At 52.6% G+C, this 71,548-nt stretch overlaps 2 protein-coding genes and 2 long non-coding RNA genes across 4 annotated transcripts; 1 reads left to right on the top strand and 3 right to left on the bottom strand.

Moving 5' to 3' along the window:
- Window positions 1-8,797: 8,797 nt before the first annotated feature.
- LOC119091201 (uncharacterized) lies at window positions 8,798-19,793 on the bottom strand. Its single transcript, XM_037213853.1, has 6 exons — window positions 19,714-19,793; window positions 19,275-19,400; window positions 18,846-18,878; window positions 16,221-16,310; window positions 14,148-14,237; window positions 8,798-10,849 (listed from the first exon to the last, which is right to left on the bottom strand). Exons 2-6 carry the CDS (start codon window positions 19,390-19,392, stop codon window positions 8,892-8,894), a joined length of 2,289 nt encoding a protein of 762 aa, XP_037069748.1. The 5' UTR covers window positions 19,393-19,400; window positions 19,714-19,793; the 3' UTR covers window positions 8,798-8,891.
- A 6,979-nt stretch (window positions 19,794-26,772) lies between these two features.
- LOC119091212 (polycystin-2-like) lies at window positions 26,773-55,454 on the top strand. Its single transcript, XM_037213861.1, is given in 22 exon segments — window positions 26,773-26,842; window positions 33,109-33,211; window positions 34,732-34,843; window positions 35,398-35,508; window positions 36,025-36,155; window positions 36,869-36,886; window positions 36,888-37,001; window positions 41,204-41,328; window positions 44,132-44,216; window positions 44,918-45,057; window positions 45,420-45,573; window positions 46,131-46,281; window positions 46,509-46,663; window positions 47,765-47,854; window positions 48,204-48,356; window positions 49,546-49,663; window positions 50,622-50,733; window positions 51,471-51,601; window positions 52,383-52,473; window positions 52,855-53,012; window positions 54,048-54,130; window positions 55,151-55,454. Coding segments are annotated over 21 exon segments (2,274 nt in total). The 5' UTR covers window positions 26,773-26,842; window positions 33,109-33,181; the 3' UTR covers window positions 55,163-55,454.
- Window positions 55,455-58,412: 2,958 nt separating this feature from the next.
- LOC119094320 (uncharacterized) lies at window positions 58,413-60,606 on the bottom strand. Its single transcript, XR_005093760.1, has 2 exons — window positions 60,547-60,606; window positions 58,413-58,632 (listed from the first exon to the last, which is right to left on the bottom strand). It is a non-coding gene; the product is annotated as an uncharacterized LOC119094320 (long non-coding RNA).
- On the bottom strand, window positions 60,602-62,370 carry LOC119094312 (uncharacterized). The gene is made up of 3 exons (XR_005093759.1): window positions 62,209-62,370; window positions 61,198-61,308; window positions 60,602-60,678 (listed from the first exon to the last, which is right to left on the bottom strand). It is a non-coding gene; the product is annotated as an uncharacterized LOC119094312 (long non-coding RNA).
- Window positions 62,371-71,548: the final 9,178 nt, after the last annotated feature.

Below are 71,548 nucleotides of genomic sequence, written 5' to 3'. Positions count from 1 at the left end.
CCTAGATATGTGAACTCGCCACTCGAGATAACAGAGGACGGCCGACACAAAATGAACCCAATCCCAACTAGCGTAATAATCCTTACTCTTCAGCTTTCCCACTTAAACGAACACACGTGACGTCAGCACGGAGGCCGTATCAGCCCGCCTATGTGGGGGAGATAGGACGGCCGACGCCCGCCGGACCTCGTGAGCAGCCTCCGTCCGGCCGCTCGCACGACATTCAGCTCCGACAGCCTCCGTCCGGCCGCTCGCACGACATTCAGCTCCGACAGCCTCCGCCCGGCCGCTCGCACGACATTCAGCTCCGGCAGCCTCCGTCCGGCCGCTCGCACGACATTCAGCTCCGACAGCCTCCGCCCGGCCGCTCGCACGACATTCAGCTCCGACAGCCTCCGCCCGGCCAGTCGCACGACATTCAGCTCCGACAGCCTCCGCCCGGCCGCTCGCACGACATTCGGCTCCGACAGCCTCCGTCCGGCCGCTCGCACGACATTCAGCTCCGAAGACAAGGCTTAAACGGGTGTGCCATCATTGGGAAAATGCAAAATCATGCTCTGGTGAAGCCTTAGAACCATTCATGACTAACAATAGCGTTGGGAATATCACTGCAGCACCATCAATGTATAATGAACAGATGAACTGCAATTATTTTCGAGTCCAAATTGCCGAGTAAACCTTACGGCGCAGTGCTAGACATCATTTCTGTGCCCCTATACTTCATTTCTGAAATGGGAAAATGTGTGTAGGTCCTTCACAAAATAATGCATTGCGGCAGTTCATGTCACGCAGTCTACCATGTCAGGGGGCTTTGTGATCCAAACATTACACTCACATGAATAAATATCAAATACCGCGCGTCGTATGAGTAAATATCAAACATCACGAGCACAAGCTATGAATCGTTTTATGCAATATGCGTTCAAAAGTAGACATTTTCAGCTAACGGTGTGTACATATGCCAAAGAATATGTCCATAGCAATGCGCTGAGATGGCTGTGTTAGCAACGCAAAGCGGGAACAACGTTCTGTTTTATTTGTGAAACATAGGGGGACAAGGAACCAAGATATGGTATCTGTGATGAAGTATTCGGAACCAGGCTCGAACGGGCGTGACGTCCGCGCCAGAAAACACAAAACACGAAACGAACAGAGGCGCGTGCCAACCGCGCTCGGCAAATTGTGGAAACATCTGCTTCCACATTGCTCACATTTGCATACGACATCACGCGCTATCGGCTGCCGCCTTTGCCGACGATTTACCTGTCTGTTTTCAGCTATGCTTAGGCAGTGAGTTAGGCTGTAGCATTTCAGCCCGAACAAAGTGAATACGCTGTCCCCAGAATTCAACTGCGTCTGATAACAGGCAGTCTTGTATGTGCAAAACGTCACAAACAAGACACGATTACTGTTAACAGCCCCCCTCCCCCTCCCCCCTCCCCCTCACAAACAAGACACGACTACTGTTAACAGCCCCCTCCCCCTCCCCCTCCCCCTCACAAACAAGACACGATTACTGTTAACAGCTCCCTCCCCCTCCCCCTCCCCCTCACAAACAAGACACGATTACTGTTAACAGCCCCCTCCCCCTCCCCCTCCCCCTCACAAACAAGACACGATTACTGTTAACAGCCCCCTCCCCCTCCCCCTCCCCCTCCCTCCGCAGGAAAGCACACACGCACAAAAAAATGCACGATCTCTTCAGTGGCTGTTATAGCGCTTCCGCGCAGGCCTGGTCTTTAGTAGCTGGTGGGACGCAGCAGATTTCCTGTGGTCAAATGGGGGCGGATGAGCCGAACATTCGCCACCCGCGCAGAGCCTCGACCGCTTCAAGGCAGCCCAGACACCGTCGTGAAGCACGGCCGAGCCATGTCGCCAAGGAACAACACGATGCAGGACACATTCCCGACCTTCTCGGACATATGTCTTCGCATGAACAGACTAAAAGGCCACGATAATATTTACCCATTTCTCAACGCCCGGCGCTGTCATGGGTTCTAATATGCTCCGCCTGCCGATCTCCCTAACTTGCGACATCCTTTGAACAGATAACGCGCTGCGTACTTTGGGCGGCCGCCCTCTATTTCCCGTGGAAGGTCTTTGGTTATTGTTGTTTCTCGCTAGCCTCTATCTCTCATGGGAGACCGTCGGCTACCGTCAGTCAGTGAGGTGCTGTTTTATAACGTCGTTAACACCCCGGGTCTCGACGCGCCAACCGCGAAGTGACAGCAAGAGAGAACTCCGCCACGGCATCCGTCGACGTCTGCAGGGTGTTTCACTTGAAATACCGAGCTTAAAAAGGCCAGTAAGGAGACTGCACGTGGGCCAAGCGCGCAATGTATGGCAAGTAATGTTGAAAACTGCCCGACATTTAAATTGGCGTCTGATTCGCATTCGTCGTAGCCTAGGAGCGAGGCTTCCGTAACCGCACTCAGTCACCGAACACGCCATTTACACGACACCAGCAGGTAAGGGTCGCCCTTGAACACGGAGAAGTGCGTTCGTGATCATGGGTCTGTCGTGGAGACGCTCTGCTGACAGGTGAACACTGACTATCCGTTGGTGATGCCTAAAAGCATGAATGGCTGTACGCCGTTTAACGCTTAGAAGTGAAATTTGGCATGCCGCAAGGCCAGATGAATCGCACCATTGTGCCAAATATTGGAAGGTCCGACCGGCAGGGTGCCATCGGGGGCGTGCTAGCCGTGCCACCTTGGTTCAACACATGGAACGCAAAATTCGAAAATGGACGGCATGCGGCGAAATGCGTGTCGAAAGCCTCGTCGCAGCTCGGCCACGAGAGGCCGCAACGAAACAGGATCAACCGATTTAGACGCGGAAAGGAACGGCCGATCGCACAGGCAAAAGAAGGAATCAACGCACGCATAGGTGGACGTGTGCTCGTACGCAAACCGTGCGCAAATTAATTATTCGGCCAGGATCTGAGCTCTCTTGCTGGCGGCATGCAGAAGCTAGATGTCAGGGTTCCGTGATACATTCGTTCTACAACTGTGCGTCGTCTTTTCGTATGTACCCTGCTGTATTTGATCACATTTCCGTCTATTTTTATTTTTGAACGTGTTAGTTGTAAAAAGTACAAGGCCTATAAGCAATGCTACTCAGTTTAATCGTTCGACGCTTTGCAGGAAGCGACATAGCATTCCTTTATTTGCCATGGGGGTGTGTTCACACCTTTGCCACCTACGTGGGGAGGGGGACTTGGCATTGTTGTCACGAAGAAATGGTTCTGCATTACACCTGGTTCTGCCTTATATATACCGTATAATCAAACTGACAATGGCCGAAATGCGCACAGAATGAGCATCGAGTTAACTAAGTACATGCCTATGAATGCCCAATGGGTTCATCCAGTCACCAATTTTCTTGTACCTCATTCATCCGCTTTGATTCTGTAATAAATTTCTGTGCAAGTCTCGTCACAATGACCGCGAGCCCTGTCAAGCCCAGAAGAGCCGATGTAAGCGTGCAAAAAAAGTATAAAAAACTAAAAATGATCGCTGCCCTGGGATTGAACCCGTCGCCCGACTCACTACGAATCCATCAAAACCCACTAGGTCTCTTTACTTGTTTTCACCGTGGTAAGGTGCAGGACTTAACCTTCCCGCGCTGTCGTTGCGCCGCTGCTTTGCGGCCACCGAGCTGCCCGCCCGCCGCCGGGCAGGACGCTGGCCGTTTCAGGACATCTGAAACACGTTCGTGGAGTGCTCAGCAACGTCACCGCGGAGCAACACGGCACACGGGACATGCACAAAGTCGGCAAAAGGCATGCTACCGAAATATCAGTGCATCTATATCACCATGCTCCTGGGTTTTTCTACGGGGAATAAGGCCATTACCACCGTCTTATCTATTACCACAAACCAAGCTAAATGAACATATCCTGTGCACCTCATATTGTGGCTAAGACCATGTAATCTGATGAGAGGCTCAGATGATTGCTCAAAGCAGCGGCAATAGCAAACACAAATACAATTACCAAGTTCAACTGCGGTGTCCTGCTCGCACCGTAACACTGCACGCCAGTGGAAATACTATCTCTGTTTACGCCTGCTAACGGGTGAGCACTATGTTTTTGGGCAAATTTAGACTAAATGACAAGCAAGTGATTTACAAATCGAATTAGCGGAGAGTAACGGTCAGGTAGCTCGCGATATCATCTTAAAAAACCACGCAAAACAGCTCCGGGTCTCTGAAGTTGTCCCCCCCCCCCTCCCCTACTTTAAAGACATCGGATGGGTCCGAGCCGCCGTTCACAATGTCTTAGAGGGAGCGTCCCACATTAATATGGGGTTTTGAACTGAAATACGCACTCATTCCATTCCTCAGAAACTAGCCAGCCAGGCTCGTATCTGATCGGGTGCCTGCTCGTGCTCCCAACATATTTGAGCGTAGCGAGCACAGAGTGACGTTAAAAACGGGCTCCAACTTTCGATAGGCTTCATCTCTTAGTTTTCTGTTAGAACGGAATGATACTTCGGTTATAACTAGTTCACAGTGTTTTAAACATCGTGTCCAAACATGAGATTCTTAAGCCTTTTTCTTCATTTTAGAGCATACGTGTCCGAGATGACCTCCATTTAGCTCTATGCATTTCTTGAAAAGCCGCAGTTATCCATGACGTCCTTATAAGCCGACCGAGGAATGACTGGTCTCCATTATGGACTTCCTAGAGTCCCGTGATGGTCCTGAGTCTCCCTGCGTTCACTCCGTCCTTCAGGTAACCCCAAAGGAAGGAATCTGGGACTAAGGTCTGGGCTATGAGGTGCCCACCTCAAATCAAACTTCAGACTGACCACACGGCCTCTCAAGTTGTCTTCCAGCCAACCTCAGAACGGGGTTGAGGTGCGAGAGCTTGCCCCATCTTGCTGGAACCAGAACTTCCTCATCAGCGACGCTTATAGCAACAGAAGTTCACTCTTAAAGGTTTTAAGAACCTCAACGCACCGCTCCTTGGTGACTGTCATTGTCGCGCCAGAACCCTCGACGAAGAATGGTGCCTGATGATGATGATGATGCCTCTGGCTGAGATTGCAGCCCTCGTCTGCCCGCCTCCTGGAGCATCCTGAGTGGCTTCGGCGGCTTTCACTGACAGCATTAAGGTTCTCCGCAGTCCCATACTCATTCAAAGTGGTCCATCTAGTTCTGAATTCTGCTCTTGGAGAAGACTCTCTCGCATTTGAACTGGCGTGCGGTCTCCTGGGTTTCGTTGAACGAATCTGTCTTGCAGTAAAAATCGATGCAGTACATTCTTTGCTGGAGCTCCAACTGACGTGTATGTGTTCACAAACGCGGCTTTTTCCAATGTCCTGCTAAATAAGGGTGATAAATGAGTGAATGAAGGAAATATCGCAAAAGCGCGCGCGAAGCCCGCTTTTGTGTGTGTGTGGGGGGGGGGGGGGGCAATCCGTACTAGTGCTTTTCATCTCTTTGTGAAGACCGTGGGACATGCCGGAGGCAGCGGAGGACGCCATAGCACGTCCCGCAAGATGCATATTCGGCAGCGACTCGTACGTCGGCGCCACATGCGCGGCCGCCGACACGTGGACACCGGCAGCATCACCGCGGCTGCCGACCCGTGGACACCGGCAGCATCACCGCGGCACCAGGTGTGCTGCCGGGAGGACACCAGCAGCATCACCGCGGCACCAGGTGTGCTACCGACCCGTGGACACCGGCAGCATCACCGCGGCTGCCGACCCGTGGACACCGGCAGCATCACCGCGGCACCAGGTGTGCTGCCAACCGTGGACACCGGCAGCATCACCGCGGCACCAGGTGTGCTACGACCCGTGGACACCGGCAGCATCACCGCGGCTGCCGACCCGTGGACACCGGCAGCATCACCGCGGCACCAGGTGTGCTACCGACCGTGGACACCGGCAGCATCACCGCGGCTGCCGACCGTGGACACCGGCAGCATCACCGCGGCTGCCGACCCGGGACACCGGCAGCATCACCACGGCACCAGGTGTGCCGACGTCCACCCCACAGAAGTATAAAACACCGCGCCCCTGACCGCCCACCACGGAATCTGACACAACGGCGGGGAAGCCTCACGGCGTTTGCCTCCCGAACGCCAGGTGGAACGGCAGGCCCGCTGATGCTTAGTGAGCGCGGCGGAACCGCCCGGGCCGCTGGTGGCGCTGCGGCGGTCATCAACAGTGAGTGGGTCTACCCTCCACGGGCTTCCAAACGGATGCCGCCTGCATCGGATGCGACTGCAGCCGAACCCCGAGGGGCTCTAGAGTGCCAGCTAGACGGGAAGACAGCGGCTCGCCATCGCTCGATATGAACACGGCGGACCGTCCACGCAGGCAGCGGCTGTGGAGGTCGACGGCGGGATTTCTCCACGCGGGTAACTCATTTGACCAGTGAAGTGCAGCACATATCCGTCCGTCCCGGTAGCTCGTTTGGTTAGAGCGCCTGCCTTCCGATCCACCCACTCGTGGCGAGGGTGGGTTCGAGTCGTTGTAGGCGCTCGCTATTTGCTCTTGACAGGTATGGCCTGCGACCGGTGGCAACGGCCGCGCCAAAGGTCAGTTGACGTCAAAGGGAAAATTATATCTATTTTCAGGACTGTTCCACATGGCCTCATCTTGTAATTCCCTCTAAAATCGGCTCTAGCCTAATTTTACTTCTGCGATCTTGCACAGAGACCTCTCCCAGTGTGTTGCAATGGCTCTGTCCGAGCTATGTTTGAGCTGTCTATGTTTCTCGCCTGTTCCAATATGGCGCCCGGCCTTGCGTACCAGCAAGCGGGCCACTCCATTCAGCCGTCTTATCTAGTCCTGCATATGCATGACCGAATCGATAAAGTTAAAAGAGACGCGATAAAGGGGACACTTTTACGAAAGCAAACAATGCGATGGCAAGCATTTAGTGGGTCTAGCGATAGGGAATCAATTTCCGCAAGATGCAACACAGCGGGGACCAAATGATATGACGTCATATGCGCGTCAAATATTTTGTTCCTATCGAACTCGGAACCGGTTCTTACCTTGTCGTGTTTAACCGTGTTTCTTCCTCATTTGATGGAATGGAAAAGGGGGAAGTTGAGCTGTGGGATCGGCTCACAACCAATTGATGCCGAAGATGCATTTACTTTAAGGCTTTGAGTCCCTTCAGAGTATATTGGTCGTGACCTGTTCATCTTCATTCGCAAACACAAAGCCTGGATATTCGTAACTTGCTCGATCGCGCACGCCGTGCGTTGAAGTTTTATCGCGCATGGGAACGGTCTCAGCCGGCAGCTCTGGACATATTAGTCACTTTCTGGCTACTTGGTCTCCCGCTGAATGCTGCCGGCCGCTCCCTGGTTGGCGTCCCGCTTATCTGTGATGATTTTTGTTGTTCATCGGTGTTTTCGGGCGCGTCGACTGCAGTGGTCATTTTGCGCCCATAACGATCCTTAACTGTGATGATAACGATTGGGGCTCTAACACGCGCTCGGATGGGGTGGGGGTCAAAATGCCCCCACCCCCCCCACTCCCCCCACCTCGAGGGTTTTTTCCAGAATGGTTTCCGAACGGCGCGGCGTAGCAGCGCCAAATTTCGCACAGCTGTAGACAATTGAATAGGAGCTCGTTTGGCATAAAACGTTTAGATGTACCTTGTAAGGTCGCTGACCTAAGGCAAGTCAAAACTCAGGCCATGGTTTCAGCAAAGGCAATTTCTACGGAATCGTTCAATCTGATACAACAACGGAGTGTTTGACGAAACCATACATCTCTGAGATGGTTTCTTAGGCACCACAAATATTGAATGAGCAAATTACACTGACCTAAGGTCAGGTATCAAGGCAAGAACAAGGTCAAACCCACCTGATTTATTACTCTGGGGAATGAGAAAGTTTCTGGTGCTCATTTCGAATTTATTGACACCAGGAACTGCATTATACATCTTCCACTGACATCTTAGATATCAGAATAAGTCATTGACCTAAGATGACGCGGGTCGACCTTCTGTTTTAGGAACATACTGCCTAGCGTAATCTTTGTCGCTTATTCAAGTGCGACTCAGAGAAGTCTTGCACGCTTTTCGGTCGCCATGACCTTCGAAAGGTCAAACTGATCTCAAATGGGCTTGACATTTTGCTTAGAAACAGTTGCCTAGGGTTCTGGGGGCACTTTGAATACCAGCCTGGAATTTTACCTTGTTTGACCTTATTTTATCTGGTCATGACCCAGGAAGCTCAAACTTCGACCCAAGTGATTTCAGGTACAGGTCAATACACCCTGCAAATTTGGTGTCTCCAGCTTTCTTCGTTCCTGAGATCTCAGGAGGGGAGGGTCAAATTGGCCCCCTCCCCCCCCGCCCCACTCGAGCGAAGGGCATCTAGCCCGTCAACCGGGCGCGTGTTGGATGCCGACTGCGATGGTAATATGGCACCCATTTCTGTGTGGTTGACTGGTACGCGAAAGTTCTCTCTCATCCTCACATTCCGGTGTATTTTCGGTGCGCGTTTTGCCAGTTCCCGACACCCCAGATTCCCATTGCACCTCATCAATGTGTGTCTGGAGTTCAGAGCCTGTGCTTGCTGTGCCGAGCATAGCGTGCATGGAGAGTGCATGGAGATATGACATGCTAAATGCTGACCCATCGTGAGCTGGGACCGGGTCATGGCACACACTCACTAGGACATTTTTTGAGATCTCTCCACACAAGTTTCCTCATTGCGTCATTTCTTTGGGGGGGGGGGGGAGACGGCCGATCAATCACTTCGCGTCGCAGTCCGCCACAAACACGCTCAGATGTGCAGAACGTTTCTTACGGCAGCTTGCAAACAGGTCACACCACACCGCACAGCAGGTACTGCAGCATCACGCGGCAGAGGTTCTAACCAGTGAAGCCCCTTGAGCCTTCATGTGAACCTACATCCCCATGGCACGCTTGCGCTTCTGTATGATGTTGTGCGTGCAGAACTTGACATCTCTCCAGGAACGCCGGGACAGTGCAGACTCCTCCTCCAGTGCCTCCAAACAGTCTGCCATTCCTGGACACTTCAGACGGCCGATAAAAAGCTTCATGCGCCTCTGCACAGCTTCCTTTTCTGCTCGCGTCCATGGTATGACCTTCCTCTCGCCTTTGGGTCTTGTTTTGCTGGTGATCCTTGGCGCTTCTGCTGGCCTCCGCCGGTTTACGGATTCCCGCGCAACTTCCGATGGCTGGCCACGGTTCGTGCCTGAGCGTTCCTCTTCAGACAGTCGCTGATCCCGCACCAACTCATCCTGCACCTCCTCACTCTGAACACCCACACCGAGGGGACGCTCGACGGGCTCGCTCTCGCTCTTCTCGTGGAGCGCACGGGAGGTCATGTGCACCTTCCAATCTCGTCGGCAGAGCAGGAGGAAGTCGCCCGCAGCCGCCTTCAGGGCGGCGTCATCGTTGTCGATGCCGCGTGTTCTAAGGATCTCCGCGCACTCACCGAGCGAGATGCCAAGCTTGAGGGCAAGCGAAAGATTGCGACACTTTCCTTTCTTGCCACCTGCCAGCCGTTTCACCGCACCTACCACCTCCAAGAACTTTGATCGTTGAATGAACGACTCTAGACCCTGCCCTGGGCTTGACTGATTTAGCTCAAGGACCAAACGCCCCAGCTGTCTCATCTTTTCGCGAATGTGCGCATGTTGTTCACGCTCGTGACCAAGTCTCGTGAACAGACGGGACCCAAAATCAAAAATGAGCCCATCATTGCTGCATGTGGACGTAACGTCATCATACCACATGTTTGCCATCAACTTCTCCAATCCAGCTGAGGCATGCCTGTGACAGGGCGGCAAGGATCTTCCTAGAGCCTGAACTTCACGTCCAGCTGCAGCTTTTTCACCAGCATGGCACCTGACATTGTGTGTAGGAAGGCAACGTCTAGAGAAAAAGGCCTGGCACTTGCTGCAAGGCACCATATCTTTCGCCGTCACCTTCGCGTTTTGCGGTGGACACCTCTTGGGAATGATGGTTCCATGCCCACCATGGAACACCGTTAAGTTGTGCTTGAAGTTTCCCCTGTTGATGATGTGCTGGACACAGATCCTCCTCTCCCTGGAGCCTTTTGGGAATGCAAGCGCTTGAACCACTTCTGGTTTCATTTTATGCCTCCGGAAAAGATGACGTGCGAATTTGATGTGAGTCTTGCTACAATATGGGCAAACATTTCGCTTCAGAGATGTTCTCTTTTGAGAAGACCTTTGAATAGAGATGCTGTGGTATTTCTCCAACGCTTCGCAGACAGGAGTCCTACTGCTGCTTTCGTCCTCTTCCTCGTCCTTGTCCTCGTCCGCTTCCGTTCGTGGGAAGTCTGTTCGAGCCTGAGCTTCACTTCCAACTGCATCTTTTTCACCACCATGGCACCTGACACTGTGTGTAGGAAGGCAACGTCTAGAGAAAAAGCCCTGGCACTTGCTGCAAGGCACCATATCTTTCGCCGTCACCTTCGCGTTTTGCGGTGGACACCTCCTGGGAATGATGGTTCCATGCCCATCACGGAACACCGTTAAGTTGTGCTTGAAGTTTCCCCTGTTGATGATGTGCTGAACACAGATCCTCCTCTCCTTGGAGCCTTTTGGGAATGTAAGCGCTTGAACCACTTCTGGTTTCGTTTTATGCCTCCGGAAAAGATGACGTGCGAATTTGATGTGAGTCTTGCTACAATATGGACAGATATTTCGCTTCGTAAATGCTTTCTTGTGAGAAGACCTTTGAATAGAGATGCTGTGGTCTTTCTCTACCGTTTCGCAGACAGGAGTCCTGCTGCTGCTTTCGTCCTCTTCCTCGTCCTTGTCCTCCTCCGCTTCTGTTCGTGGGAAGTACGTCGGATCATCGCCTTCATCATCTGCAGGACAGACCAATCGCAGTTGGTTAACCAATGTTGGTTATTCAGCCAAGCAACAGGGTGATGGAAGGAAGGACGTTCAGGGTTATTCAGCGACGCACTGAACTGTCAGGACCATCAGTCACCATTCCCACGCGGATCAGACTGAAACATGATGCGCCGCATGCCACAGGCAAACCAGGGACTTCTGGGCTGTCAACAAAGTTACAACGCCAGGTCGCCGTTTAACCAAGGGATCGTCAGTCCCTGGGGCGTCGACCTACCGACCTTACTCGGTGCTAGGGTAGCGACAAGTCCATGGTTGGCCACTGCTGCTCTGTAATGCCTACACCATGGCATTATATAGGTGCGTATACCTTGTTCAGGGCCATCAGCCACCTGGTGCATACACCCACACCCCCAGTCTAGGCATCCAACTCCCAGCGGGATGCACAACATTCACCGCACGCATGGGCGCCGTCCGTGGACCCTCGGCACCTTCATGCACTGAAATCCACCAACCGAACGCGCCAAAATCCAAAATCGTAGATGAAGCGGCGACAAGGCCATACCGCCGTCACCAGCAGTTCACCATGACGCGTGGCGGCCAAATACAGCACCTCACTTCTAAAGAACTAATACTTTCAGTTTTTGGTACTGTCAGCGTGGCGTGGCGTGACGTGACGTGACGTGGCGCGCCGTGGCGTGGCGTGGCGTAGCGTGGCGTGGCGTAGCGTGGCGTGGCGTGGCGTGGCGTGGCGTGGCGTGGCGTGGCGTGGCGTGGCGTGACGTGACGTGACGTGACGTGACGTGACGTGACGTGACGTGACGCGACGCGACGCGACGCGGCGTGGCGTGGCGTGGCGTGGCGTGGCGTGGGGTGGTGTGGCGTGGGGTGGCGTGCGCGCGAGGGCAGCATGCATGTTCGATAAAGTCTGGGATGTGGCTAACGTGATTCATATATTCATGGGCGTATAGCCCCATCGTAAGGATGTGCTTTGCGCACTAACACGCACGCACATACACAAACACGCATATGTCTATACATGGTGAATATCTACTCGCCAGAAGATATCTCCCAGGGCCCGCAAGGATGACTGTTTTGGCTAGGAACACCGCACTTTCCGAACACGACTGGGAAAAAGGTTGTAGTCTTCACTACACGACTGGGACCGCCGGACAGTGGGAAAACTGTTCGCGCAGCAACAACTTGAAACAACTACGAAGCCAATCAAAATATTACACATTCGTGCTCAGCGTAAAAAATCCAACCCCACGCGGGCCCGTGGGCCACGTGGCTTCAGCCCGTCACCAGCACATCTGACGCCGGTGTCACTTAGAACTATTGGCATACCTTTATGATGGAAAAAGCTGCCCCAGACAGCGCAATTTCTGTTGAGTAAATATGCTCCTTATTACGCCATTGTTTGATTACATCATCGTACTTTGCGCAACATTGATCGTTCTCGCGAACGCCAGCTACGAAAGACTTAACAGTTGTATTTTTCTGGACCTTGAACGCCGCATGGCCAATGCAATGGCATGATTTGGATGACTTACTTAGACGTCATGGGTGCCTGAGTGACCTTAAAATCTCCCCGAGTAGTTTGCACATTTTCGCGGGCGTGCAGCTCGCAAGCTAGAAGAATTTAGGTCTTAGAAGGACAGGGCTGTGAATGGCTCCAAATGATCTCGAAGATGACTATTTCAGTTCAAAACCCCACTCAAATGTTGAGCACTACCTTTGACACGCGGGGGGCGGGGCTTCAACCCGACCCCCAACGCTGCCAAAAGGGTTTTCGGGAATGGTTTCCGATCAGCGCGGCGTAGTCGCGCTAAATTTCGTATAGTTGTAGACAAGTGAATAGCAGATCGTTTGGTATAAAAAGTTAGCTGCTCTAATTTAGCTAGCTGCTTTAGCTGCTTAGCTGTTTCATTACCCTTGGGCTTGCTGTATTGGGTAGTTTCTGTTTCTCATTTTGAATTGAATAATAACAGGAACCGCATTAGACATCTTCCATTGACCTCTTAAATGACATAATAGGTCACCGACTTAAAATGACCGATGTCAATATTTTCTTTTAGTGGTAAAGTGCCTAGCGTAATCTTTGTTGCTTGTTCAGATACAGGACTCAAAGCAGTTTTCTAAGATTCTGGTCATCATGACCTTCGAAAGGTCGAACAAGGCCAGTGACCTTGATTGAGCAGGTGGCCTTTTGTTTAGTACAGGTATCCAGGTTCTGGGGACACTTCGTAGACCAACTTGGGTTTTGACCTTATTTGACTCGAAGGTCATGACCTTGGAACCTGAAACTTAGACCTGTGTGAGTAAACGTACAGGCCAATACACCCTGTACATTTGGTGTCTCTAGCCCTCTTAGTTCCAGATCTCAGGGGTTCAAATTGAACCCCCCCACCCGAGCGAAGGGTATCCAACCGGCCACCCGGGCGCGTGTTAACGGAGCTCTACATCAGAAAGATACGCCCAAAATACATCAGACTACAAACCAATATGCTCAAAACTAAACGAGGAGCACGCCTGAGTAAGTTTCGTGTCACTCAACACCGAGGTTACATACATATGAGCATGTTAAGCTGAAAATAGTAATTTTCGGGAAAATGGATATTTTTGACCCGACATAGTGGGGCCAATTACTAACCAATCAAGATAAAATGTATAACCAATCGCAAGATCCCGTTGAGGCCTGCGAACTGCTTCTTTTCGCGAGGTTTATACCTTCCTTAAATTCGAAACGGCTAGGGGGAACCCGTACCCCTACTCCCGATCAGTCCGCGTAGTGAAACACGGCGATTCGTGGCGAGGGCTAACAATGAACCGATGCTCAGTTCCGAACTTTGGTGAAATCTAACACTGGCCTAATGGCGGTTCGCAACTTTAACGCCGCATGGCCAGTGGAATGGCACGACTTCAGTGACACCATTACGGGATCATGGATGCCTGGGCGACTTGGAAATAGCCTGTATGAAACTGGCCCCGCATCTTCGCGGGGGTGCAGCTCAGAAACCAGAGGGTTTTACACATTAAGAAGGGCAGAGCTGTGAACTGCACCGAATGACCTTCAGCATGGCTATGCCGGTTCGCAATCACACACAAATGTGAAACACTCCCGTCAAACGACGACAGCAGAAGTGCGGATATCAGGAGCATGGGGGGTAAAGCGTTGTGGAGTTGCACGACACTGCATAGGAGGTGGGGAACGGCGAAGTCTTTGGTAACATGCTGGCCCGATAGGGTGTGTTTAATGCGTGCGCTCCACACAGGAAACCCTTCCTGGGAGGGACGAAATGGTGAACATACCGAGCGGCTCAGGCGAAATGCTTCTTGCTTCTACTGATACCTCCTCCGTTGTCAGATCTGGCCACTCAGTCTTCACTTGAGGCGGATTATCTGGAAGGGATGAAGCCGTGAGCGCAAAACTCCTGCTGCATTGCCACAAACCTAGCACACTACAAGAAGGACATAGACTAGGACTATACCGCTACTCGAGGCAGAGCAGGAAAGTGCGGTCAAGCCAATGTGACACTAAAAAAAACGAAGAGAAAGAGAGCATGCTGGCACCAGTGGTTCTGGTTGTGAAGTTACCTCAGGATATAGCCACTTTACAAAGTAGGGCATAACACATCTGCGGTGCATATCAAAGGACAACAGACGAGATCTGTTGGTATTACGCAAGCCTGACGCCTGGGTCAACTCCTGTGCGCTTGGGTCTTTCTATTGCTACGCCTTTGATGTGCTTACATAATCCTCGGGTGTCTGGGGAGGGGAGGGGGTTAATGGGGTATGCCAACCTGAGAGGAATGAATGTATGTAGCTATGCCATAACGCATAAATTGAAGTAACGTTCAATCCAGTGATTTCCTATCTCCAAATTTCGCTAAGCTCCTCCAAGTTCAAAGTTATGCCCCACATGTGCCTCAAAAACATCTAGTCAAAATCTGCCGTGGTTTGCAGACCATCCCCTATGGCATATCATCTGCATAGAAGCATAGTCATACGCAGCCTAAGGCCTACATCAAGATCAGGGTACTGGCAACATCAGCAGGCAGGACGGAGATTTTCTATCGGCTGTTGTTAGTTACATCAACATAGTCAGTAAAAGGAGCACACGCCTTGGAATGCATACCTTGTGGTACGAACAGGATCGGTTATTGTCCGTTGCTCATGTCCTGCTTTGCTTAGGGAAATGGTAACATGGTAACCTTAGCTGACTTTTTTAAAACAGATGTATGTATTCTAACATGTTATTTGCTCCGTTTCAAATTGTTAGCTTGTGTCAGCCGATTTGAATAAGCACACACAAACCCAGCGAACCGGGTGTACAAATGAACAGTACCTGACTAGAGACCACGTTTGTGAAGCAGCACGCTTAGTGAACAGCATACTTTGTCAATAGGTCATAAATATCATGTTTTCTTTGGAAAAAGGGGATGTTACAACAATGCGCAACAGTTCTGAGACTGAAAGTTAGCCTAGATTAGTATTCCACATCAAAATCTTCGGACATCATTTGAATGCTGAACAAAATTTCACCGCACGCGGTATCAAAGGAGTGTTTCACATTTGCGTGAAGTTTTGAACTGAACCAACTAACTTGAAGATCATCTGGTACAGTTCACAGTCCTGTCCTTAAAGGAAGTATTCCCAGTTTGTGTGGGGTTTTAAACTGCAATAGCCATCTTGATGATCATTCGGTGCAATTCAGAGCCCTGCCCATGCTTTAACTTTAACTCTTTTAGCTTCTGAGCTACACTCCTGCAAAGATGTGCAGACCATTTCGGCAGACTATTTCAAGGCCACCCCGGCAACCCTTGACGTCATGCTGACGTCATTCCAATCCTGCCATTCCAATGTTCATGCGACAATCAAGGCCAAGAAAAATAGAATTGTCGGTTCGTTCATGTCTGGCATTCGTGAACACGATTAAGACATAACGGATATCAACTGGCTCTCAATCAATGTTGTGCAAGCTATGTGAGATTCTACTACAAAGTACGTTTTGTGCTGCATCATACAAGAACTTAAGCACTCTTCATTAATTCATCTTAGGTCTTAAGAAGGGTAGAGCTTTGAACTGCGCAGGATCATCAACATGGCTAATTCAGCTCAAAATCACACAGAAATGTGTGATTTTGAGCTGTGACGAGTGATTTTGAAAAAATCACTTCGTCACTCTCTTAAAAAACCAGAGTGACGAAGTGCGCAGTTCCGCAGCACGGTAGACAAGCGTTATAGAATTGCATGACACTCTGCGGGAGTTGGGAAAGGCGAAAAGAGCGTGTTTCGGTAACATGCTGGCCCGACAGGGTATGTTTTAAGTGTGTCCTCCATTCAGGGGACCCCTTGCTGGGACGAATAAAATGGTGAACGTACCGAGTGCGTCAGGCACAGCGCTTCTTGCTTCTACTGATACCCCCTCCGTTGTCAGATCTGGCCACTCAGTCTTCACATCAGGTGGATCATCTGGAAGGGATGAAGCCGTGAGCGCAAAACTCCTGCTGCATTGCCACAAACCTAGCACACTGTGAAAAGGACATAGAGTTATACCGCTACGCGAGGCAGTACAGGAAATTGCAGTCAAAGCAAAATGACACTGGCAAGACAAAAAAGAGAGAACGTGCTGGTATCAAGGGCTCTGTTCCAAAAGTTCCCCCGGGTAGACGGACATCTGCAAAGTATGGCACAACACACCAGCTGCGCGTATCACAGGGCAGCAGACAGAACCGTTCGTATCGTGCCAAGCCCGACACCTGGTCCGACTGCTGTACTCTAGGGTATTTCTATTGCTATGCATTTCATGTGCTATGTGCTAATGTGCATGTGCTATGTGCTTTCATTTCATTTGCTATGCATTTTAACACTAGCTTTTTACATCATCACACTAAAAAACTGCCATGCTTGCGCCTGTTCCTTGCACACTATTGCACGCCTAGGTGTAAAGTTGGCCGGCTGCTGTAACATGCATGGCACATATTCCGTACAATGATTTATGATATGCAGTATACCATGTTTTAAGGCTCTGTGGTATGTTTTGGCCGAGTCTCCCCAAATTGAAACTAGGGGAAATGACAATCAGAAACAAAGAAGCGCGAATAACTTGAGAAGGGCACGCAACACAAAAAACTTAAAGCGTATGAAATGTCAGAGTTGGTGCAATTCCTTCCCAGTTTATGACTTATAAATGACGTGAGAGAAGATGTTGTTGTGATACACCATTTGCAGCATTTCGATATTGCTTTTTGTGGTGCTTTTAACGTTTTCCACTCAATGACCAAGACGAAAAACAAATTCCAACACTAAAAACTGCTGCCCTCTCCCACACTCCTGCCACCTGGTGGTCTGACCTGGTACTCCTGCCCCCTGGTGGTCTGACCTGGAACCCCTGGTGGTTTAGCCCGGTACTAAGGTAACTAAGTAAAATGAGTCACAAACAACCAAGCATGGATGATCTGAGAAAGGCACCACACAAAAAAACTTTAAGTGTATAAATGACAAAGCTGGGGCAATGCCCTGCCAGCTGATGATCTATAAATGCATATGACAAGATGTTATTGCTAACATACACCATCTGCAGCATTTTGGTATTGGTTTTCACAATGCTTAAAACATCTTCCCCTCAATGACCAAAATAAAGAACAAAGTCCAATGCTCCAAACTCCTGCCCCCTCCCCCTCCTCCTCCACTCCTGCCTCTTGATGGTCTAACCTGGCACTCATGCCCTCCAGTGGTCTGACCTGGTGCTTCTGGTGGCCTGACCTGGTACTCCTGGTGGCCCTCTCCACTGATGGTGTGACGTGGTTCCCCTGCCCCGTGGTCTTACCCGGCACCCCTGCCCACTGACGGTCTGATGTGGTACTCTTGCCCTAGTGCTGACCTGGTACCTCGCCTCACTGGCGCTCTAAAGTAAAACCATGAAATCGCGGAACTAGTTCACGTTTCTGCTGAGTACGTCTCTGACGTTTAAGCGCCGGATCGCACCATCTACGTCCACATCTTAGAACCCGTCACCATCACCATACACCGCGTGATCACGCGCAGGCGTGCTCTGCCACGGACACGACTTTGCGTACGGGAGACGCTTCGGTTTTTCCCGTATACCCGCAGAGCTCTTGGGCTGTAGAGCTTTACTCCATAGATACAGCTAGGTGGCTAGGCACCTGTAGAGCATTAGAGCTCTGCACTATCGCCGAGAACGTGTTCGGTATACATCAACTTGCATGCCACGATGCGCAAAGCCACTTTGCCGGTGCCTACTTGCACGTACAAAATTGACAACCGCAAACTCATTCAGGACCCGAGAAGACAGGTGTTTCACGACCGTTTGCATTGCTTGTTTCTAAAATGGCCAAGTGTTTTACTAGAACACCGTCCACCGATCCCTGCCTGCGTACGTCCGAACCATTGCGCCGCTAAATGTGCTTGCTTTATCTCCTTGCTAGTCAACAAAAACGTTGAGCGAGCTCATATCTGTTTTGTGCCTGAATGAGCCTCACCAAATGACTACTGACTGTTCTTCGTCGATATTTCTCCAAATGCAAACGTTCTCTAAGCGCGAGACTGACTGGGTAATTATGTCTACCTTATGTGAAGACGACACCTACAAATGCATACCCATTTTTTCAGTGCATCTTCAACCAGTGACCCCAAAGACAAATGTAATTTCAAAACACTAACTAAAAAATGTTGTTCCGGCTGCTTAACCCATATGTTGTGCCACTGTAACATGCTGGCTTACTGAACAACCGCCATTATGGTGAAATATTTATCAATAAATAGGCATTCAATTGCACGTTAATTCACACCTCAGCTTTTATCATTTACCCATGCCAACTACTAGTGGTGGAAGCAATAGTAAACACTGTGCAGGTAACCAATACTAGCATAAACATATGCGAAAATGCATACATTTTGTGAAACATGTGCAAATTCAAAATCACATACTGTGTCATGTCACTAGTTGACACCGTCCTGCATCAGTAACACCCCACGCAGCCTCACCTGGAAGTATATAGTTGAGCGAAAGGCTTGAACCTGAAAAAAGAATGCAATATGGTTATGCATTTTGTATGCCACATTTCCATGACATTATCCTGGTATGTAGTTGAGGCTTAGCACTTTGTTCTCTGCACCAAACACAGTATCCACACATAATATTCAGGAGTCCTGAGCTACAAAAATGAATCCCAAGAGCATGAAATATAAAAAACAATCACAAGACCTCACTTTACCAAGCAAACCATATTCAGAAACTTCCTCAGAACGGAACAGGATTGATAATAACACGAACTGTTACAAACATCATAAATATATTGCAACTTTTGACTTACACCAACCCATACTTCTCATTTCTATTTGATGCCCCTTCCCCCCCCCCCCCCCTCTCAGCTGCATGAGTTCATTGTTCAACAATGAAAGATAAAAACTTACAGGGTCGCAATTCCAGCGGATCTCTTAAATCTGGTGGATCATGTTCACAGCCAGGCCAGGCAGAATCCATGTCATTCTCCGGAGTGGCAGGCGCGTGTGAGTGGTTCGAGCTTGTCATGCCTTGGCCTGAAACACAAGCATAGTTGTATTTTACCATTGAACAACGAGCAAAACCAGATCATATGCACTCAACATTGTGCCCAGGTGTTTATGCTGTTCCACCTGCATTCAGCATCTGACCATTTCCTCAAAAATTGCGAAAGTTGTTATGAGGCAAAGCATATATCCCCACTCAACATTCCTCATCGGCAATTAGACATACTTCACTCTAGTAGCCTTGGACATACTCATCTTACAAAAGTTCTTAGAATAAGTAGCCACAAACACCTCATGAAAAACTCCAGCGCATGGCGATTTCTGAACACCGAACGATCCTTACATTTATAAAGCGCGCCTAATCCGAACCAAGCCCTGGAACCAAGCAGTGGGACACGCGCCCTCGTACGTGTTCATTCTGTTGTGCGTATTCATTCTGATTTTGTCAAGGCGTTATATACGGGATGGTACTGTTCCGACCATGCACTTCTCAGTGAACATCCTTATATGACGTCACGGGGGCACTTTTAGCGCTGGAAGGTCGCACACATCTTAAGGGACATGAGCAATCGGGTGCATTACAACACATTCGGGGGTGGAGTGATAACTAAGGTGAAGTTCAAAATGAGTGAAAAGTGAAATTCACAGTATGTATAATTTTGAATGTAACGCAAGGACTGAGGCGGTAATGTGTAAGTGTTACTTGTGTCGCCTGACCCGTTCCCGGCCGCGCGGCGCGTCCTGTCTGCTCGGCGGTAAGTTCGCTACGTTTATCGAGCTAACAGGTGGTGGCAGAGGAGTTCCAAACCCGTGGTCCTGCTATGAAGCCTACTCGACCTGCGTTACACTACTGCTGGGTGTGCTATGGACCGGCTCGCACCTTGAGCAGTGTGACGGTGTCAAGATGGAAAGGCATATCTTGCACTTGAAGAGCACCTGTCCACATTCATTCGTCTGCCTGCCGGCACGCGCGGGCTCCATCAAGCTGCAGACGTGAAGGTGGAGGCTGATCTGACCTGATCGTTGTGTTCCGATCGGCCGATGCCTCTGGTCACATACATGGTCGTTCGATCTGAGCCACGCGCTGTTGGCTGGTCGGTCCCGTTCTTCTGAGTTCTTGCCGGTCTACGGGTCGTGTGTCTGGGCTGGTCGGCTCTCCTGTAGGCGCCCGTACTTCTAGCTGCTCTGCCTGTTGGTCTGTGACCTCCTGTCCGCCGACCCGCGACGTTCCTGCCTGCTGGCCCACGACGCTCCTGCACGCTTCCCTTCGACGGTCCTACATGCCGGTCTCTGGCGTTCCCGTCTGCCGGTTCCTGCCGGGTCAGCTGCCGCCCCGCGTGGTCGGCATGCAGGTGAGCGGGCCGCTGCTCGCCTCGCCTTCCTGGCTGCCGCTGACCTGCTGGCGGCCGTTCGTGACAGAACCGCTGGTAAAGGTGGGAGGTCTCGTAGTCTACGTGCAAAGTTAAGTGCTTTACTTTCGTGGTAGATGTGTGAATTGAATCCATGCCTGACAGTACCCCTGAGACCGAGGGCAAGGTCGCGAACAACACTATTGTTGGTGGAGTGGCGGCACCTATGGGGGAGAGGAGGTGTTATGATGGCTTCTCTCATGCTCTCTAGGGAGGGAAAGCTTAGCCGCTTCATTTCCGATTGCGATGCATTTTCCTCTCTGTTCAACTGGCATGATGATGCCCTCTTTTTCAAAGGAAACATTCCACATTTGTATGGAGTTTTGATTTAAAATAGTCATATTGAATACAATTTCCGTGAGTTGTCGAGTGCAGTTGGCGAAGAACGTTATGCATATAGATCAGACGGTATTGGTAGCCTTAATCCTCGTAGAATCAACAGGAAAAGTGGGAGATACATGTGGTTTGTTGGCTAATTGTCTCCATGGAAGTGAATCGTTTCCATTAAGGTGTGCTTCGTTTTCATAAGGGCGTGAAGCTAAAATATCACATCTTTCTCTCCCTTCTCCTGTTTATTCTACGAGGATTAAGGCTATCAATGCTGTCTCATCTATTGAAGGTCAACTGGTGAAATTCACAGCCCTATCCTTCTAAGATCGAAACCCTTCCAGTTTCTGAGCTATACGCCCCCGAAGATGTGCAAACTATTCGGGGATACTATTGACTAAAGCTGTACAGGCAAAAGACCGCTTCGGGCGGCAAGAAAAGACGGGATGTTTGCGGCATGGACAGGTAGTGGCGTTGTTGCGGTGACAGTGAATTTGGCTTTCGCGTTTTTGCAGATTGGCCAGCTGCCACGTTCCCCCGTAGGACCGGCCCGCGCCAGACAACATCACTTACCCTCCCAGGTTACGTGTGCCATCTGCCGGGTCGCCGGACTGCCATCCAAGCCAGGAAACGAGCATTAAGACGTTTAAATCGCTGCTCCACACAGGCTAACCCTGTGACGTTCAAGCATACGATGGCGCGGGCGCGGCGCGTGTCCATGATGCAAAGCGGGCTTCACGGTCGGCGTATGCTGCTGACATTTACCGTTTTACACCACTGACGCTAGTTTGGAACCGCATCAGGCTCATGTCTAGCAAATGTTCATCGATGCTCGTACCTGTACTAAGTGTGGGTGGCACAACGGCGACCAACACTGTCGGAGTGTGTAACATATTGGGGCACACGTTCTCGGAGCTGTCCAAACTATGCTCTCGGAACCCTGAATTTATGCGGCATAAGAGACTGGGCGAGTGTCACCAAGAAAACTTCCACTCATCAGGCACCGATAGTTGCAATGCTTTTTACAGGGTTTTAATGCTTGATCTCAAGATTATCATATCATATATCATGTTAAAATTACATCATATAACACGTTACATTATATTATGTTATATATTGGCATCAACTGACCGTCCACAGTCCACTACGTGGATAGTACGTGTCATTAGCGGGATAGATAAACGGTATGTCAAAAAAACAACGGAAAGTAACAAGGGATAAAAACGCATGAGGGCATGCACGCATAAACAGAATGAGGCTACCCCATGGCACAAAAAAGGGCCTGGCAGCGCGCTTAAAACTTGTTGAATGCCATTACCAAGACCAGAAGCGAAGCACCAGGCTCTGGTCAAACTACAAACGTGTTACAGGACATATTGTGTCGACAATGCTGATAATCTCAGGTCCTGCCTTGATAGGTTGCAGGTTATGTCGTAAAACTGAACTAATTTAGTCGCACAGCTGAAACCGAACCCCGTCCGCCTCGCAGTAAAGCTCACCCAGGGGCTGCTTTATGATCCATGAAAGAGCTGTACAATGTCAACATGGTGAGGCTTACCCAGTTCAACGTTTAATCTGTCGCACTGCGGCAGGCCACTCACCGACAGTGGACGATGGGAGTGAATTTGAAGTTTGGCTCTGCCGGACTAGCGAAGGGATGCAACATCTATCTTGTTTTAGGTTAGTTTTCGACGCCGTGTGGCAAATGCGCGCCGACAATTTTTGGTCTTCACACAACGAGGAAAAAGACAGTTAAAAGAAACGTCGTCCTCCGATTTTCGGGCAGGGCTTTGTGCCTCTTAAGAAAGGTTGCGCTACCTTCCCTCTATGACTTATACACTAAATCCATCATGATTCTGCCACAATTGTTGAAACACTGGCCCAAAACTCTGGAAATTTCAGAATCCTGTAATGTTTGGAGTCCATCTGCTCTCTGTCCATATTCAACCAGGTTTATGAGGTTTTGGTGATTCTCGCACATCATTACGCATTTGTTACGTGAACAATTGTGTGATAAACGCAATCTAGGATTGTAGCTTCGGAATTCTCTATGTAATGTCAAATAAGATGCAGCTTTTCAACTAGGTTTCCGACCACGTTGTGGGTTCTGATTCAGGTGATTTATGTTCTGCATGACTTCAGGTCTATTTTCAGACGATCCCAAGTTTTTTGAAAAAATGCATATATGTAGACCAATATTACACGGATGGCCTGAAAAGATGTCTCAACGATGCAGCAACCTTGAAACATGACATTCGAAGATCACACACTGACCTCAGCTGTTGGCATCCCCAAAACACTAACAAACGGCAACTCTTCTAGTTTTGATTTACCCTGCAGAACGTTCGCAGAGTATTTTGGCTCGCTCTGGCGTCAGGGTTCTCGCTAAGCAAGCTTGCCGCAAAGGCTATGGTCTCACCAGCGCAGTGGCACAATGTCAGTTCCACGGACAAGTTCTGCTGCAAGACCCTGATACACCATGCGATGTCACAGTACGGGCCGTCGCTGCACGGTGCTGGCTGCTGGTCGTCACCTGGTAACTAGACGTGAGAGACAGACTATGTCCGCACTGTTTTCTCGGACGCGAGCGGCAAGACCACTTCACACCGGCGACATTTCCGATGGCTATGTCGCCTCGGTGGCCGCGGCTGTTGCCTGACCAACAGGCTTATTATGACCAACAGGATTATGACCAGCCGCAGCAGGCTACCAGCGTCACCGACCGGTGACGTACGCAGTAGGCAGGATGACGTAGGAAGACATTCGTCCAACCAGAGATCGATTATTGGCGGCGAGGACGTCTCCAAAGCGCGTCGACCGAAAGTTCTCATTGGCCAGAGCTTGTGATGTCCAACCAACCGACTCAACTGACAACCAACCGAGCTATATGGACGACCGAGAGTTTCAGCATTATGTTCTCCCTATCGACCAGTAGTGGTACCACTGCGGACCACTGGTAAAAGAAATGAAAAATTGCTATTTGAAAACATGTCAGCCAGAATATCAGCAACGTACTTTGCAAACTTAAATGTGGTCATTATCACAAAAGCTCTTGTGAAGCATAAGGGTATGCATGCCTTCACGCCTCTATCTTGGGGTGAAGAAGCTGCTTATACGGTATTTAAAGCAATCACCTCTCATTCACGATGCCGAACTGTCATCGTCACATCACCTGATCACATGCAGCCGTCACTCACCTGATCAACAATGCTAAAAAAAAAAGCCGTCACATCAGCCGATTACATCAATCGCCATCACGATCTCCATCAGCCGTCACATCACCCTGATCACATCCAGCCGTCACATCACCCGATCACATCCAGCCGTCACATCACCTGATCACAATACAGCCGTCACATCACCTGAATCACAAATCCGCCGTCACATCGCCCGATCACATCCAGCCGTCACATCACCTGATCACATCCAGCCGTCACATCACCTGATCACATGCATCCGTCACATCACCTGATCACATGCAGCCGTCACATCACCTGATCACATCCAGCCGTCACAAGCCAGCGCCGCAGTCCACTGTGCACTGGGGACGGAGGACAGCAGAAGAAATGTCGAGAATGTTCCATACGTCTGTGACGTCAGCCGCGTGGGCAGCCACGGCAATCTTCACTGCATTATTATGAGTTATTTAGTGCATTAGCGAGGGACATTATTCACATCGATAAGACAGTTGTATTGGCCTTATTCCTCGGAGAAAAACCAGAAGAATGGAGATATAAATGGGTTGATATTTCGACAACACGCCTTCATTGAAACAATCACAGAGGCGATATCATTCTGCCATTGTTCCGATAAAGGCATGTTGCCGAAATATCAACCCAACTGTATTTCCATTCTTCTGGGTTTCTCCGAGGAAGCAGGCTAATGCCATTGCATTAGTATGAGCACGGTCCATAGGTCCCGGGTAAAAACTATCACGCGTTTAGCTCCCTGTGCCAAAATATCTGTCGTCTCACATGGCTTCACGCCTGAATTCTACATCAATACACTTCTTATCACAAGAAAGACAACTTCAGGCTCGTTTCCAGCGCTCTTAGCTGCGCCGGTCCCTGCATTCTCCAACATTGACATAGCGCTGAAATGATATTGCGCATCGACTTGTTTTGGCACTCTCTTGACGCCAGCATATGTGCAACGTCAAATATTAATGCGATTGAAGGTATCAGTGCATCAGTTGGTTCGGCCGGTGCTGCACGTAATCTCTTACAATGACCCAATTTTACTTCTTTTAACTACTGTTGCCGGCAGCTGCGCTGCAAGTGTGCAGGAACACGCACATTTTGGTGCGTTGCCTAGCAACGCTTGACTGAGTGGTTGTGCGGCCCTTGATATGGACACATTCAGCCGTTATTGGCAACGGACCTGTACGTTGGTTCTGCCTGACATGACCATTCTGTCCTAGGCTGATTGAGCTACAGCTGCTTTGACCAGATATTTAAAGGCGTGCTTATAAGAAAAACAAGACGGGGAGCTAGGCGATGTGCCCCGAGTAAACGACAGTGAATCGGAGAGTGGGGGGCCTGGGGAGGGAGGGGGGGGGGGATAGGGGCATCTCTGCCCTGAGTCATTGTTCCATTCTGCGCTCCCGGGGCCGTGCTAACCTTCTCCACGCATCTCACAATATCGAGATCCTCAAAGTCTCGTGCCTCAACTTCAGGCCAATCCTGAACTTCACCTCAGCGGCGCTCATCAACGCTCGGATTCGGCCCTGACTCTGCTCCGACGCTGTTGAAAACCGAGGCCAGCAGGTGGTGCGTACTGCGTCTCACCGCAGAGCTCTACATCCATCCGCCTGCCTGCCTGTTGAGAACCGAGGCCAGCAGGTGGTGCGTACTGTGTCTCACCGCAGAGCTCTACATCCATCCGCCTGCCTGCCTGTTGAGAACCGAGGCCAGCAGGTGGTGCGTACTGCGTCTCACCGCAGAGCCGTATAGCCATCTGCCTGCCTGCCTGTCTCGCCTGTCCGGAGAGATTTCTTACACGGGCAGCGGGGTTTCAGCGTTTTACATTGGTGGCACATGGTACATATCGCAACCTCACATGTCATACGGTGTGACCTTGGGCACATGCCACGGTTTTCTCTTTGACGCGATACCCAGAGCATACGTCTTGTATTTGGAAGGATTTCATTGACAACTGCAAAGCGTAATCAATTTGCAAAGGACTCTCCTATTGCCAGCAATAGTAGTCACGCACCATGGACTTTGGTGACCGCCTGACCCGCGGCGGCCCGACCCTGACCCGGGCCAGGCCCGACCGGTGGGTGCAGCCCACGGGCTGGGACAGCGGCCATCTGACCCACGGCGGACCTGACCCTGGGTCAGGCGTGGCTCCGGTCCGACCCGTGGGCGCGGCTCACGGACCGGGTCGGCGGCCGTCTGACCTACGGAAAACCTGACCCTGGGTCATGCGTGGGTCCAGCCCGACCCGTGGGCGCGGCTCACGGACCGGGGCGGCGGCCGTCTGACCTACGGCAAACCTGACCCTGGGTCAGGCGTGCGTCCGGCCCGACCCGCGGGTGCGGTCCACGGACCGGGACGGCGGCCGGCCGCCGGCGGCGTTTCTATGTATGTCGGTTTCCCGGGACAGTGCGGCGTGTTGGTGCCAACGGTGGCCGGGGGGCGCCGGGCCGGGCGGCGGCGTCAGTGGTGGGACCGAGACCTCAGCACAGGGCGGCCCCGCTCCTCGGCTGCGCCGCCATCAGCCACCGGCCCGCAGGTGGGTCACACGGCTCCGCCGCAGGTCATCAGGTGGGTCGCGTCACAACGCCGCAGGTCATCAGGCGGGTCGCACGACACCGCCGCAGGTCATCAGGTGGGTCACACGGCACCGCCACAGGTCAGCAGGTGGGTCACACCGCACCACCACAGGTCATCAGGTGGGTCATGCCGCGCCGCCATAGGTCATTATGTTTTTGATTGGATCAAGTTGATCTAAGGCTGCGCTGACATATCTTGCAACAAATGCAATTGACAAATGAAAAGTTAGGTCTGGTGCATTATTTTTGATACGAAAGGCTACAACGATACCACTGAGTGCAGTTTTTTATTTTCTTTTTCAATTTTATTCATATTTACGCACTATGTTGTAATGCGTAGGGTGTCTTGCTTGCGCTTTGCTTGCTTGTGCCTGATGCTTCTTGTGGTTTATATATAACAGGTTTAACAGTTTAACAGTTTAACAGTTATAACAGTTTATATATCAAAGGCTGTCAATAAACTTGCTTTTATCTCAGTGTTAAGCATGTTCTAAAAAATGCCGAAAATGGATGTAATGGCCGAATGGTTAGCGTCATGGACTCCAATGTTGGGGCCCGGGTTCGAATCCCGTTTGCTCCATGGCCCATGGGCGTTAATAGGGCCAGTGTAGTTGCTGGCGCTTCATAAAAGCGGTGTGATGATGTGCGTCAAGTACCATAACCCCCCCCCCCCCCCACCACCACACACACACACACACACACATACTGAAATGTTAACATTCTGCCAATGACACGCAGAGCTCATAAGTGTTTGAGCTGGTCCGAAGTTTCACGACGGATGTTTGGATCCTGTTTCTTGACCAAGCGTTTCATAAAAGCGTTGTTCGCTGGCGGGCAACATTTCATCCGGCTACGTTGGTCTATTCGTGCGAAATGGGTGATGTTAAAGTATCGAGCGGCAACAGCCATTGCAGCGTCTGCTGGTGAAGTCGGTGAAATTGCAACGTCTGCTGGTGAAGTCGGTGACATTGCAACGTCTGCTGGTGAAATCGGCGACGCCGGCGGCTATATAGCAAAAAAGCTTATAGGAAGCGGCGCCCACCATCCTCAATGTCCCTAGTCATCATTGTGTATCATCGATGGATGTTCACTGGTACCATGGGTGTTTACTGGTGTTCACTGTGCGTCTCTCAGCAGCACCATCGACGGTGTTACGACTGCTGTTATAGGCTGTAACGTCATGGATGCGCAGCCACCACAGGATCTAGCGTTGTGAATGTACAGCCACTACATTAACATGGGCAGCGAGAACGGTTTTACAGCGTTTGGTTAGAAACTTTCATCTGGACGTTCTTAGTGAAACATTAAGCCATGCTGAAATCTGTGAGAGCCTCTTTTTTGTGAAGTTCATTTTGAAAATATACTCCTATTAAGAAAACATCTGGACATACCCGAAATGATAACGTGAAGATCTCGTTATTGATAACCAAGTTGGCCTTTGAACACACCTACCAAGAGCCAAAAAATGTTGAAGAAGAACATTATTTATGGCAGGATGTCGAGTTATATCAAGAAACTGCGAGGTGTATCGACACTTCACTCTAATTTAATCGTTTTAAAACTTTAAGCTACGCATAACTGATCAAGCTTCCTCTTTCTGAGCAAATCGCTGACGCAGGACTGTCTGATTTCAGCTAGGCCTCAACTGAAGTACATGCAAAAGTACTTACCAATCGGAAATTATGAGTATCTGTTGTCAACAACTCCCATTTTCTCCGCGCCACTCTGTAAACATACGTTCAAGGACTGATCAACAGCTTATAATACACTAAATGAGATGAACTTGGTATTATACGTATTTATTTTGAGCAACCACGATGAAATAAGTGGATGCAGGCGTTCAGAAATTCTCATCATTCTTTATGTTGACATCACTGTTGTGCCGGTGATGCACGCTACAGCTATTCTTCGGTAATATAAGCTGATTTATATTGTCAGACTGGTTACTACCAGCCGCTTTCGTCATTGTGTCCAAGCCAGTCCGTGTTTGACTACCTGATGACGTGGTTTCAAAATAAATTCAAGCGTATAACCCACTTAGCCTACTTGGCTTAAAATTTGCTGGACCAAAACTCAGTACTTTAAATATAAGCGATTGCATAGGTTATTGCTGCCTATTGCACTAAAACGGAAGGAAAGGATGCATGTAGTAACCGACGCGGCCATTCATAACTTACTGAATGAGTGCAATGCTTACTTCATGGTGGTATCAGTAAAGCAGTGGCGTTGGAGTGAATAGGCTGGTGGCTGCGAGATGACTTTGCAGAGATAAACGTCCGAATGGCACATATTAGAGATCGTTTCATACCACGCAAGTGTTAGACTGAAGCATACATTTAACCTGTAAGGGCTAAGGTTGATCCTCTGAACGGATTAGCAGTTCTACTATTGCGCAAAGTCCTTGTGGTGCTGCGAGTGGAAATCCGTCTCGAGAATCAACCTTGACGCCGCTCAAATGAGATCCAGGGCCTGGACAAATCTTAACTCGCACGAATGGATTTCATGCAGATTTCATTCAGAGACACCACTTTCCGGTAAGGGGTCGTTTTCACCGCCCCGTACGGCGCCGCCTGGTGTTAGCTGCGACGACCAATGATGCGCGGGCTACGGAGACTGCAAGATTGCGAGCGCACATGCGCAAGATTTGCTGATCATTTTTGCTAATCGATTCTGGAAAAAGGGTGATCACGTCCGATGTGAGATCTCAGCTGGTGAGATCACCTGTCTTCCGATCCATCCGTCCGTGGCGGGAGTGGGTTCGAGTCGGTTCAGACGCTCGCTATTACGTCAGAGGGCAGAACAGATCATGCCGAGCATTCCGACATCTTGATTTTTGCTACAAAATTCTGGCGTTATCGCTGAATTGCACCGCACCGCTTACCGCGAGCCTTGACACCAGAAATCCATGTCATCCAAAGACTTGAATTTGTCGTTTAAGAATAGAAAGATCGCTGCTCACATGGGCCTCGAAATCACTGAAACGCTGTTCTCAGTGCCCTACGTTTCGCGAGTGCCAAACATTCTTTTAGCTTGAAAAGTGCAGAATGCTTGGAACACTGACACCAAGGGCATATTCAAGATGTACTGCTCACGCCGCTGACACCGATGAGGGTGAACGGTAAAGCTGACACCAGTCACCCGCAAGTGCCGTCAGACGTCGGAAAGCGATAAATGCACCACAGCAATACGGTGCCCGCGCCGACTTCGCAGGAAATCCGTCTACGTAACGGGGAAATGTGTTGGTACCTTGTCCACTTGCAAGTTAGAGGATGGCTCGGGCTAGCCGACATTTCTAAAAATCTGACGGACGCTGTTTGTAAAGATTAAACCTGAATCTTTTAAATGGATGCTTTTTGGGGGAGTTAGAGCTCAAGCTAGGCAGTGATTATTATGTGAGCCCTGAGCTCTACCATGTGATCACGCAATTTTATGTCAACGACAGCATTTGGTTTAAAGCTTTGTTTTGTTTAAAGTTTAAAGCAAAAGTTTAACGTGCCGCAATGCTCGGCGCGACCCGTCGCTCCCTCTGGCGTCAGCTGATTTCCCTCTGACGTCAACTGATTGCTTTGGGCGCGGTCTCTGCTACTGGCCGCAGGCCATACCTGTCAAAGGCGAAACTGCGAGCCTTGCAACCAACTGAGCTCCGAGACGAAGGTCTCGAGGCTAATATCAAGAAGCCCTCGAGCGTTTCGTGCTCGCGCTGGTTCCTGCTGTACGCAGAAACACATCGGCACGAGGGCCGTGTCAGTATGCTTCTAGCGCGCCATCCGGCTCCTCAGCACGGCATGGAATTGAACCCGGGCCTACGAAAGTCCGGACTGGAATTGCGACAACCCCAGTTCTTTTTTTTTCGCTGCGTAGCATGCGCTTAGCACGCGTCATCAGCAAGCTCCAGGACCAAAAGACACGTCACTGCTACACTACATCTACAATCCGGGAGGACCCAGCTGGTCGCGACACAGCCGCGTTTCTATGCCACGGCGCTGCGCGGTCATGGTCGCGAATAGCTGGCGGCCACGTCGTGAGCCGGCCCCGGCAGTCAATGTTGCCCGGGGCGCGGCGCCATGTTTGTCGCGGACGTGTGCGCGCCGCCCGGCGTCAGGGCAACTGGCAACCCTGGCAACCGGCCCGACGCCAACAGCTGACTGCCGTTATGCAGAGACCGCAGCGACGACCCAGGCGGAGGGACACAGGAAAGCTGTGTTCTCTTCGCCTTAACGTGCAGTTTTTATCCGAGCACCGCGTTCAGACGAGCCCTTTTTAATAGAGGTGGGTCTAGCCTCCGGGCGCCGTTTCCCAGCAACCGTTTCCAACACATATGCGGGGGAGAGGACAAGCTCAGTGCAACTGTGTTGAGAAAGCAATTTATTTAAGGTCTGTAAATTTCTCACCTCACAGCAATGCCAGCGTGTTTTCAGTCACATGTAGCGAGGAAACAACATTTGCGGTGCGGACGCAGTAGGAGAGGAACTTGCTTACGAACAAATATTTTTACCGCCATCTATGCTAAAACATGTATTGCGATGTCACTTGGAGAACCGCTGCATACTTCCGTTGGAGGGTTTCCGTTGACTGTTGGACGCATGGTGAGAAGTGAAGAACGCTCGTGGAAATGCGTTATCTCTTTTTGACCGTGCGGACTATTGAGATATCCCCTGGTTACGCTACTTAACAACGTGATAGACGTGGGTGCAGACAGCAGAAGTCTTGCCATTGCCTTCCGACTTCCTCTGGCCCAAAACCTTCTCTTTTTCTATACATCTTGCATGTAAAAATCAAAGGGAATCCTCCACTATCGCGTCACGGCCAAACAGGGAATAGTTAAGCTCGGCAGATCGTGGAAATTTGCATTCCATTAATCTAGTTTGGAAAAGTTGCTAATAACAGTGTCGTGCGCTTGCTTGTGCTCCACCTGCCCATAGCTGTCTTTCGAAACACTTCAATGGGCCTAGCAGTGAGAAACAGAAGTCCACCTACAATTCAATGGAACATCGAAGCGCCGTAATCCTGTTCAGCTAGTACACCACGGCTGGAATCGGCCCGTCACTTGGAGGTGTGCGCTCACCATCTCTCCGCCGAGGAGTGTTGCCCGCCCCCCACCCCCCCACCCCCCCCCCCCCCCCTCCTCCCCCGCCTCTGCTCTGACCGCGCCGCCAGACTCCGCTCTTGGCTGGTGGCGCCCTGCCCCCTGTGTCAGGGCGGGCCTCGATGTTCATTGGCTGGTGGCGCCCACCCCCCTGTGTCAGGGCGGGCCTCGATGTTCATTGGCTGGTGGCGCCCTGCCTCTGTGTCAGGGCGGACCTTGGTGTTCATGTCTTGTGATACCGCCGCCGACGGCGGTCCCAACAGGCGTCTAACCAAGCTCAGTCATCTGGGGTGGAACACGGGCACTTCGACATATGGCAGCTTTCACCGCAGCTTTCATTCACCGCAGCTTGGACCTGTTTCTTAGCATTGTGACGTTGTAACGTGCCGGTCCCGGCAGGCTGGTCCAATCCGTTTGACCGGTGGTCTTCACTAGCCCCAGTCGCGGCCGGAGGGGAGGGTCGGGTGATCCCGTACAGACCCATGCCGCGCACGTACACAGTCACAAGTGTGTATTGATGTTAAGCGGGGCTGCAAGGGCAGCCAGGCTCTCCTTCTTTCTACGCAGTGTTATATTACCCGGGGGTGTAGTTTCGCAAAATCAGTTGAGGGTGCTGCGCAGTCAAAAATGGGCGAGCCGTTTGAACTTGCCCACTTAATAGCCCAAAAACGAGTCTTCCCCAGAGTTGGCACACTTTCTTGTTAACTTTAGAGAACTAGGTCCTCACCAAATGAAAAGGGAACGCCACCCCCCGCATAAATGAACTCACTTCCAGTAAAAGAATGATACTTGATAAGTCCTGGCACTAAAGGATGCGCAATCTGAATGAATACATGCTGAGTCTCAGCGCCAGTATCCCAAGCTTCAGAAGATGCAGATCCAGTCATCAGACTCCGATGACATGCCCAGGCTCTCTCCGCACGTTATCTTGCTGACGAATCACCATCACCAACAAATACAGACAATTAAGCGGGCTTGCGGATATCACAGCCTCTCGCCTGAAACAACGCCAGCTCGTCAAGCAATCTCTGAAAATGATGTGCTGTTGACCAAACAATGCCGGCCGCCAGAACCGGTCGGCGCCTCAGCGCGGCCGACTGCTGCTGACAGCCCTGACCTGACTGTACACCGTCTCCACAGCGGAGGTGGGGCACGGGTCACCAAGAACGTGCACGGCTGAGGCAGCGCCACCGCAGCCTCCCGAGCAGTCACCATGGCTGGCCGGCCATCTTCAGGGAAAGAGGTGCGTCCGTGCCCTGTGTTGCATGTGACAAAGTGTGCTGCGATCCGTGGCGGGCGCATGTGTGCATGGTAAATTAGCTTATGAGAAGCATGGCTTTAAGCTCCTTGAAAGAGCAATAGGAGACATTTCTATGACACGTTACACAAAGCATCTGATAAGCTTCCTCGGGCCTTGACGTTGCGAGCATATCGCGCCTTCTGAAAGCGAACGACCGTAACTTACCGCACGCGCGGAAGAGCAGCACGGCGTAACATACCGCACGTGGGTAAGCAACACGGCGTAACTTACCACACGAGCGGGTAAGCAGCACGGGGTAGCATACCGCACGTGGGTAGGCAACACGCCATAACTTTCCGCACGCACGGGTGAGCAGTACGGCGTAGCATACCGCACGTGGGTAAGCAACACGCCGTAACTTACCGCACGTGGGTAAGCAACACGGCGTAACTTACCACACGAGCGGGTAAGTAATGCGGCATAACTTGCCACATGCGGGTAAGCAACACGTCCGTGACGCTCGGCCTTGTGGCATTTCGTGGTTTTGTGCTTCCTTTGCTCCCGTCAAACATCAATGTGTGAACGACTAAATCACATTCCAAAAAGTTTTGGAGCTTGAGCTGCACTGGGCAGCAAGCAAACAACAAATGTATTGGGAAGCACTGAACCTTATTTTAAATTATTGCTGTTCAAGTAACTCCCTCATGTCCCTTGAAGCCTGGTACATTGCTGTTCATAGTGAGGTGTATACGGCAAGCCTTTTGAGTGAATGGAAGGTGGCTGGTATCTGAATTGTAATTGTGAAAAGTGGTATTAATTATGCAAACCCTGCAAGTTGAATAAAAATATAACTATGTTAGGAATCATGCGATATGATCTGCGTAGCACGTGTCCGTTGTAAGCCTCGCAAACTCCCCGTATTCAGGGGCCACGCGATCTGTTCCTGTTCTGTGCCTGGGGCACATCTCGTAAGTGTTTAATATTCAGCTGGTATTTGGACAGAGAGCATCCGTCGTAAGCCTCGTAAATGTATGGTATTCGGCTGTTGCACGGTTGATACTCGAGATGAGCCTTTTTTGCCAATGATAATAATAAATAGATACCGTGATAATAAATGACAAATAGCCGATGAAGTTTACGCCCCCTTAAAGATCTCAGATAAGCCTCGTGTATGCATGGTTTTTAGACGGTATCTGATTGTCTCTGTCTCGCCGAAGCAGCAGCTCTGGGTTGCAGTTGACGCCCCTTAAAACTCTCAGATGAGCCTCGTGTACGCGTGTTCTTGGCCGGTAGCTGACCTGTCTCTGTCTCGCCGAAACAGCAGCTCTGTGTTGCAGTTGACGCCCCTTAAAACCCTCAGATGAGCCTCGTGTACGCGTGTTCTCGGGCGGCAGCTGACCTGTCTCTGTCGCGCCCGAGCAGCAGCTCTGGGTTGCAATTGACGCCCCTTAACATTCTCAGATGAGCCTCGTGTACGCGTGTTCTCGGGCGATGGCTGACCTGTCTCTGTCGTGCCCGAGCAGCAGCTCTGGATGAAGGATGACCCGAGCGCCCTGGAGGCGTACGGAGATGACCCCGATGTCAGGCAAGAAGAGCCCAAGGGCTGCTGGGGATCCTTCACCAACTGCATTGGGGGTGAGCGCCGCCGAGGAGGACGAGGGATTGGGAGTGGGCTCAGGGTGGAGAAGGACCAGATGTGGCCGTGGGAGGGATGGGACAGGGAAGGGAGGGTTAGTCACGACAAGATGATAAAAGAAACACTGAGGGGAGGTTGACTGCGGCAGAAAGGCACGGATGGTGGGATGGGCTGAGAAAGTGACCGATTGTGATCACATACGTTTTTTGTCATATGAGGCAGCTGCGCAACACTTTCAAAGATTATGTTTTCCGTACGCAAACAGCCCTGGTCAAACCGAATGCAAACAGGACCGGGGTGCTTCAGCCCGACTACTCAGCTTTGCGTATGATGACGTCACTGCGGAGGATACGCGCGTGCTGTCGTGCGCTATTTACACCTCCTCAACGTGGCGCTGGCGGGTATCGACCAATGGATCTACGGTCGTAAGTCCGGAGTATGACCACTGGCGTCATCCCGCCAGAACACTGACGTCATCCCGCCAGAACAGCGACGTCATGCCACCAGAACGGTGGCGTCATCTCGCCAGAACAGTGACGTCATCCCGTTTCAGGAATGTGGACCACACGCCAAATGACACACACCAATGACAGGGAGATAGTGGTACGGACGACGCTGCGAGAGCTGGTGGTCTACATCGTGTTCCTGATAGTGCTGTGTATCTGTGAGTATCTGGTGATCCTAGTGCAGCACATCTGTGAATATTGATGCCCGTAATAATGCACACCTGGGACTACCCAGGTGTGTATCTGAAGTATCTTTTGCCGAAAGTGTCGCGTTTTTGTAAGCCGTCTCACGCCATAGCGTTGTGAGCATTGAGAATATGAAGAAAGCGAAATGCTGCGATGTTTCTGTGAGCGCCTAAACTAAATACACCTGCTATTTTGTGTGATAATTTGTGCTTCCTAGAGCACCGCTCGCGTGGAATCCCGCCGCTGACGCTCGTTACTCCCGCCACTGACGCTGGTTACTCCCGCCACTGACGCTGGTTACTCCCGCCACTGACGCTCGTTACTCCCGCCACTGACGCTCGTTACTCCCGCCACTGACGCTCATTACTGCCCGCCAGTGACGCTCGTTACTCCCGCCACTGACGCTCGTTACTCCCGCCACTGACGCTGGTTACTCCCGCCACTGACGCTCGTTATTCCCGCCACTGACGTTCGTTACCGCCCGCCAGTGACGTTTGGGATGACGTCTCCCACCATGTACTACTACACCAAGGTCCTCTCCGAACTGTTCCTGGAGGCGCCGTACCCGGACACGAGAAACAACTTCAAGGGTTCTACGCAAGTGTTGGACTTCTGGAGGGTGAGTCCTCGCCGCCGTCCTCCCAGCGCGGATGGGAGACGGACTCCGCGCGTCGTCAGAAAAAAACTGTTTCCGGACAAATTGGTGCTGGTTAGGATGAAATGCATTTCAAATCTGGAATTCCCGACCGCGTAGATCTCGATATACATTTTTGCGGTTTAAGAATATGGTACGTTCATTTGAAACCACTTTCCCACGCAAAGTGTACGTTAAGAGTTACGCGTTGTGTTGGGCTCTCGGCGTCCTCCTCCTGGTCCCCGCGGCTCGCAGCTGTTTGACAGCTGCATTCCCAGCTTCAAACAAATTATAGGTGACTCAGTGACGAACAGCTCGTTCTAAAACGCTCCGAAGGGTTTGAATTCATGATCTTCTAATCCGGTCATGATTTGGGAGCTGTACCCCGGGCGCGGTTTGCCTTTCGTATCCCGGGTACGATTTGCCTGTCGTATCTCTGGTACGGTTTGGCTGTCGAGCCCCTGGTACGGTTTGAATGTCGTACCTCTGGTACGGTTTGGCTGTCGAGCCCCTGGTACGGTTTGACTGTCGTACCTCTGGTACGGTTTGGCTGTCGAGCCCCTGGTACGGTTTGACTGTCGTACCTCTGGTACGGTTTGGCTGTCGAGCCCCTGGTACGGTTGACTGTCGTACCTCTCTGGTACGGTTTTGGCTGTCGAGCCCCTGGTACGGTTTGACTGTCGTACCCTGGCCGGCAGTTTGTGGAGGGTCCGCTGGACGGACGGCCTGTACTGGGACTCGTGGTACGACCGGGCCCGCACCAGCGTCGACGAGCGCGACAACAACATCCTCTACGAGAACCGCATGCTCGGGGTGCCGCGGATGCGACAGGTACGTGCGCAGGCTCGTGGCTCGGGGTGCCGCGGATGCGACAGGTACGTGCGCAGGCTCGTGGCTCGGGGTGCCGCGGATGCGACAGGTACGTCCGCAGACTCGTGGCGTGCGCGGCAGGCGCGTGAGGACCCTCCCGTTCTGCCGTGGGCTGACAGGCGAGCATGAGTGGAGAATACGACAGAAACAACACTGGCCATCATGATTAAGTCAGAGTGGTTGCACAGTTTTCACAGTGACCAGGAATCGAGTATTTTGGTTTTGTAATCAAAGAGCAAGGGTTTGCTACGAAAGGCACGCTGGTGTTCCAGCTTTGCATCACATGACGATTGTCTGTAGCATGGCGATCCTAGATGGACTCGCTCGACGAGGAACCGTTCCAGAACACAGATTTTTAGGATGGTTCTCAGAAAGTTTTCTCTTTGTTTTTCCTTTAAAGGGATACAATTTCACAGACATCTTAAAAACGGACCGGACATCAGAAAAATTGAAGCAGCTTCAATGTCACCAGCATTATTTGTTGCTGGAAACAGATGGAAGACGCTCTCTGAGTTTAGCCCTTCAAAAATCCATCGTCATTTGTCGAAAAAATTCTGGGAAGAAACAAAGTGAGCAGTACATTGCATGTCCCCCCCCCCCACCCCACACACAGACTTGCTATGGGAGCTGAACATAACACACACGGTGATGAATGGAGTATTGCCCTCAAGGGCCATTTCAACTCCACTCATTTCCCGGGCCTTTCTGACGACCCTGCTGAGACCGAACACCTTGATTCACTTTCGTGACGCACGAAGCAAGCTTACGAGTGCGCTACTACGAAGCTATAGTGGTCGACGCTTTTGGTGCTGACATCAGGAGCACCTGCCTTCGTTGCATATTGATGCCTAAAGCTAAATGCAGTTGGTGACGACATTTGGGCGCTCGTGACGTCGCTCTTATGGCTCTCCAGCTCGTGGCACTTCGGATCCACACAGTGGTGGGCGCGCGGCCCTCACCGAAGCACGTTGGCAGCAACCTCTCCATGGCGCACTTTTTCTTCTAGCCCATAGCGTTCACGTGTTAAGGGCCTGCTCTTCACAGAGCTGTGGATCGAATTATACTCGACCAATTTTGACAAACCTTGCAACAACAAAAAAAAAGCTAATTTGTCTTGAGAGCCGACCCGTGGCCAATTTTGTCTAGAGAACCCCAACTCTCACAACGTACTGGAACAAAGTTTTTGTCTACGGTACGCCGTGCATTTCCGACTTTTGCGGTGAACCCAACGGTTTGTGTAGCTATGTCGGTGGCACGCTGCTTTCGTAACGAAAAGGTTTTGTGTTCGAAGCCGGGGCGTCCAAGAACTTTTGTGACTGTTTCCACGCTTCAGACACGGTGGGATGCCAGCCATTGTCAAAACATGGCCTTAGCTAGAGAGAAATGTACAGCTGGAGATCATCTGCGGGCCGATCAGACAGACTCGGGACTAGACTCGAGACTGGAGTCAGACTCAGGACCAGACTCGAGACTGGAGTCAGACTCGGGACCGGACTCGAGGCTGGAGTCAGACTCAGGACCAGACTCGAGACTGGAGTCAGACTCGGGACCAGACTCGAGACTGGAGTCAGACTCGGGACCAGACTCGAGAATGGAGTCAGACTCGGGACCGCAAGGCATCGCAACTGGCGCGTCCCATCACCCGTATCCGCCGCCTGAACCTGCAACCCCCCCCCCCCGCCCTCCGCGCAGTCCTGTTCAGAGCCGTGCACCCGCGGCTGGGTCACGGCGGCGCAGCGTCGGCAACATCAGCGCCGGCGGCCCGGGGCCGGGGTCACGCGGCGCTTGTTGACGTGCTACCACGGCCACCGTATTGAGCGCGGCCCAATCTGTGCCCGCGGGCGGCCGCGGCCGGGCCGGGCAGGCAGGTGGCCGCCGGCCCCCGAGGCGTTCCGCCGGCCGTGCCGACCGGCCGCCGCCACCGCCGTAGTCCGGGAGATACCCTCGACCGCTCAATAGCCATGACGTCACCGCCGCCTCCTGGACCGCGGCGCAGGGGGGAGGGGGGGGGGTGACCCCCGAGCCAGGTGCAGCGGGACGGGGGGCTGTGGCGTAGCAAGGCCATTGCTAGGACGGCGAGTCAATACGGACCCGGGCCGACTGCCGCTTTTCTTCAGGGTACCGCAGGGCGAGCCTGGAGTTTCGTTCGTTTTCGATACTTTCTCCCTGGTTTTGGTTAGTTCTGGGTACGGTCTCCCCGGTTTTGGTTAGTCCTGGGTACGGTCTCCCGGCTTTCGTTAGTTCTGGGTACGGTCTCCCCGATTTTCGTTAGTCCTGGGTACGGTCTCCCCGGTTTTGGTTAGTTCTGGGTGCGGTCTCCCTGGTTTTGGTTAGTTCTGGGTACGGTCCCTCTGCTTTTGGTTAGTTCTGGGTAAGGTCTCCCCGGTTTTGGTTAGTTCTGGGTACAGTCTCACCGGTTTTGTTTAGTTCTGGGTACGGTCTCCCCGGTTTTGGTTGGTTTTGGTTACTTTCTCCCTGGTTTTGGTTAGTTCTGGGTACGGTCTCCCCGGTTTTGTTAGTTCTGGGTACGGTCTCCCCGGTTTTGTTAGTTCTGGGTACGGTCTCCCGCTTTTGATTGGTTTTGGGTACGGCCTCGTGCGCAGGGTGAGGACAGGGCAAACAATGTTGGACAGCAATCGACCCAAAGGTAATCGGGGCGTTGGAAATCGTACAGCAGCAGCGACTTTCGCCACGGTTGTGTCCTCATCCGCTCTGAGAATGTGGATTGCAGAATTTGTTGGGTGATATCCGATACAAAATGAGCCTGGCGTGATACGTTATCGGCCTAAGCACAACATATAATCACCGTTGTTTTACCATCACGCATACCCTTGGGGTACCTCGCATCCAATTACGTATCTAAATGCCAAGGGGGAAATTGTACCTGCCTTAATGATACAACACAGCTCACGGGTAGCAGTTCACCTGGAGCGACAGTCGGGCGTAGCGTGGGGGTAGTCTAGTTTGATCGTCGATCACTAGTGTTTTGGTGTTCTTTTTGCAGAATCCGCCGGCCAAGTTTTTCCACACGTTATGGCCATGACGAATAGGCGCAAAATGAAGCAAGGCAGGGCACTCGTGTTGTCCGTCCATGCAAACAACGCGTAATCTTACACGCGCACAAACGTAGCCTCGAAGCTTCTTTCCGCTTACTGCACGAGCTGGGTTGCTGTTTGTGACAGATCATAGACGTTCCGCTTAAAACTCAGAATCGACTTTGACACACGTGCTTGGGGAGACATGCATCATGAATGTCATTCATTGCGGAGGTTTCCCGAAGTGGGCATTCCAGTCGCATACGTGTCGAGGCAAGGTACATTGTTGTCGCAACCTTGCGGCGTTGTCCGCCACTTCTAAGCGCTTGGAGACCTCGCGGCCTTGTCCAGCACTTCTAAGCGTGTGGAGACCTCGCGGCCATGTCCAGCACTTCTAGGCGTGTGGAGACCTCGCGACCTTGTCCAGCACTTCTAAGCGTGTGGAGACCACACGGCCCTGTAGAGCACTTCTATGCGCGTGACGTGCTGAGTACACGGTGTTTTCGTCCACGCCTCCCCGTGTTTTTAAGAACATTGTAGGTGTTAAGTCATGATGCATAATGTGTTGTCCAATTCGACGGATATTTGCAGGCGCATATATCGTAACTTCAGCCAACCATGAAAATATATCCCTGCATTCGATTCAGGATCGCATCCAACTAATGTTCAACATACCAAAGCGGTAACACAGCGAACATTCTTTGGAATACCTACGCTGAAGCAAATCGATTGTGTACGCATCAAATTTGACAACCCCTGCTTTCATGGCCGGGGCTGATTGACGAGCGTTTGCAAAAAAGAACGGTTGGCAGCAGCTGAAAGTCTTTTAACGATTCTGCGGGTCTGTTTCATCCCGAAAATAAAAGCGTCACCCTTGTGGTTGTGGTTCAGGACCTACACGAACGTCTGCCGAGCGCCGTTGTGTTCAAACGTGGCTAGATCCTGGAGTGTCCGGTACAGCAAACTCGTGATTCCGCTGTCCGCTTTTCACGCTTAATTTGGGTACTGTAGTGCTCGATCATGCTCAAACGATCTCTGCTTTGGCCGTCCTCGATTAATCTCGCGACCCTTGACCTTTCCTTACCCCGGCCCTGACCTCTCTGACGCTCCGTGACCCGGGGTCGCCAGTTACGAGTCACCGACGACTCGTGCAACGTGCATGAAAACTTCGCCGGCGCTATCGACAAGTGCTACAGCGTCTATTCGGAGAACATCGAGGACAAGAACGCCTTCGGGCCCAAGAACGGCACAGCGTGAGTAGCCGCGGCTGTTGAGTGGGCGCTCAGCGTGGTGTGATGTTACCATCGGACCCAGGGACAGCATGGCGCGACCGTGGCGAGCACAGCGAAGGGGCTGCATGGTGTGAGGGTGGCGAGCACAGCGAACGGGCTGCATGGCGTGAGAGTGGTGCGAGGCCTTTGATTGACGCGGCGTGAGCGTCCGCAGAGGTGCAGCGTGAGCGCTGCACGGCGTGATGCGGCTGTCAGACCCAGGAGCTGAGTGGGGCTGTCAGACCCAGGAGTTGGGTGTGGCTGTCAGACCCAGGAGTTGGGTGTGGCTGCCCGACCCAGGAGTTGGGTGTGGCTGTCAAACCCAGGAGTTGGGCGTGGCTGTCAGACCCAGGAGCTGAGTGGGGCTGTCAGACCCAGGAGTTGGGTGAGGCTGTCAGACCCAGGAGTTGGGTGTGGCTGTCAGACCCAGGACCTGGGTGTGGCTGTCAGACCCAGGAGTTGGGTGTGGCTGTCAAACCCAGGAGCTGGGTGTGACTGTCAGACCCAGGAGTCGGGTGTGGCTGTCAGACCCAGGAGTCGGGTGTGGCTGTCAAACCCAGGAGCTGGGTGTGGCTGTCAGGCCCAGGAGTTGGGCGTAGCTGTCAGACCCAGGAGTTGGGTGTGACTATCAGACCCAGGAGTAGGGTGTGGCTGTCAAACCCAGGAGCTGGGTGTGGCTGTCAAACTCAGGAGTTGGGTGTGGCTGTCAAACCCAGGAGTTGGGTGTGACTACAGACCCAGGAGTTGGGCGTGGCTGTCAGACCCAGGAGTTGGGTGTGGCTGTCAGACCCAGGAGTTGGGTGTGGCTGTCAGACCCAGGAGCTGGGTGTGGCTGTCAGACCCAGGAGTTGGGTGTGGCTGTCAAACCCAGGAGCTGGGTGTGACTGTCAGACCCAGGAGTCGGGTGTGGCTGTCAGACCCAGGAGTCGGGTGTGGCTGTCAAACCCAGGAGCTGGGTGTGGCTGTCAGGCCCAGGAGTTGGGTCGTAGCTGTCAGACCCAGGAGTTGGGTGTGACTATCAGACCCAGGAGTCGGGTGTGGCTGTCAAACCCAGGAGCTGGGTGTGGCTGTCAAACTCAGGAGTTGGGTGTGGCTGTCAAACCCAGGAGTTGGGTGTGACTACAGACCCAGGAGTTGGGGCGTGGCTGTCAGACCCAGGAGTTGGGTGTGGCTGTCAGACCCAGGAGTTGGGCGTAGCTGTCAGACCCAGGAGCTGGGTGTGGTTGTCAGACCCAGGAGTTGGGTGTGGCTGTCAGACCCAGGAGCTGGGTGTGGCTGTCAGACCCAGGAGTTGGGTGTGGCTGTCAAACCCAGGAGCTGGGTGTGACTGTCAAACCCAGGAGTTGGGTGTGACTACAGACCCAGGAGTTGGGCGTGGCTGTCAGACCCAGGAGTTGGGTGTGGCTGTCAGACCCAGGAGTTGGGTGTGGCTGTCAGACCCAGGAGTTGGGTGTGGCTGTCAAACCCAGGAGCTGGGTGTGGCTGTCAAACCCAGGAGTTGGGTGTGACTACAGACCCAGGAGTTGGGCGTGGCTGTCAGACCCAGGAGCTGGGTGTGGTTGTCAGGTCCAGGAGCTGGGTGTGACCCAGACCCAGACCCAGGCCCGGGGCCTGGGTGCGACTGTCAGGCCCAGGAGACGCTCGGGCCCGAGCCTCCTGAACCGCACGACACGCACTCGACACGGAGCCAGATTAACAGCTGCACGTACTGCCTTCATGTTCTGCACACATCAAATAGGATTATGTGGTTATCTCAAGTCACCATGGTCCGAGTTAAGTGTGCAACACATAGGATCTGACTGTGATGTTGCCTTTGCTAATATCTAAACGCAGACTAGGAATTGCACGCACCAAAGTAGAAAGGTTTGAGCGTAGCAGCGTAGCACCACGCGTAGCGGAGCACCGAGCGTAGTGTACCACCGTTTGAGCGTAACACCTAGCAGCCTAAGCCCTCATTCGCTTGGTCTGGATATGCGTGAAGCAAGCTGCGTAGGAGACCGTCGATGGCGCAGGTGGACAAGCTCACACGGCCACAGCGTTTGCAGATGCATGTGGGAAACTCACAGCACACACCAACGCATGCACACCCGCACGTATATCAAATATGTGTGATCAGCGAATGACGATCACTTTGTCTTTCGTTTCTTTTCTCTTGTCGAATGCTGTTGGACGAATCCTGTCACAAGGTGTATTTGATTATGCCGCCCAGTCCAGATGTGTTACTCTGTCGAAAAAACGGTTTTTAAAGATTAAGCTCATGCACGGATTTTGCCTTATGATTTGTCACGAGCAATGATATACAGTTCATGGCTGGATGAACAAAGGCATTGCCTTTTCGAAATTGGACAGCCTACGCGAGCCACCAAGTTTTGCCCAGTGTACGAGGCGGCATTCACACCAGCACCGTTTGCTTCCTCTCACCTTTTGGCCGGAAAATTCGCGGGATAGGCAACTGGCAGCGGCAAATGGCATGGGCTCCTCGAGCGGGTTCTCTTTCCAGCATAATAGTCCCTAATTACGTGGTTTTAAAAACGCGCCCTACTGGCTTAACGTTGTGCCTAAGATCTTATCCGACAGCGTGCACCTTCATCTTTCAGACCTTGGTCTTTCCCCAGAAATAAGTCGTCATGCCTCAGGTCTGGGTCCGGATTCATTTATCCCCGACAACGTGAGATCACAGCCGCAACGCCTCAACTTGAACTCCTCCTCGGACAGTTTCCGTACGCGGCCCACCTCGCCCACTGTGTGCTCAGGTGACCAGGCTAGTTCGTTTTTCCGTCCACAGATGGAACTACTACACGGAGAAGGAGCTCGGCTCCCAGTCGGTGTGGGGAGTCATCAGCACGTACTCGGGGGCCGGCGCCTACGTGGTAAGCCGACAACCGCGGTGCAATCCTCCAGACGGTCGTATAAAGGGCAGGCGACCTCCCTTGGAAGCAGTTTAGCACGGTCCGCTGCGTGAGGTGCATTTCGATGCCAATCCGCAGAGTGAGGAACGTACCATTCCATGCAATTCACACTGAGTGACGATCCACTCGGTGCTGCTCGCGCTGCGTGACGAACTACTCGGTGCTGCTCGCACTGCGTGACGATCCACTCGGTGCTGCTCGCGCTGCGTGACGAACTACTCGGCGCTGTTTTGCCGCACGATTCAATATGCGATGCCTTCCATTCCCCCTCCATGAGGAAACACTCGACACAATCGTCTCGTGTGATAAGCCATTTGACCCCAGGCTTCGTGCCACCAGCCTCGAATGGGGCCTCATGGTGCGACACGCCTTCAGGCCAACCCCGACGTGATGATCAAATAATCCCTGCACGACAAGGCACGGCAATGATCCTTTCGCGGTACGACACGGCAATAGTCCCTTCTCGTTACCACAGACCAATGGTACCTCCTCACTGCGACACGCCAGTAGTCCCTCTGTGGCACGACACGGCGATAGTCCCTCCGTGGTACGACACTTCAGTAGTCCCTCCGCGGTACGACACGGCAATGGTCCCTTCGGGGTACGACACAGCAACAGTCTCTCCGCGGTACCACACGTCACCCTTCGTTGTCGCTCGGCAGGACCTATCCACCAGCCGCGCCAAGACGGTGGAAATTATCGCGAGCCTGCGGCGCAATCTCTGGATCGGCCGCGGCACGCGCGCCATCTTCATCGACTTCACCGTCTACAACGCCAACATCAACCTCTTCTGCGTCGTCAGGTCAGCCGGGTCGAGCTGCACCGCCTTCGGCTTTTATCCACGCTTAGGGAAGAGATGGCAGTGGAGAGTCAGAAGTGTGCTGGATGCTGCTGATGTGGAGCAGTCGTGCCGTGTTTTAAGCGATGTACTTAACAGGTATAGCACAGTGCCTATAAACAAGCATCGCCTTTTCCTGCGAGGCGCCCACTAGTACAATAATGCACATCACTGATCACGCAAAGGTTATCTGGAATCTGAGCGGAATGTTCTTCTGCTGTCTTCCACGGGTAGCAGCGCACCGGACCTCCCGCACGTCCAGCAGCACCGTCCGGGCGCCAGGGGCGCCTGACCTGACCTGACCTGACCCACCGCGCGGTCTCCAGGCTGGTGTTCGAGTTTCCGGCTACAGGCGGCATGATCCCGTCCTACTCCTTCCGCACGGTCAAGCTGCTGCGCTACGTGACGCCATTCGACTACTTCGTCATGGCCTGCGAGTGGATCTTCGCCATTTTCGTCATCTACTACATCGTGGAGGAGGTCAGCGACCGGTGCTGCAGCCGGGGGTAGTGGGGTGTCGTCACTGCGTCAGCGTTCGTCCCAGGGGGCAGCGAAGCGATTGCGCAGTCTCCACGCCCACGTGCCAGGGCGCCGGTATTGTTTGCTGTCGTCTCCTTCCGAAACACGGCAGGGGGAGACGAGGGATACTTTCCTTGGTGGTGCTTGCTGCTCATTGTAGGCACTCAAGTGTCAAAAGCAGGTTGGTATTGATGGACGCGCTTTTCGTTACGTTGTGTTACGGGTGAGTTTCTCCCATGATCGTCGACCTTTGATGTTGCTAGTGCACGGTATGTAAGTTTCATGACCCTGAGTAAATCCGAGCACATTTTCGCTGCCGTGTTCTCCTGCTAGCTGAAATCTTAGCTCGCACGGGACACGTCAACGTTACTTTAGCAATGGATGCCTTCGAGAGCAGCATACCTTTCAGAAACGCGTTGCGAGAGGAACATTGCCAGCACGTGGCCCGAACGGCAAAGTCTAAAATTGTAGGTGTTTGGTGTGTTCAACCACCTGAAGTGCTTTGACCGCCGCGACAGGTGCTGGAGGTGCGGAAAATGAAGTGCTCCTACTTCAAGTCCGTCTGGAACATCCTCGACATCCTGGTGATAGGGATAGCGACGCTCTGCATCGCGTTCTCCGTCTACCGCACCAACTCTGTCGACGACAAGATCGAGTCGCTGCTCAAAGGTGAGCAGAGATATGACCTCCGACTCGAGTGGTGCTGACCTGACCTCCGACCCGGCACCGATGGGTGCAATGCTGGTTGTCCGTCAGACGTCAAAGTCAAGCATGCGCCGACGATCGCATCATCCCGGTGCCTCCGTCTTGGTGACACTTTGACCTCTCGGTAATTCCGTGACCTCCGTTTGATCTCGTGACCTTTGGCTGACCCGATGACCCCCGCACCGCCGCAGACGATATCCAGTACGCCAATTTCGAGCTGCTCGGCTTCTACCAGACCCAGTTCAACGCGGCAGTAGCCATGTGTGTGTTTTTCGCCTGGATCAAGCTCTTCAAGTACATCAGCTTCAACAAGACCATGACACAGCTCAGCAGCACCCTCTCCCGCGTGAGTGTTGGTGGGATGCGGGGAGGGGTGCCAACGCGGTACAATAGGCGCACAGGTGATGGTGCTGGCTTACAGGTGCTTCAGCTTTAGAAGTCATGTCGTGGGTACAGCTGCGGAGTTTCGCTAGGATGAAGTGCGCTAAAGGAAACGGACACTGGCTCAGTGCAGCAGTGAGGAATCAGGAAGGGGTGCTGGATGCTGGATCCACGCGGTGGCCACAGGGGCTTGGGTCTGGGGAAGTAGGTGAAGCCAGAGCCCGGATGGCAGCTGGACGGAGGATGGGTAGCGGTGCTTCGAGAGAACCGGTGCAAAGTCAAACTTAAAGCACGGGAAACCGAGAGCTGCGGCGAATGCGGCGCGGTGGGATGCTCAGGGTGATCGGTCCAGCTCCCACAGACCGTGGGATGGTCAGGGCGATCGGTCCAGCTCCCACAGACCCTGGGATGGTCAGGGTGATCGGTCCAGCTCCCACAGACCGTGGGATGGTCAGGGCGATCGGTCCAGCTCCCACAGACCGTGGGGTGGTCAGGGTGATCGGTCCAGCTCCCACAGACCGTGGGATGGTCAGGGCGATCGGTCCAGCTCCCACAGACCGTGGGATGGTCAGGGTGATCGGTCCAGCTCCCACAGACCGTGGGATGGTCAGGGCGATCGGTCCAGCTCCCACAGACCGTGGGATGGTCAGGGCGATCGGTCCAGCTCCCACAGACCGTGGGGTGGTCAGGGTGATCGGTCCACCTCCCACAGACCGTGGGATGGTCAGGGTGATCGGTCCAGCTCCCACAGACCGTGGGGTGGTCAGGGTGATCGGTCCAGCTCCCACAGACCGTGGGGAGGTCAGGGTGATCGGTTCGGCTACCGCAGGCGGGAGACGTCGGCTGTTATCGACTGCGCGGCGTGCGGTGTTCGTGTCCAGTTAAGCTTTTGCGTGTGCAGGGTAACGATATTTCAGTGCAGTGCAGATTGTGTTTAAATGCGCGTAGTACGCTGGCGTGTGCGCTACATGGCGACAATGGTAATCTGATAATGTCTTCCGTCGCCAAACCTGGATTGGCAGAAAATACAGTGATCATCACACGCACCTCTCCGTTCTGTTTTCAGTGTGCAAAGGACGTCATGGGCTTCGCCATCATGTTCTTCATCGTCTTCTTCGCCTTTGCTCAGCTCGGCTACCTCCTCTTCGGCACCCAGGTCAGCAAGATCACTCGGGATCATCTGGAAGTTTACTGATGCTTTCGTTGTTAAGTACTGGTATCTAATCATTGTAAGCACAAGTTGATATATCCCTGTGTACATGCACTGCATGCTTTCCTCCCCCCTCCACCAGTTTTCTTCGCCCTATCATCTTTCAAGGTTTTTCATATTTCTTCGACCGGCTGATATTTTTACTGTTCACAAAAAACAGTTATAGCTCTTGTCCACTACGCTATCTTCGAGCAGCTCTAGAGCCGCGGTAATGCCCGGTCGTCGCTCGCGTCCAGGCCCGCCCCGCCAGTGCCTCTCGACTGCTCGAGCCGCCACCTGCGCCTCTGTCCGGCAGGTTCGCGACTTCAGCAGCTTCGGCAACGCCACCTTCACCCTGCTGCGGACCATCCTCGGCGACTTCAACTTCCACGAGATCGAGGCCGCCAACCGAGTGCTCGGGCCCATCTTCTTCCTCGCCTACGTGTTCTTCGTCTTCTTCGTGCTGATGGTGCGTGCGTCAGCCCGTCCCGCGGTGGCGGGTCTGATGGTCTGATGACGGGCCTGACGTATCTGGTGGTCTGATAACGAGTCTGATAGGTCTGATAATCTTATGACGGATCTGACGGGGTCTGGTGGTCCGACGACGGGTCTGATAGATCTGATGGTCTCATGAGTCTGGTGGTCTGATGACGGGTCTGACAAGTCTGATGGTCTCATGGGTCTGGTGGTCTGATAACGGGTCTGATAGGTCTGATAATCTTATGACGGATCTGACGTGGTCTGGTGGTCTGGCGACGGGTCTGACAAGTCTGATGGTCTCATGGGTCTGGTGGTCTGATGACGGGTCTTATAGGTCTGATAATCTTATGACGGATCTGACGGGGTCTGGTGGTCTGACAACGGGTCTGACATGTTTGATAGTCTCATGGGTCTGGTAGTCTGATGACGGGTCTGACAGAACTGATGGTCTCATGGGTCTGGTGGTCTGATGACGGGTCTGACGGGTCTGATGGCGACAAGTGTTGGGGTGGCGGAGACGGGAGAGACGGGAGACCGACAGCTGGAACTGTTGGCCGAGCTGGTAAAGACGGGAGAACGACAACATGCGCACAGAGCCGGCGGCTGCCCGCCGACGGGAAGATGGAGATCACTGGACCCATTGGCGAGGGGGGCCCACTCGACAGAGAGGGCTGGTCAAACCAGGCCCATATGTTTGAAGACCGTCTGACTGATAGCTGTGCGATCTCGCTTCGGACCGATGCTGAAGATGTTTCTCACCCCCCCCCCCCCTAGTGAACTGAACGCGGCACGCTTCCTCACCTTTACTGTTGTGATCACAGAATCACCACACACAGCTCAGATACGGACACAGTTGAGGCATATTACAGACGGACAGGGCGCCAGTGCGGAAGTGGCCACCAGTGTTGACTTGCGCTCCCCCAATGTTGATTTGAGCCCAAAATTATTGCTGATAGGTGGCAAAAATCGGAGAAGCAGTTAATTATTACACCAAGATTATGTTATCATTCGAAGGCCATCACCACTTTGCTGCTAAAGAAATCACAACTCGAAAAATAACACTAAAGTTTGAAAAAGAAAACTAATACTTAACAACACAAAGTGGGCGCAAAGTCCGTTGGAAAACTGTCCCCCTCCCCCTAATAGTTTACTGAACGTGATGTCCCTCTGGCCCACAGAACATGTTCCTGGCCATCATCAACGACACGTACAGCGAGGTCAAGAACGAGATTTCGGCCCAGAAGAACGAGTTTGAGATCGCTGACTACTTCAAGCGCGGCTACAACAACATGATGGGTGAGGCGGGACGGACTGAAATAGTCCCTATAGTAGTCCCTATAAATAGTCCCTAAATAGTCCCTATAGTCCCTACATAGTCCCACCACTACCGTGGTGGTAGTGGCCACGGCCACGGCCACGGCCACGGACTGGCCTCGGTGGTAGTTATCTGAGAACGGCCGAGAACGCGCTGTGGCGCTGCAGAGGCGCGATGCTCACTGTTCACAGCTGCGCGAAACTGTCTGAGCTATGGCTGTCGGCTGCGCGAGGGTGTCCGAGCTATGGCTGTCGGCTGCGCGAGGGTGTCCGAGCTATGGCCGTCGGCTACGCGAGGTTGTCAGAACTATGGCTGTTGGCTACGCGGGGGTGTCCGAGCTATGGCTGTCGGCTGCGCGAGTGTGTCCGAGGTATGTATGTCGGCTGCGCGAGGGTGTCCGAGCTATGGCCGTCCGCTGCGCGAGGGTGTCCGAGCTGTGGCTGTTGGCTGGGTTTCTGGGTGTAAAAAGTGACGCCTGCTTCATGCCAAAGCATCCATTCAGCGGGCAGGTGTGCGTATGTCGAGAGCTGAAGTGCGTCCCACTTCTTTTAGGGAGGCTTAGATGACAAATAGAGTCGAAGTTTTGCCAGCAGCGCATTTGATTGCGTATTTTTGGTATGATTATGCGCATCCCTGTTGTCGCTCTAGGTTGTTGTCGTAGAGGCTGTCGATTATGTGCATTATTGCAGTGGTGTGTGTCTACCTGTTGGGTTCCAGCTTTATGGTAAGCAAACATTAAAACGACGCCAATTTTCTGCCTAACGTGCGAATAGTGAGTGATAACGGCATGGAGATAACAGCAATTAACCAAACCTCTACCGGGCATTTGACAATCCACCGTGGGTGCGCCCTATGGTGGCGTCTGACCTCCGGTGGCGCCTGATTTCTCACTTCCTCTGACTTTTCCTTACCTCCGATGGCCCCTGACGACGTTTCCAGGCAAGCTGGGCAAGCGTGACAAGCTGATTGACATCCAGAACGCGCTGAAACTGGCTGACACGAACAGCGACGGCATCTACTCCTTCGACGAGATCCGCAAGAACCTCAAGAAGTGAGTGGGGACCTGTCAAGGCCTCCCTGGCGCGCGCGCACATGGTCTCGTTCATTTCGCGATCGTCGCACCCGCGAAACCGCTGCGACATGACTGTCAAGTCATGACGCACTGTCTGACATGCGTCCGCCACACACCTACTCCGCGTCCGCAGTGTGCTGTGTGTCTGACCCGCACCTGTCACATCTGCCACGTGCCTGTCAAACACTAACACACACGCACACACACACACACACACACACACACACGCATACACACACACACACACACACATGCACACACACGCACACACACGCACACACGCACTCACACACACACACACACACACACACACACACACACACACACACACGCACACACGCACTCACACTCACACACACACACACACACCACACACACACACACACACACACACACACACACACACACACACACACACACACACACACACACACACACACACACACACACACACACACACCCATGCACATACACGCACACACACGCACACACGCACTCACACTCACACACACACACACACACACACACACACACACACACACACACACACACACACACACACACACACACACACACACACACCACACACACACCACACACACACACACACACACACACACACACACACACACACGCGCGCGCGCGCGCCTACACGCATGCCTGTCACGTGTCTGTTACACGCCGGCCTCTTATCTGTCACGCACTTTCGACCGCAGGTGCAACTTCTCTGACCTGGAGATCGAGATGTTCTTCGCGCGATACGACCTGAACGGCGACCGGACCCTGGGGGATGACGAGGCGCGTCTCATGATGGCTGACCTGGAGGACCAGAAGCTCGAGCTCGACCGTGAGTAACCGCTGCGAGGCTCCGACGCTGACTGACGACCTGACCCTCGCCCGACTCGCAGCCTGACTCTGACTCTGACCCATGCGTGACTCTGACTCGGAGCCACTATCTGATTACATCTCTGACGGTATGATTCTACCGCCTTACGTCCTAGCGTGGTGTGTTGTTTCCTTCTCTTCAATGGGCGCCGTGGCGCCCCCAAAGCTGGAGCGGACGCTGACAGTGGACTCTTGATCACCCACGATCTATGATGCGCCCAGACATGTTAGTTTTCACTTGAATATTACGTTTCGTGTTGTACGATATACTTTGTGCACGATTGGTGCCCACCATGCAACAAGGTTATTCACCGTGCACAAAAAAGTTGAAAATGGAAATTTTCACATTTTTATGTATATCAGTAAAATAATTCTCCCGCACAGTCGTTTAAGCAAAACACTCCGCAAGTTAAAATCCGTTTGGGCCAAACACTGCCTGATAAGACTTGCGTCTTGCACGCTTGCGTCGTCTTACGGAGTTGATTTCAATGCCACGATAACACAGAACTTTTCATAGATTGCTCATCGCTTCAACTGGATAGCAGCGTGATGACCACGATGACCTTGACCTTAACGGGCGAGACGAAAACCTGCACCCTTCATCGGCCTTCCGGGCCAAACGTGATGTTCAATGTGTATTGCGGGCTGATCCGAAACGGCGCGCCGGGCTCGACGACAGACCTCGCTCGTCATGGTGGCCTTGACCTCGAAGGCGGGATCTTGACCTTGACCTTGACCGGCAGGTGAGATCGGGAGGCCGACGTCCGGCCGTCGCTCCCGGCCCGGCTCCGCGTACGGAGGGGGAGGCGGCGTCAACCCCGAGGAGTTCAACTCGTGAGTCGCGTGCACCCCCGCCGCTGATGCCGCGTTCGGTCACGGGCCTCGCGCCGGCGGCGAGCGTCGCTGCCAGGAACGGGGGTCAGCCGGAGAGACCGCGGTCCGGGCGGGCGGTCTCGCAAACGAATCTGTCACAAACGTGTGGTTCTGAGTGGCACGGCGAGGCCGCACTGCCGGGCCGTGGCAGCTGGAAGAACTTGGCCTCCGGGCAAGTCCATCGTTCAACACTGGGGTTAGTTAAATGCTGTGTACATTTCAGCCCTTTCAATGGCTATCTATTACTTAGCCGTAACCACAAATGCAGATACTGGATCGTGCTTCACCATGGGCACACCTCCATACGATGCGACCCTGACTTGGACATGACCTCGGCCGTAGGCTGACCCGCCGCGTGGACCGCATGGAGCACAGCATCGGCTCCATCGTCTCCAAAATCGACGCCGTGCTCATCAAGCTGGAGGGCATGGAGAAGTCGAAGCAGAAGAAGAAGGAGACGATGGGCAAGATGCTGGACCAGATCTCGGACGACCCAAGCGGTATGTTGGTCAGAACTGTCGAGAACGGGCACGGCTGTGAGGCTTTCGATGGTTTTCCTCATCCTGGCGCAACGCACCGAGATTCCAAAATCGTCGGCGGGAACGCTTTCGAAGAGGAAGCGCCTCTCACTCCAGTTAGAGGCTCTGGAGCGTGCAGAGAGATTTATTTTGGAACTGAAAGTGCCAAGTTGTAGGTAGTTATAGGTTTCGACAGACATGAATGACCAATTGACGACCAATGGCTCGTGTTTCACGTCTCATCGCTGAAAAGACTGTGATAATCGCTCTGTACACCTTATTTGGCGCTGCTATATCGCTGCGAATAAGCTACCGTTTGCGGGCAGTAAATCCTATGCAAGGCTTGATTTGCATACGGCTCGAAGTCGATGGCTTCACGCATTGCCACCAGCGACTACTGCAGGAACCGAGTCGCCAGCACGCGCCTTGACTTCCGGGCCGCATGTTTAACATGATTCACAATCCATCCTCGCCCTTGGTTCATCAGAAGGCTAGAGTAATAGTTTACGCTTAGAGATACCTCGCTCGATCTACCCCGACAGCTTGCCAGCCTGCTGCATACCAAGATGAATGGCGTTGCTGAGGTCATGTCCGTTGCCATCGCTTTGGATATTGCTGAGGCGGCAAACAACACTACGGAGGCGCTTAGATAGTTCAAGTCTTCATCATTTAATTTGTGACTGCTGACCGGGCCTTCCCAATCTCATGACAATAGCACGGCTTCACCCGCTGTCACGCGGCCCGCACCGCCCATCCGACCGCCCGCCGCACCACTGCCAGCATGTGCAGAAGCATCACCAACCACCACTTCTGAACGTCCCCCAGGCACTTCAGCACATTCGTCAGTCACCTCAGCGCGGCCACTCACATCTTCAGCATGAAAACCCACCCACAGCATGTCCACCGACTGCTTCAGCATGGCCACTAGCATCTTCCGCACGGCTACGGGCTTGTTCGGCGTCCTGCCGTCGCTCGTGCACCCCCGGCGGCCGCCTCACCGCCGCTTCTTCCCCGCAGCGGACGACAAGTCCAAGCGGCACCAGATGGAAAAGCTGGTGCGGGAGGAACTGGATCGCTGGGACTCTGATCCCAACATGAAGGTCAGCTGATCGGCAGCGGGTGGTCAGGGTGGCTTCAGCAGGGGAGCGCGCGCCTGCTGAGGTCGTGGCGGGCCATACACTCGCTACATAAAGTTTGTCCACTGGGTCAGCAGATTGTTTAGATTTTTGGGTCAGCTACGTCGACCAGATGAACTTTTCACTTAGGTCGATTAGATCAGCTATCTGTGCTATTTCAAGTGCGTCTGCTGCCAGTCAGTACCGCTAGGGTCAACTGGCGCCAATATACCAATGCAATTTCTGGGTAAACCAGATCGTCGATCAGGCCGGATCGCACGGCTGATCGGTCCGTCGGGTCCACAGTCCTCCAGGGTCACCTGCTTTGTGGACGCCAAGACCAATAGGTTTGGCGGTGATAGGTCATCTGGTGGCACTCTCGGCACAGGGCTCCTGCACCCAAGCTTTGGGGTCCGGGCAAGTGTAAACCCGACACTAAATCTGTTCCTGGTGTGCATCCTGGTGCTGCCCCTGGTGCGCGTCCTAATTTAGACGTAGCCCCCCCCCCCCCCAGGACTATCCCCTGACTTGTCCTGAAATTGACGCTGACTGTCCAGCACTGGCTCTTCCAACACTTTTTCTCATTCCGGCCAGACTTAACACGCGCCTCCCTCAGACAACTGTCCGTTTTGCGGAGAATAAAACTGCTGCACGAAAGTAGTATGATCCTGCGCCTAGCTGTATCTAACGGCATATATCATCACATCGCTCGAAGGACCCGTGAACATCTAGCCTCGCTGTTGTCAAAACCTACTTGATTCGTCTCATGTCGCGCGCTGATGCCCGTTGCCGCGCCACTTACGATTGCGCCGCGTCAGTGACGTCATTCCGTCTGTCAGTTGACCGTGTCACTTGAGACAGGGGTGGTGGTGCTGTGTACTCAGATCCACCCAACTGAACTTGACGCCACCAGCTAGGAAATCGAGCGTCGTTTTCCGTCTCAAGCCTCACGCCACCGACCACTTGGTTCCTGTGACACCCCGACACGTGCCGATTTCTCCACAGGGCAGTAAGTAGAGAGGCCGGGTGGTGAGCTCGCTCGCCGGGTCGCGCTAGAGGGAGAGAGGACGTCCCCGCAGGCGCCGACCGGCGCAGCGTCCCGCCGCGAGGCGGCGCCAGCATCGCCCGACCCCGCCGCCGGTCCGACCGGCCCCGGCAGACGCGACCCACGCCCTCCACAGCAACCCAGTCAAGTGCAGCGTGTCTGTCGGGCCGGCGCCGTCCGCCTCGGCGGCTCAGAGATCAGCAGATGGCTGTTGCTCGCCGCCGAGCCGGCCGCACCGCGGCGGCGGCGGCCACGCGCATGCGCGCCGCCTCCCGGCAAGATATGACGACCCGCGCGTGACCCGCGGCAACCCCGCGGCGGCCGCGGCGACCTGGCGCTGCGCCAGCCGCGCCCTCGGGGCAGGCGTTGTGACCTCGCCGCGCGGGACAGTGCCTGAGGCGGCGGACGCGCCAGATTTGCTCACCGGCGCATCTAAGGGAGAGGTGCTACCAGAAGAGTGGCACGCGCCGGACTTTTGTGGTTTTGTTCTGCGCACTGTCTGTTGAGGCCAACGCAGGCGTCGGCCACACTGTCGTGTTTGGTACGATATGTGTACGGTTGACCTAAGTTCATTTCGGTCTCGCCGCCGGTGGTCGGTTTCGGCTGGCGGCGTCCCGGCCTTTGCCGACCCCGCCTGACCTTTGGCATACTTCTGGCGTACCGCCCGAACGCTTTGTGTTTCCGCTCTTCTGTTGTCTTGGGGGCTCAATTATGTCTACGGTGTGTGTCGAAAATGGTAACCCGGTGCCGTGGACGTAGTTGCAATCCCCAGGCTCCTTGCCCATCATGTTGCAATACAGTCTGCACTCTACCACCGGGTTTTTTACATGTGCGTTATTCATGCCAGACCGGTGCTTCACGCTTGGCGGAACCGTCATCCATCGCGAGTCCAACCGAAAGATAAGCCGTGAATGAAGGCGAAGTAGGTAACGACTTAACAGTACTAAATCCTGAGACAGAATCAACGCAAGTACTTTGGACGTAAAGGAGTGGATTCTGAGAGGTCATGAGACTTCGGTATTAGGACTTACGTAGCAAAGCTGTCTGTTCAACAGCTTGCAAATGTTTGGCGAAACGTGACAACCAGACTTGTGCCTGGTTGCCAAGATTTCTTCCCGGGAACCGGTTCCTGGTTCCTGGTTCCGGAACCAGGAAGAAGACAAGAACCAGTCTGGCAATAAGTCGAAAGATCCAGCAAGAACCAGGATCCAGCTTGACAATATGTCGAAAGATCCAGCTTGACGATAAGCCAAAAAAATCCAACAAGAACCAAGATCCGGCTTGACGTGAAGACGAAAGATCCAGCAAGAACCAAGATCCAGCTTGGATTGGACATAGGGACCCAACGAGAACCAAGGTCCAGCCTGGAATTATGTTGATGGATCCAGCAAGAACCAAGACCCAGCCTGGAACATGCGAAGTGATCCAGCAAGAACCAAGATCCAGCTCAGGCTTAAGATGGAGATTCAATTTCAGCAAGAACCAAGATCCATTCTAAAATTATGCTCAGGAGCCAGCAAGAAACAAAATCTTACCAGGATTTCTTCAGAGCAGTTGCTGCTAACACTCCCCACTTTTCAGGTCCAGCAATTAATACTGTTCTTAATGTAAATTAATAAAATTGGGTCTAGGAACATAGCTGGTTATCTGCTCAGGCTGTTCCTCATACCCATAAAAGAAATTTGCTGTTCTTCAATGTTAATAACACTACAAATTCAGAAGAACAACATCAATAACTTGTCAAGACACAGGGATGATGCAGACCTGCTAAGTCTGCAACTGGACTGTTAGCTGCCTAATGTTATCCCGAAAGGAAAGGTCCGCTATTCCGTGCGGATCTCTCGGAAATAATGAATTTTATATATATATATATATATATATATATATATATATATATATATATAGTATAAGTTTACATCAGAATAGCACAAAATGATTTCCAATGAAATCACGCAGCAACCATAAATAACACCTCTTACTCTGCATCTCGCACACTAATGTGGCGTCCCCGCGCGTCGCTCATCAAGGCCGCAGATAGGGAAGCTAGTTGGTATGTTTAGTTAATCTAAAACCCAAAGGGAATATGACGTCAAGGAACTAAGGCTGCTGGTGGTAAGGTTACTCCGTGTGGGAATGCGGAACAACGGTGCTACCTTACTGACTCCTTATTACTCACACCAAAAAACACACCATCTAACGTGTCATAATCAATTTAAATCATCCACAACAATGTCAGACACAAGCAGGGTGTGTATGTGTTGAAATGCAGCTTCTGATGATAAAAATGTGAAAAAATCAGTGAGAACCAGGATCCAGCACCTTGTATTGTCGAAAGAGCCAGTGGGAACCAGGAACCAATATTAGGAACCAGGCACATGTCTGGTGACAAAAACGTGCACGCGATAGAAAGGGAGGACAAGTCCCGCAGTCATATGGCGCAGTTGAGTTGTGATTAAAGCCGTCGCTACAGGATTAGGTTGTACTGGACTCCACGCCCAGGATCGGGTAATATCTTGCTCGGAGTCAGTCAGACTCGACTCCAAGCTGCCCGCCGCTGATCGGAGGAACGACCGCGTCGAGGCAGAGTCTAGCACACAGCACAGGCCAGCACGAGGCGGCCCAGTCGTTCTGCCACCAGGCACACAAAACGTACCCGTCTTGGCCAAGATGGCGTTCATGGCAAGCTTATGCATGGTTTGGAATGTCGCGTGCTGGAGAGACGACGAGGAAGGAGAAACTTCAAACTGCTGGCTGTTTGTTAGTACGGTTTCCAGCAACAGACAAACGTTGGCAAGCAGCCACTGCCTGTGGATGTCACGCGTCTGGCAGAATGATTTGCGGACTGGAGCTCTGCTGATCCTAACATCACGCTTTTGGCTTGGTCTGGGTTGGTTCGGATTTGACTGGACCCTTCGGTCAGCAATAACCGCTTCAGGGCTTTGGGAATTCGGAGAGAGATGAGTAAAGGGGCAAGACTACGGTCACCGTGGAAGGCCCGTCAACAAGCCTTACGCAGCAAATGTCCAGTCGCATAAACCACACAAATGTTGGCGGCAATAACGGCACATAGCTGGTGACCGCGGCGTCCTCCGTTACGCCGGACATTGCATACAATAGCCCGATTGACAATGGACATTGCGAGGATTGAGGACAGGCGAGGAATGAGAAAAGGCAGGGAATAAGACAAACCGGGGGAGCGTCACTGAACTTTTGCAAACACGATCACATTTCGCAAATGTATTGTTTCAATGTTGCATCTTAGTCCAAGAAGCAGAATGGTGCGAGTTCCATGTGGATCAATGGAGGTCTTTAAGACTAAACTAATCCAACACACTTGTTTTTGTGCTTCGTTTTCTTACTGTTGCCACCTGTCGGTGGAGAGGCCAGGCTCTGCTTCGCACGACGACCGCCAGAGTCATCTTCGACTTCAACCATTTCATACCTGCCGAATAGTAAATTCATCACGCGATGTAGAAACGGGACGCCATCAAAACTTGCTGGTGGATCGTGTCGTTTCGAGACGGCACTCATAACGTCCACTGTTATGTCAAGTTCACATGCACAGCACGCAAGGAATAATGGATTCAACAACTATCAAAAATGTTGTCATTGAACTACGACGACCCCCAACGTTGACCCACGACGATCAAATGACTATTTCACATTCGTACGGGGTTTGAACTGCAATTGCAATGTTCATGGCCATTCCCTGCGTGTCACAAACCAACACCGCGCACGTTTTAAGACTTGAAATTATCCCGTTTCTTAGAGCTTGATACACGCGAGTTTGAGCAGCTTGTGACACGCCGCCTATGAGATAACCACCCATACATATACGACGTCCCAAAAACATCATGCGAGCACCATGCCTAATTGGCCGTGCTGTGCTCATGGGTATTTAAAATGTGGCCACATGCATTCGTATTTGAAGTTATCCGGCACGAAGTGCCCCATCGATAGAAGGCAATTCATTGGCCTATAATCGGATTTCGCTATCGATCGCACGTTTCGATCACGTTTCGCGTTTCGCCAGCAATGACACCGACATTTGGGCAACTACTAGATATGACGGACATGGAGCTAATATTTAAACCCCTTTAAGAATAGCACCGCAACCGAAAGTGTAAACCCAAGCAAGGAAGGTGCCGTCACGGAAAATATATAAGAAAACCGTATGGAAGGGCCAAACACCACGCACATAAGCTCATGCGTTGAGTCACTAAATAAATCAACACTGTAACATTGCAGCACCTAGGAATACTGCAAAATCAGTTGAGTTATGCTGCCCGCTATGGCGGCAACTCAATGCTGCAACTCTAGCAGCAGTTCAGATGTCACAAAAACGTGCCATGACGTCCCCAAAGGATTACGTAATGGGGACCACATTCAATGATTCGTGAAGCTTCATTATTTAACGCAGCCTTCGCACTTAAGAGCATACCAAATGTTACTCCGGCTAGTCAGCCGGTTGTCTGGGCGCCTGTGGCGTCCCTGTCATGCTCTTCCGGCCGTCCGGTTTTGAGGGATTCGGCAGCGCCCCGCGAGACTGGAGGTCAAGGTCACGCTACCAAGCCCCCGAGCCAGTACCGCGGGCCGGCTGACCACTTGTCCGACAGAGCGAGAAGCACACGTTAGCTTACTTTCCGTGCTTCGTCTGCAGCCATTTCCACTCCTATTTCTGCTTCACTGTGTGCATATAGACCTTCCTCACACGCTAGCAGTGACATGAATTATCTTGATGTTTAGTTCCGCCGCCCTTTTGCTGGTGGTTTTAAGTTTATTTTCCATTGGCATTTTATTTGGCGTACCTGTGTTGCCGGTTGCATGCATTCATACCTATTGATCAGCAGCCGTGTGGTGGCGATCTTGTCTGCGCTACACTAGGTTTCGCATTTGCGTCGCGTTCTTGTTTCTTATGCATTTTCTGGCTATAGGTATACCATTGTAGTGTCATGGTGCCCCGTTCTGTACGCGTGGGGATGTGCCCTCCCGGACGGTTTCTCCACTCAAGTTGTGTTTCTTCCGAAGTTGTTATGCTCAATCGATTGCTCCTGTATGCACAAACCTTTATAATACACCGAAGCATGTCTGCTGCGTGCCATTCGTGGACGCGTGTCGACATGAAGAAGCCTGAGAAAATACGCCAATAGCTGCAACTGAGCTTCTTACATCATATGTGCTGCCTGCCCGATATCTTCCAATTGGAATAGTCTATTTAAAGAAGCTTAAACATGAAGCTTACTGCCGCCAAGTCACAAGGACAGCAAGGACAATAGCCGCGACAGCAGACGAGGAAACCTGGCCGTGCCCCTGCAACATGGCGGCGGATATAGACGTATGCAGTCGGCCATCTTACCTGGGGTCTGAGGCCAGCGCCAGGTTTCTCTCGACGGCATAAGAGACAGTCAGTTGTTTGTCGTGCAGCGTCAGCTGCTGGGACGCCATTGCAGCAGCTGACTGCCGGTCGGGGAACTGCACGAACGCGTAACTGGCGAAAGGAGCGAATTAGCGGTAGTCTGGGCGCCTTGCGTTCGCTTCCCATCGCTACGCAGTTTATCCGCAGTAATCACGGTTTCAGAATTCGTACGCAATGCAATCTGAGTTGCGGTGCACCGGGCGAAATATACATCGAACCTTCATATGGTGCTGTGATGGCATCTTCACTCTCCAATGCGGTTGCGCACAAGACATCAGAGGTATTCTCCCAAATCTCGCGCGTTCAACTTTCCATTTGATAATTAGCACGCGCGTGCTCCGATCCTGGACATTGTCGAAAAACGTTGGCTAGAAACACATGCACCACGATTAAAGTTCTTCACTACCCATAAAAGTTGGCTAGTGCATCATAGATAAGCTTAATAGGTAAAGGCTACGCATAAAGATATTGTCAAATAGCATGAAACCACGCATAGTCATATTGTCGCTTTTTCTACGGTGCCCTTATTACAACGCGTTGGCAGGCCGTGCTCGCCCAACCCAAAACCAAGATGGCGGTGCCACTGCCTACCCGTTGTTTCCGCGCTGGTTGTTGGCCGGAATGCTGACGTCATCGCAGCCAGTGAACAGCTGTTGCAGCTCCGGCGCGGTGGCCGTCCTCTGTATGCCACGCACGTGCAGCCTAAGGGCACCAGGATACGATGTAGAGACGGTGTAACACAAGTATGATCATGTAATGGCACATTTGGCCTTCAGCACCAGATTTTTCGCTTTGCCGTTTCTTTTATCCATGGCTCCAGTGGCGGACGCGACATGAAAAAAAAAACGAACACGTCGAGCAAAGAACGACGCCCACTCCGCCTGGCTGACCCAGGCAAGCGCCAACAACGGCCGGGCCGAAAACACCGTCACGTGGCCGGGTCTGATCATCGGAGCGGTTGGGACGGCGCGGCAGCGCCCGCTACGGCTTCAACAACGGGGGACTGAGGCCAGGCACAGGCTAGTGGTCGGTGTGACGAAACATCATCGGCTGATCAGGTCGCCGCAATGGTCCAAACGCGCACCGAATCGTTGTCGTTTCCGTTGCCGTTTTCGGATCAGCGGCGGCAAACGCCTTCAAAAACCAAAGCAACAAGGCCATCTGGCAGCGTGACGGTCCCGAATGATGACCTTATATGACCGCATGGGACGGCGGGAGTCTTCGAAAGGAAACCACAATGAAAACAGAGCCGTCTACCAGATCACATTTCTAGATGAAGCCCCTAGATACAGGGACTTCCCCGATGAGGCCCCCCTGTTTTGCCCACGAAAGATGGCGGGTACCCTTAAGTCCACGAAGTGTATGTTGGGCGCTGGCGGATTGGTCGCATGGCAGGTCCAGGCTCGGGCGCCCAGAGGCTTACTGACAAATGGGTCGGCCTATACGCCTGCCGAAGCGCACCGCAGCGCGTGTGGAGGACGGGAGACGTCCTCAGGCGGGGTCACATGTTTGCGCGTGCGTCAGTCACAACACCACGCGGCTTCACAATGACGCGTCGCTGGTCGGGATGGCAGCGGCCGCCGCGGGCGTCCACAGACAAACCGTGTCATGTTCTTGAGGAGAGCACGGCGGTCGAGCGCGCCCGCCGGCCGCTGCGCGAGGAGCGTCTCCGCCGAGACGAGCCGGCCGTCGGCGACCTCCGTCTGTCGCAGGCGCGCCACCACCGCCGCCGCCTCGGCCGCCGACTCGAACTGGCACTCCACCGCCCTGCGGAGGGACGGACGTCAGCCGGTGGCCGCCGCTCTGGACTGGACAGCACCGCTGTCGGAGCGGCCGCTCTGCGCGCCACCAGCCCCCTCAAGACCTTCTCCTCGCCGACCTCGACCACTGGCTCAGCGGATCACTGCACCGACTTGAGGCACGACGAGGATGAGGCGCGAGGGAGGCACTGCACCAGCGCAACACCCATCCGCAAGAGAACAAGCACCGACAACGCTCCTGGCGGTGTTGTCAGTAGACTGAAACGCTGAATTGTATGTTGATGTTAGTAGATGTGGCTCAAGATGTAGGATTATCACACAGCAAAGGTGCTGATAGCGGAGGCGCATAGTCGGATATGATATGGGTTGGAGTTGGATCCATAGAGACGCAGAGTTGGATACATGATATGGGTTGGAGTTGGATCCATGGAGAAGCAAAGTTGGATACGATATGCGTCGGATCTATGGAGACGCAGGGTTGGATATGATATGAGTCGGAATAGGATCTATGGAGGCGCAAAGCTGGATACATGATATGAGTTGGCGTTGGGTGGTAAGTGACGGGGATCTTGGGCTGGTGTTGCCACTGTGTCTGCAGCGCTGCCCTCCCACCTGGTAGTGGAGGAATGTATGTGTTTCGTATTATGTTCTCAGCACGCAGGGAGCATCTATTGGCAGAACGTGGGGTTTAAGGGGCGCGTCAATTGCATCACTTATTTTGTTTCAACAGTCTTTGCTTATTCGACGCATGCACGGACAACGCGCCACGGGCTCGAGTCATCAGACCTGAATAAGGCATACCAAAGCTTGAGTCGCATACAGTCACGGAACGCATACAGGCGAATAGATTATTCTGAAATTAACATGCTTCATCAAAACTAAAACCATTCTCGCATCATAAATCGGTTCCGCTCTGATGAGAGGGCGCAGAAAACAGCCTTCGGCGCGCGTTGGAGCCAAAGTAACTATAACGCTCAGCTTCGAGGAGGCGGCACCGCACGAGGACATGGGCGACTGACGGAGGGTGGTCACACCGAGGCTAAGGTGGCGCTTGGCCTTCTGTGGCGAGCACCCGAAGAATGCGCTGATGCGATAACCCTCCGCCGCCGGCGCCGCCGCGTCGCGGCGTCAGCGACGGCTATCGGCGGCAAAATCTGGGGTTGACAAGTCCTTTAGCAGTTGAAGGAGCTTGGATAAGGGTCGGCGCAGCATGGGGCAGAGGGGACAGTTCCCCTCCCCTGCCTTCCGACAAGGGTGGAGAAAGAGAATGTTTTTGTCCCCTAACATTTTTGGGGCCCCTTTTCCGAAACCAGACATTGCAGGTAACCGTAGAATACCAAAACTCAGTACGAGTCCCAAATAACTGAGCTAAAAGTAATATGTCTGACTCAGAGGAGCCATTTATACATCCGGACGTCCGTTTTCTGGACCATAATGCCACCTTTTTAATAAGGTAGCCCGTACTCTAGAACAGCAGGCGCAAAGATGTCTTAGGAAGACTCTTTCGCTGGCTTGGGAGGCTCCCGTTGCGAACTAGGAGCCTCCTATTGTTTTTGGATATCGGAGCCCCGTAGGTGGCTTTGGTCGTCTTCTTCGCAGTGCCCTAGAACTGCCGACTTTGCGTGTAAAGCAACACCCTATGAGGATGAATTTTTCACTCCTTTTCCCCATATTTTATGTGATTTTTCCACTCCTGCCTGACATTGTCTAATCGCACATGCCAAACCCCTATTTCCCTTTGAGGTTTTCAGATGCCATTTAAAACCGAGCTCACTTGAAACCATCAAGCATAAACGAGGCTCCACAGAACCCCGACACCTGGCTATGGCTATGGCCTCGACATGGCTATGTCCTGTCTCACCTACACCTGAATCATGTTTATGTATGCGCAGAGCAAGGGCGCCAGGTACCCCCAAGCCCAAGACCACAGCGACTTCAGCCGTTTGCACGCATCAAGTTTGGTTTGTTTACAAAATGCATCACAATCGGCAGCTGTGTGCCAAATGTAAGGTTTTCACGCAACCCCAGGGGGTCATCATCGCAGCCTGAGAAATTGGTCGGGCTGGCGCCTGTTCAACGTTAAGAGGTGACGTCACAAAGTCGCAATGGCTAGCGCTGAGGCGTTGCATGGCAACGTCGACTGCGTCGCGTGGAAAGCAGTAGTCACGCAGAAATGCTGTGGTTGGTCTTGTCTATTATCGTCAAGGTCGTACAATACCGATGTAACGTATCAAATGTAACATCGCGATTATCGTGCAGTGTGGCATCGAGTTTGTACTGTTGTGTTGCCTTAGTGCGTGCTATTGTGTTGTGGATGGGAGAATTTTGAAGCGATGTGTGAGCGTGGGGCAAAAGTGGGCATCAAAGGCAATTTTTTTGGCAGCAAGATGCCTTCCTGTGAAGTGGCCTCTTGCAAGAATGTGAAACGGCACAGTAAAGACATTTTTCTTTTGCAAAAAAAAAAACGATCCGACTGTCCTGGAAACATGAGTGAACCGTTGCTCCTTGGACTAACACCATAAATGCGGGGAATGCGCTAATCTGATCTGGTCATTTCCAAGATTATGACTATGATCCTGGCCATCTGGTTAAGGCCAGTCTCATACCCAATGTTAAACCATGCCTTCGACCAAGTGCAATTCCTTCTATGCGACTGGACATCGCCAACACACTGAAGTGAGTATGTGTGTGCTTAAAAGGGAAATTCCCGTCTGTTTTATGCAGAAATCTTTGAACCCGATTCACAGCCACTAATGCCTGCATAATCCATGCCGCTCCGTGCAGTTTGTAGACTATAATACGAGGTTCAAGCGAGATTTTCCGGCCATAATCTTGTTTACAAAGTGGAGCCTGACTACCACACAAGTGGCACAGCCATCCATGCGACACGGGCGAAAGGGGTGAGGGCCAGGGACGTAGCCAGGGTTTGCGACGTGGGGGGGGGATGATAAGTTTGCACGAGCGAGTCCCAGCCCCATTGACAGTACATCTACGCACTATGGACTGACCAACAAACCCCACAATCGTTAATAGGTACAGTACCTAGCGCATCAATGAGATTCTAATATTGGTTTGGCCTGTTGCCTTAAACAGTTCTTTCACCCGCGTACCGCACATGTTCACTCGGCTTTTTACGAGTCTTGCTACTTTTGAACCATTTTTGGGTTCTTCGTGTTACTGTCCATAGTAGTGTCTGGCATTTCAAATACAGGTCATTTGCCTGGTCACCAAACCCCGGGATTACATACATTAAAATCGTGGTAAAAAGACTGCTCCTGTGCCCAAACCATAGGCTCGAAGCTCACGGGCAGAGACGAATGGGGGCGGAGGGGGGGGGGGATTGGAGCCTCGGAGGGCCCTGCTGTTGGAGCTTCGGCGGGCCCTCGGAGGGCCGTCGAAAAACAGTAATGGCGGCGCCACCCCCCCTGGGGCAGCCGATGCAATGAAATGGGACCATGAAACGGGTCCATCCAGGTAGATCCGTGGTTATGGCCGGGAGAGGGAGATATCAGAGTGGTGCACGCAGTGCAGTCCTCGTCGGCCGTTGACCGTCCCTCTCACCCGCTCGGATTATGTCACGCTGGACCACAAAAAGGTGATTGTGAATAAAAACAAGCATGTGATAACGAAAGAATGAGCATGTCCGGGTCCAAGACGTTTTGCTCTCGTAATGAAAAACAAAACTGGTGATATGCAAAAGGGTCTGATTAATGCGCCTGATAGGTACGCGGAAATGACCCTTTCCTTGTGTCGCAGATCCAAGATCCAGCTGTGGTGGAAGCGGCAGCGCATACGGACGACGTGGAGGCCGCCTACCAGCAAGCAGCCGCGATGCCTCCGATGCCCATCCTGTTGTTGTTGATTGGGGCTTTAGGACGCGCCGACTATTGTGGTCATTTTGCGCCCGAGACAGCAAAATGGCTACCTACGACGGTAAATGACTAAAAAATATATATTATTCGGAAATGAAAATGGCTGATTTGTGTGAGGAACGCGTCGTTGATACGAAGCTTTCGGCAACCTAAAAACTTCCTACACGCGGTATGAACTATTCAGGCAGGTGTATATAAAGTGCAGAACTTAACATGCGATACGAACTTGGGGGTATGTTGGATATGTGGTGAGCTGTCACCTAGTAAATCGGAGAGCGTCAGGTACGGCGCCACCGGGCCCAAGAACCTCAGACGCTCGACGCGTAGTATGGGACAACATATGAGCACATGCTCCACTGTGAGCGTGGTGTTGCAGTGGCGACATCGTGGTAGTTCGTCGTGACATAGTAGGTATCGATGTGTAGCATTGGTATGGCCAATCCGCAACCGACACAGGATTACTTCCTCCCGTCTAGACTTTCGATAGGATGACTGCCATTCCTGAACAACTGGCTTGATGTTTTTCAGTTTAGTGGTGTCCATCGCATCCCATGTGCTCTGCCATTCCCCGCGCAAAAAGGCAGAGATGGGCGAGTACAGGTCTGTAGCGGGTATCGGAAACGCTCTGCGACAGGGACGACGAGTAGCACGCTTTGCAGCAGAGTCAGCCAGCTCATTTCCCGCAATGCCAACGTGGCTAGGAATCCAGCAAAGTACTATAGTCTTGCCAGCCCGGTACAGAGGGTCGAGACGCAGTAAAACATCCTGTATAAGGGGATTTACCGGATTAAAATGCCTTAGTGCCGAAAGGGCACTTAGGGAATCCGATAAAATCACGTGCAGACTGTCTTCGCCCACCTCTGTAAAGCAGAGCGCCTTAATGATGGCCACAAGCTCTGCAGTATACACGGACGCATGGGCTGGCAGTGTAAATGATCGCGCATAGGGGACCACACACAAAAGCGGAACCAACACCCGTATCCGTTTTCGAGCCGTCTGTGTACGAATTGTAAACCCCCGATATGTTTCGATATGCTTCAAAGCTGTTGATCTGGCAACGTACGGGATCATATTTTGCTTCTGAACCTCCGACAATGAGACGTCGACAGTTGGCGATACCATCACCCACGGAGCGGTCGGCAGGCTACGTGGGCGTGCCACACCCCGAAAACTTAAGCCACTCTCAAGAAGAACATTACGAACACGCACACAGAACGGCGCCACACGTGCTGTTTGTTCGGACTAAAAAACATTGGATATGTGGCGTGAGAACACAGCGTCATGTGTTAGGTGGTTCGGGAATTGCGCGAGCTTACAAGCGTATCGCATCCCCAACAACTGTCTTCGGGTAGCCAGCAAAGGTTCGTTGGCTTCCACAAGCAAGCTGGCTGTCGGAGACGTACGAAATGCACCAGTAATGATTCTCAACGCAGCATGATGGACCGCATTTAATGGACGTTTTACAGACTCAGAGGCACCATCATATGCAAAACACGCATAGTCCAGCTTGGAACGTATCAGTGAACGGTATAACAATAAAAGTGTTTTCCGATCTGCTCCGTAGAATGTTCGTGCCACACCTTTCAATATGTTCAGCGTCTTAAAACACTAGTCACGCAGAATGATAAGATGCTCCTTGTAGGCGAAACGCTTATCAAAATGTAATCCCAAAAACCGTGCCGCCGCATTGCAGGGGATCGACTGTCCATTAAGCACCATGTCGGGACACTGACGCCGGCGTCGGCAAAAGTGGACGGGAACTGTCTTCGAGGTCGAAAACCGTAACCCGTTGAGCATGCTCCATCTTTCTAAGCGTGCCACAGCCAACTGCAACTGACGCGACATGGACGCTGCCGTGGCAGAACTGCACCAGATGGTGAGGTCATCAACAGAAAGTGAGCGACCAATCGCTTGGGGAAGACTGTCCCCAACATCATTTATCGTGACGGCAAACAACGCAACACTGAGAACACTGCCCTGGGGTATGCCGTTCTCTTGGGTATATCTTTTCGAGCATACGGAACCAACACGGACACGGAAGAAACGGTCAGCAAGAAAGTTTGCAAGAAAGGTACCCATAGCTCCGCGTATGCCATACTGGAACAGCTTCCGTGAGATGCCATATCGCCAGGTAGTGTCGTAAGCCCTTTCAATATCAAAGAACACAGCTCCAACATGTTGCCCTTCCCTAAAAGACATGCGCACAGTTGAGTCCAAGGCTAAAAGATGATCAATGGTGCTACGGTTTTTCCTGAAACCACACTGCGCGTTCGAGAAGATATCGTTGCTTTCTAAAAACCAAGACAATCGTGTCTGAACCATCCGCTCCAGAAGTTTGCACATAGAGGAGGTCAGCGCAATCGGACGGTAGTCAGATGGATCCTCCCCATTCTTACCAGGCTTCAGCAGCGGAACTATTAACGACTCCCGCCAAGACGTGGGGAACTCTCCTGTTTCCCACAACTGATTGAATGCCCGCAGCATAGCTTGTGTTGCTGTTGGTGGAAGTCGCCGGAGCACATCATTATGAATGAGATCTGGGCCTTCCGCCACGCTGCGCAGAGAGTTAATGGCAGACATCAGTTCAAGCATTGTAAAAGGTTTGTTGTATGAAAACTCTTAGGATGTATGAAAGCTTATCTGGGCTGGTTCGCAACGAGCACGATGGCGTATGAAATCAGGAGCGGCAGTTGTTCGCCCACAACGCTCCGCGAACGCACGAGCCATTTCATTTGCCACCTTAGATGGGTCCAGTATGTCCTGGCCATTCATACAGAGCACGGGGAGCGGCACTGACGAGTGTTGGCCTGCTATACGCTTCACCCGCGCCCAAACCGCTGAAACCGGCGTTTGGCAATTAAGCTGTCCAACATATAACCGCCAAGACGTGCGCTTGGCCTCCAAGATAGTGCATCGAGCTGCCGCCCGAGCTCGTCGAAAAGCGATTAGGTTGTCCGTAGTGCTGCGTCGATCAAAGTCTCGCAGGGCTTTTTTCCGCGCACGTATAGCGTCGCGGCACTGATCCGTCCACCCCGGAACAGGGGGACGACGTGGGGCACCGGATGTACGTGGTATGCTTTCTTGTGCCGATCGTAAGATTGTGGAGGTAAGTTCCTCTATCGACGCACGCATATCCACCGAACCGGAAGCCAACCTGGTTTCCACCAGTGCCTGAAATTTATCCCAGTCAGCCTCTCTAAGATTCCACCGTTGTGGCCTGGAACCGAGAGCTGCTCCGTTCTGGTAACGCAACTAGATGGGGTAGTGATCACTACTAAAGGATTCGTTGTCAACCGACCATGTCAGGTGTGCCGCCAGTTGGAGGCTTGAAAAACTCAAGTCCAGCGCCGATGTCTGACCTGACAGCGTCATGTGGGTTCGGGTCCCGGTGTTTAAAATACAGAGAGATTCATCATGTAAAAAAGTTTCGCAATGCCTGCCGCGAGTGTTGGGCTGGGCGCAACCCCAAGATGTGTGGTGAGCATTAAAGTCACCCGGCAAAAGAAGGGGCGGGGGAAGCTCGGTCACCAGAAATCTAATTTCTGCCGTCGGAAATGGAGCACCAGGAGGTAAGTAAAGCGAACAGACGGTTATTGCACGACGCCCAAAATGTACCTTAGCTGCAACAGCTTGCAGGTCCGAGTGTAAGACCACGCGTTGGACGGAGGCACTGTGGTGCACAGCCAAAAGAACTCCGCCGTGTGCAACTGGATCAGCTGGCATATCCCGACGCATTACGGTGTAGCTCGGGATACTAATATGAGAGCCAGGTGCCAGTTTGGTCTCCTGCAGGCAGGCGATGGCCGGACGGCGCTGATTCAGAATGACTCTGAGATCGTTTAGACTAGTTCTCACGCCCCTGCAGTTCCACTGTAAGATACTCGTCATAAAACTAAGTGAGGGTAGCCATTACACACCTAGCTCACCAGCACAGCACGCAGAATATCACAGTCAATACGCCTGCAAGAGGGCGTACTAAAAAGGGTCAAAGTCACACTTTAAGACGCGACACGGTTCAAAAGAACAGCAGTTCCAATGTAAAAACGTCTGTAAAAGGACGTGTTAAAAGAAGATGGAATATCTCACTCTTAAAAGTGAGATTTAAAAGAACTGCGCCGCTCCAGATGAAGCGCCAGATATCTCAGTTCTGGAACCCAGTTCCACAGATCGGTGCCCCAGCCTGGGGCGGGACCTTGGGCTACCCCCGTCACTTGGGGACAAGGGCCCAGACGGGACACGCTTGGAGCCAGCATATCCCGTACGTGGTGGTGGCGGAGGAGGGGCCATCACTGAGCCCCTGCCCACCACCTGGTGCCGTGGTGAAGCCTCAACCGGTCTACGTGGTGAGGGAGTATTGCTCCGGGGAGCAGGCTCCTTGCCCGCTCCTGACAGCCTGTTGGCTGCTTTGGCCCGCTCCTGCTCAACCAGACGCGCCCTTTTAGCCTCACGGGCGCGCCTGTCTGCCTCGTGGCGCTCTAGTGTTTCAAGCGCTCTTCCAGAAGTGCTCGCAACGGGTGTCACTGGAGACGACGGCAGCTGGGTGCTGGATGGTGAGGCCGGCGAAGTCCGCAGGCCTCGGCCACGCTGAACGACCGTCCACCCCTCTCCCTCTGCCGGCGCGTCAGATGATGCCGCGGAGGCTGGCACCACGGCGGGCACCGGGCTCTCCGGCACCGGGGAGGGGTGAGACGGCGAGGCAACAACTGGCGAGCCGGCCTCTGCCTCAGAAGGGGCGCGGGGTGCCAACGGCACGGGGGACGATGACGTTGCCGATACGGTGGTGTGCACCTGGGACGCCGGTACAACCGACAGCCCGAACGATTTAAGAAGTTCAATGAGTTGGGTTCCAGTCATATGATCTAAGGACGCTTCAGGTGCGACAGGAGCTTTGCATGCTGTGGCATATGACTTCTTAGGGTGGCTCAGTTCATAAAAATCCCTCGCTTCACGAAATGATATGTTCTTCGTTGTTTTCAATGCAATAATCTCCTTCTCTCTGGCGTACGCCGGACATGAACGATCGAAAGTAGAATGAGGTTTTTGGTTTTTCCCACAGTTAACACACCATGGGCTCGCCGCAGTGCACTGATCACTCGGGTGCTCCGGAGAAGCACACTTACCACATGCTGGCTGGTTACGGCAGAAATCCCTCGCATGTCCAAACATCTGGCACTTAAAACATCTCATGGGGTTCGGAATAAAAAGGCGCACCTTCACCTTCACATAGCCTACCCTTCCTTCAGATGGTAGGTCAGGACGCTTAAAAGTCAGTACGATGTTGTTGGTGGGGACCAACTCCGCACCCCTGCG

Source organism: Pollicipes pollicipes, unplaced genomic scaffold, assembly GCF_011947565.3.
Source record: "Pollicipes pollicipes isolate AB1234 unplaced genomic scaffold, Ppol_2.1 Scaffold_1600;HRSCAF=1878_pilon_pilon_pilon, whole genome shotgun sequence".
NCBI lineage: Eukaryota > Metazoa > Arthropoda > Thecostraca > Pollicipedomorpha > Pollicipedidae > Pollicipes > Pollicipes pollicipes.
This window is presented reverse-complemented; position numbering and strand designations above follow the sequence as displayed.

What these genes read in the sequence shown, in the direction of transcription:
- LOC119091201 (XM_037213853.1), bottom strand. Translation starts at nt 19,392, where the DNA reads ATGACAAGCTCGAACCACTCACACGCGCCTGCCACTCCGGAGAATGAC. An exon ending in TCCGCTGGAATTGCGACCCT is followed by an intron (nt 18,879 to 19,274) that starts GTAAGTTTTTAT and finishes TTCTTTTTTCAG; the next exon opens with GTTCAAGCCTTTCGCTCAAC. An exon ending in CGCTGTGCCTGACGCACTCG is followed by an intron (nt 14,238 to 16,220) that starts GTACGTTCACCA and finishes CATCCCTTCCAG; the next exon opens with ATAATCCGCCTCAAGTGAAG.